The 71,590-nt window shown below is 46.8% G+C and overlaps 3 protein-coding genes and 1 long non-coding RNA gene across 5 annotated transcripts; 2 read left to right on the top strand and 2 right to left on the bottom strand.

Annotated features, from left to right (window-relative positions):
* Positions 1-20,534: 20,534 nt before the first annotated feature.
* Positions 20,535-26,819, top strand: LOC123149216 (NADH-ubiquinone oxidoreductase chain 4-like). The gene is made up of 3 exons (XM_044568828.1): positions 20,535-20,976; positions 24,422-24,844; positions 26,497-26,819. The coding sequence occupies exons 1-3, from the start codon at positions 20,550-20,552 to the stop codon at positions 26,583-26,585; spliced, it is 939 nt and encodes a 312-aa protein (XP_044424763.1). The 5' UTR covers positions 20,535-20,549; the 3' UTR covers positions 26,586-26,819.
* A 13,232-nt stretch (positions 26,820-40,051) lies between these two features.
* LOC123149215 (uncharacterized) lies at positions 40,052-41,324 on the bottom strand. The gene has a single exon (XM_044568827.1). It carries the CDS (start codon positions 41,217-41,219, stop codon positions 40,278-40,280), a length of 942 nt encoding a protein of 313 aa, XP_044424762.1. The 5' UTR covers positions 41,220-41,324; the 3' UTR covers positions 40,052-40,277.
* A 346-nt stretch (positions 41,325-41,670) lies between these two features.
* LOC123149214 (uncharacterized) lies at positions 41,671-49,416 on the bottom strand. The gene is made up of 2 exons (XR_006474479.1): positions 49,292-49,416; positions 41,671-42,006 (listed from the first exon to the last, which is right to left on the bottom strand). It is a non-coding gene; the product is annotated as an uncharacterized lncRNA (long non-coding RNA).
* A 175-nt stretch (positions 49,417-49,591) lies between these two features.
* Positions 49,592-52,794, top strand: LOC123149213 (thioredoxin O, mitochondrial). Of its 2 annotated transcripts, XM_044568824.1 has the most exons (7): positions 49,592-49,787; positions 49,870-49,935; positions 50,064-50,114; positions 50,196-50,275; positions 51,791-51,835; positions 52,147-52,241; positions 52,514-52,794. In XM_044568824.1, the coding sequence occupies exons 1-7, from the start codon at positions 49,607-49,609 to the stop codon at positions 52,521-52,523; spliced, it is 528 nt and encodes a 175-aa protein (XP_044424759.1). In that variant the 5' UTR covers positions 49,592-49,606; the 3' UTR covers positions 52,524-52,794. The 2 variants fall into 2 exon arrangements, with proteins under 2 accessions (XP_044424759.1, XP_044424760.1); XM_044568825.1 differs by lacking the exon at positions 52,514-52,794 and having other exon boundaries at positions 52,147-52,245.
* Positions 52,795-71,590: the final 18,796 nt, after the last annotated feature.

Here is a 71,590-nt window from a genome sequence, read left to right as displayed (position 1 = left end):
GAAAAGTTGTGATGCTACTGCAGGGGGCATCCTGGTGTAGTTGAGGGCGCAGAACTTCTGTGTGGGTACAACTGGCACTTAAAAGACCTTCCGTGTAGATGAGTTCTCTTGAGTGAGACTAATCGAGTTACGAAGAAACCTTTACGATGGTGCTGTGCAGTTGGGTTCTCTATGGAGGAACTTCGTTGTGGGGACCAAGGGGTCTTCTTAAGAAGAGTTGCTTTGATGAAAAGAGTGTAGCCATGATGGCAAGTCAAGGTGGGGCCCTGTGAAGGCAAGCCTTGTGTATGTTGGCGTGATGAAGAGAGAAAGGAAATGCCCAGGAACAATAGCTGTCCGTAGCACACCCTGCAATGACTTCGACCAGCGGACCAGCCTATCCAATACCCTACGCCATGACCTTAGAAGTTCGTACCCCATGATATTCAATGACACCGTAGACATTTGATCATTCATACCTCACAGTACGCTTTCTTTCTTTTTTTTGGACTTTGAATTCCAAGCGAAGGAAGCTCAGTGAAAGATAGACTGGGATTTGACAGCAAGAAGAAAGCAATCATAGTACGCGGCACACACCGCTGACGAATGAGATTGACGTCCCAAACCAACACAGGTTCAAGACTAAGTGCAGAACCAAGACTGCCGTGGATAGAAAAGTGAGTGCTTCCTCAAGCTTCATGAAGGAAGGGTCCAAGGACCTAAGCGACAACCTCTATGAAAAAGAAAAACCTATATATAGATAGTGGTATGTGTTCGCTGACACTAAATAGACTTGGCTCGGGGCAGAACTGAGTGGCTAGGCTAAGTTCCCTAGTCTTCTATTGGCCTACCCACCCCTACGACATGGAGGCGCTCACCCTTCTCCAACAAGCGTTCCACCACGCGGCGATTGATTACCGCTTTCCGTCTCAATCCGTTCCAGACCAAGCCCCTTCTCTGATCGGGGGAAGGTCATTCTAAAACATCAGATCTCCCATTGATGCTGATCAAAATAAAGTTTATCCACCTAGAATATATGATAGGTACCGAAAGATTGGATGTCATTTCTAAACACCAGGCGGGACGAGCAACCCTATACCACGTGTAGCCACACTCTAGTGTCCTTTTCTACTTAGTTGGACAGATCACTTTAGAAAATCGTATAAAAATCAAGCAAGAAAACGGATGCGCTAACGCGCAACGGCTTTCGCGCTAGTTGCTCAAAAAATCGTATAAAAATCAAGCAAGAAAAAGGTTCTGGCAGGCTGCGTGGGACTGTAAATCCTCTTTCGCCGGCTGGGCCCTTTGGACTCGAAATCCAAACGGAGTGAGTGGTTCGATTCCACTCTCAGAACGAGACTCAACGAGGTCAAGTTTGAAATCCAAACCGTCTATTCTAAATCCAAACGGAGTGAGTGGTTCGAAATCCAAACCGTCTATTCTATTAACTAGTCATCAAAAAGCAACCTATATCGAGGTCAAGTTTGATAGGGTGAAGTGGACTATTAGATCCCCGACTTACCATTAGAAAGAAAGCTTAGCCGCCGACGTCAATGTGTTAAGCACATAGGATATATTCGGCGAAAGTCAGTAAGAAGTAGAGTGAATTCTGAAACTCCAGCATTTAGGCCCGAATAGAATGGGTCCTCAAGCTTAGAATCATTTGGCCTAACCTTTAAGAAAAGTCAGTATCTTTTCATCCGGGTCGTACTAAAGGCAGGTAGACCGAACACACGGCACCTGTCCCAATGATTGGTACACTGACGGTGGCTTATTGGTTCCTTCCTCCCTTCCATCCTCAAGTCTTACTTTCCTTGATGCCTTAGTTTACTTGATGCCCGATTCATTCCTCCCTATATTCAATCTCTCGTGCCATATTCTTTTTCAGGTTTGACATTACTTCCCTTTCCTATCTTTTTACTTTTCTCAAGGACGTAAGATTCTTCAAAATCCCTTTCACAGATCCCTTTGATTCCAGGTTCAGATCCATCTATCTCTTCTCTCCCTTTCTTGGAACCTTACTTCACAAAGTAGGACATGCCCCCAGGGATACTCATCATTATTATGAATAGGTTACTCTATCCAATTCCCCGGAATCATTCACTATCATAGTCAGTCTCACCTTCACTTAGTTGAGGGATACTAACATCACCATCTGCACTGAGGAATATCTGAGATTTCTCAGGGTTCACGTGCATGCCCCCGCCACCACGTTCGATCACGGAAATAAATCCACTTAGATTTACGTGCCTTAAGATGTCCAGAATTTGAGGACGGTCAAGATGATATGAATCATAGCGTGTTGAAGCTAGAAGGACATTGGTGTCCCATCTTGTATAAAGAACACCTTCATACCGGCTCAGGACCTCCCTATCGAATTGATGTTGAAAAAAGAGATGTAGGAGCACGTCGCTCAATTCACCTATCAATGGTATACAATTCGAATGAGGAATTTGGAGGTTAGTGGCAGCATTATATATCGGGAGAGATAGAAATTCCTTTAAGATGTGGGAAATCACACCCAGATTGTGTAGACACTTTAAGGTATTCCATAGACATTCCGTAGAAACATACCGGATACTATGACTCAAATCCACACAGACTATTTTCTCTACACCACTTTGACCATCCCAGAACCTTTGGTGGTAATCCAACATTTCATTATAATAAAATAATCTAGACGGAAGATTGTTTCTTATCACTAGAAACTCCCGCATTAAGATATTAGCTAACGCTTTAAAAAGTAGTACATCTATTGGAAGAGATGGCGCAGCCATACAAGGCCAATCACCAGCATTGATGAGTGGGTGCCTGACACAACAATAGCCAAGCTCATCTTGCCTTTCTAGAGTGAAATGTTCCTGCAAAGTCATACCACCCCTACCATATTTATAGGTTTTGTATACCAATTTGGGATGAAATGAAGAATAACCTTCATGTATATGCGACACCATGGTATCGATCACTTTCATCTCAATTCGTTTCATTGGCTGGTCGAGTGGATGATTAGACACAAGCGGAATATTCAAGTTGTCCCTACTTCAAGTTGTCCCTACTAGCTAACGGGTCTAATTATCGCTGGCTCACAGGCTCCTTCGAAGCAAACATTCGCAGCGCCCCTCGCATTCAAGCTCTTGCTTTGTCCTGCGGCCTGCCCTCTAAGCAAAAGCAAGATCTAGACAAGAGTGAAAAGCAGTTAGAATATTAATAATCTAAAAAGGCCTTCCTTGGTTGTGTAGCTAATCCCCCTCCTTGACAAGAACAGAATTTTTGCATCTTCAAACTGGTTATGGGTGATACCCTCATTCCCCATTAACTCACTAGAAAGCCCTTTGAATAAGCCTCAGGAACACCCATTCCTTTCGGATCAGGGGGTGGTTGTTTTAACTACTCGTTGGGGGAACATTAGACAAAGTTACTTATTTGAGAAAGTAAATGAACCTGAAATAGGACCTATGTGATAGTTTGCAGCATGAGCATGTAGATGCTGGTTATGGTATCAGATCTAAGGACCAAGAATTTCCAAAGGATAGTACTAGACTCAATAAGAAGCTTTCAAAACATAACTTCTCATATTTGGTCTGTGGGCTACCACGCTTAAGCTTTCTTATCTTACTCTTTCCACTAACGTTAGGACTTAGGCGAGCTGCTGACTACGAGACACTTCTTTCTCGGCCGTGCGTGGTCTTCCCTCGGGGATGGGAGAATATAGAAGGTGGGTGGGTGGATCTCTATTCTTCATAAGGATAGGGTTGATTTGATTGGCACTCACGCCTTTTAGAAAGAGCCACTCAATGCAATTCTCTTTTAGGCGAAGAGAGTATGCCCAACTGGAGTGGTTTCCGCCTATATTCCTACTAATGTAATCTCCAAGATGGACAAATCTTCTTATCTGCGGATCTATTCCATGCCGGAATTCGACCTGCTATTCATGTGGGTATTTCACTTTCCAGAGTAGGATCAGCGGCTCAAATGTGCTGCAATGAAACAAGTAGCTGGCAAATCCAAATAGGAACTAGCTCAATTCGCAGAGTGACAAGCCTATTATTCGCCTCTGCTCTCGATAAAACTAGCCAGAATCCATTGTTTTTATGACGGGAATTGCTTAAACAATCCCAATCAAACCTTCTCCCAGTGGAAGAACAGATAGCTACTATAGCTACCGGAACGATAGGATATCTTGATTCGTTCGAAATTGGACGGGTCAAGCTATTTCTGGACTGGATGAGTTATGTAAACACCTCAAAGATACTCATTCCAAGAAATTCGATCTTCTAGCCAGCTTCTAGCCAGGTGGATAAGGATGGAATCTGGTATCCAAGAAGAGGATGTTGGACATTCTTCATCCCGGAGGGCCGGGGAGAGGAGATATAGCATCACTCTGACTTTGCCGGAAGGAGGAAAATCCAGAGTTGGCTTTGGGAGAAGAGAAGGAAGCTCTCAGGTTTAGTGATTCATACCTGTCCTGTCTTTTGTTTCCAGGGTTTCGATTTCCGGTCCAGAGCTAGTCTACTTATTTATTTTATACGGAAACGGAATTTTGCATATTATACGGAATTTGTCATACCAGGTTTTCCTAGAGTTGAGGAATTCTATCCATTCCAGGAAAAGCACTGGTTTGAGAAACTACACTACAGGAAAGTACTAAGGAATAGGAAGCTGCTACTTATACTTCTTATTCTTGTCCAAAGATGCCAGGCCAAGACAAAAACCCAACTAGTGAAATAGAACGGATCTCTCTAATAAACTGGGGTTCTTCTCTTCGGGTTGCTGGTATCCTTATATGGATCCGTCTTGTCTCCTCGGCTCGATAAGCTAGCAAAGTCAGTTCGTTGGATTGGTCTGTCCGGTCTATCAGTCAGGAAAGCACGTCAAGTCGGTTAATAGCTCTGGTCCGGTTTCTAACTCGGTGAATTGGTATGGTCTGGAGGCTCGGCAATAACAATAGCAGACAGGTCAGTTGTTCAAGTCCGTCTGGTTGATAGGTCAGCTCGGTATAGAATCTTGTCTGGTTTCTGAAGTCGGTAAAGTCCAATCAGTAGAGTGCCAGTTAAGTTCCTCAAGTAAGGATCTTTGATTCCTCCAATTCGGTAGGTAATCATAATAGTCTCGGCTCGGAATGCGAAGATGCTGCTAATCTGTTAAAGGGATCTAGATCGCATTTATTTGATATGCTCCCTTCTTCAACCCCGGATGTGCACCTGACGCCAGGGAATAACGTAGTTCTAAAGTAGTGACTCGTGTCTTGGAGGTCGTCCATCCAAATGTTCCTCTTTGCCATTGCCCGCGTCTACTCCTATAACCGAATCGATGGCCTATAGCGCCATGCCATAATGAAATTCTTGATCATTTCTTTGTTCGTAACATGGCGTAGTGTATCACTGGGTGCCACAATCCCATTCAATTCTTGTCCATTCAATACCATGGATATATCGATTTCCATTTTCAGAAAGCTCCTATTTATTTCGATTGATATCTCTAGCAAATATATGCGTAGCGTATGTCAAGATAAAGTAAATCAATCCGTATGACGGCAGGGAGCGGAGGCAGCTTCAACTCAAGTGAGGAGCAAGCTTACCTCGGGCGGGTAGATTGATCGGCTCCTTCATATCTCGGGATTTCGCTTAGGCCACCCAGGCCATACCATAGAAAAAAGATCTGGTTTCCTTTCCCTCATCAACCTGCCGTTCTTTTATTTCACGAAAGAATCTTTCCGTCCGTATTGAGCAACTCAAATTCCTAGAAAGCCGTTGGTGCACCCACCCAGTGAGTAACTGCTAATGCAGTGAGTAACTACTAATGTTACGAAGAAAGAAACTTTCAAAAAGTGGACCCAACAAGCAAAGCAACGGATTGGGCTGCACTGCCTTTCGGCGTTTTAGTTAGGCTCATCCTCTTGCGGGATGAAAATCTGCCATAGCACGCTCCGCGCCTTTGAAGGAACATTTGCTCAATGATGGTCCTACCCTACGCGGGCTTACTAACGATGGCCAAGCACGCAGTCATTCCCGTTCTATTTGATAGGGGAAGCAATCTAGTCAAAGAAGAAGGAAGCATGGGTATAGGTAAGTCTAGACATATTGACACGGGCGTATACTGAAATAGGCATAAGGCCGCTAACGCTAAGGAGACAACACCGCTTCTTTGTTCGTAACTAGGACATGTATTGATGCTAGATGCAGACTCCTGGCACTTATCACTCCTTAGATGAAGCAAGACAAGAGTGAGTCCGCTAAGGGACAAGTATGACTAAAAAAATGATGGCAGATTTTTATGGAAACGATTCTATTTGAGTATATTGTCTCATTGGGTTTGTCATTTTCGATAGCTATTCTTGTCGCCGTTAGGGCTGGCCGGATGATCCATCACATAAATGCTATTAATGTTGAAACACAAGTAACTGATATATCCAAAGATTTTCTTAAAGAACAAATCATTTATCAATTGGAAATACTCTATAAAGTCTATAGAGATACTACTGAGGGTGTGCACTTACCGGCAGGAGTCAATCTCCAAGAAGTAAGCACACATCTCTTTTTTGTAGACGAGAGAGTGAGCCTTCTAAACAGTATCTACTGTGATCTTATTGCAAAGGGAACTAGAAGTGAATACTTTGGCCAAGTTATACAATTTCTTCTGGGATAGCTTGTTGTGGGGCTTTCCGAAGGGTCGTTCTGAGAGTGGTCTCTTTTCTTTAAGGTTGCATATATTGTCGGAGAAGGGAGGGCCAGGTCTAAAAGTGCCGAGTTGGGTTTGGGACAAGATCAGGAAATAGTGCATCTTATATAGTGGGTGCCAACTTGATTGCTGCTGGGATTGCTTGATAGGAAACTTTGATTGATACGAGCAGATGTGAATGAATTGAAATAGTCAATAGTGGTGATATGATCCCGGTATCTACACTCGGATCTACTTCTGCTACCGAGACTGCTGCTACTGTAAAAGCATCAGGAACGTGTCAATTCACTGAATAAAGTGCTCTTTCCATTGATTTATGGATGAAATCACGAAAAAGAGAAGGAACCACCGATTCTGCATCAAAAACAGGGGTTCTGGAGCCAGTTTCTCAAATCGTAAGTAGATCCAATCCAGGGCAGTTGATAAGTGAGGTTCTCCGGTTGAATGCAAAGAAGCCAGAGCGTATCTCTTGTTTCGAGGAAGAAACAAACATCCTGGTCTCAATAGATCTTGATTCTATGCATGCGTCAGACACATCACGAGCCGGAACAAACGAGTGCTTTCAACTCACGAGCCGGAACAAACGAGTGCTTTCAACAATAAGCAATACCCGAGCTTCCTTCTACCAACCAGGATTCCGATACCAATTCCAATCTGGCACAACACAAGGAAGTAGCGCACCAGAAGAACCAATACGAGAACCCTTCCTTCCAGCCAGAATCCGTCTTTCTTGTCCTTTGCATTCGAGGAATGGGATCTGCCTTGTGGAAACAAAAGCTATTTGTTCGAGTCAAGCAAGCGGACAGTCAGCTAAGAATACTGGAAGAGAACTCTCTAGCCCTGCACTTAAACTAGACTAGAAATCCAAAAAAACACTAGTTTTGGCCCATAGCGAAATAGAGTTTTTCTTCTCCGCGGACTCCCCATGCTTGGCGCCATAGGCTTTAGGACTTTTGGCACTAGGGAATCATACTTTGATCAGATCCGTGGACAGGCTCCCGAGGTCAAATCGGATTATGGACTTTTCCAGCTAAGTGAAAACGCACTTCACTACTAGCAAAGAAGTCAGCTCAGGGCAGGGCCGGTGGTAATCTCAGATAGGAACTTGCCGGGATCCTTCCATACCTGTCATCCACCACTACTACTGATCGTTTCCCAGAACGAGCCATACCTTTTCCCAGAATGAGAATACGGCTGAGGACGAATAGCGGCGCCTAGCTTTAGTTTCCACACGACACGATGGATCTATCACTCTCTTTAGCCAGGCCATTCTCTAGAGGAGAGTTCCGAGAATGAATTCCAATCTGGTACCAGTCGTAGAAATCGTATTGTAGAGTTCTTCTCATGCCTAGCACAGCTACAAGCATTCCTCGAATGCAGAGACAAGACGGAGGATATCTGATCCCGCGGAACATCTGCTACCAACTACGGATTACCTTGTTTCCATGAAATCCATGTTTCTGGCACCTTGGCCCCCTCTACCTACGAAATTCTGATTCCTATGGTTGAAGAAAGTACAGCGTTGTCAATTCAACCTAAAAAAAGGGGAATAAGTTGACAAAGTCAGCTTGAATATTACGGTATGGATCAAAGGAAGCTATACCGCCTTGATTTCTATCAAACTTATTAGATAGTAAAGCAGACAAGTCTAAAATGGAATGTTTGATCGGTATATGTAGGGCTCTCAAAAGAGAATCTATTTCAGCATAGTTGATTTTCAGAAGCCAACTAGAACTTCGCAGCTGCCGTATAGTTGATTGTTCCCACCAGTTTCGTTCTCATCTGGTCAGTTTCACGAATGCAAGGATTTACTACGACTCTCAGGTGTAAACCTTGGTCGTATACAGCGGTGAACTAGCTAAATATAGCTAGAGGAGTAATATAGCTAAATATAGCTATAGGGCATTCCACAGAGGTGAAATTCTCTCGGCAAAGCAGAATAAGAAGCAGCAGAAAGCAAAACAGTATAAGGGTCGTTCGGAGTTCCAGGCACAAAACAATTCTACAGAACTGGGTATACCAAACAGTTGATCAACAAGGCAAATGTCCACTAAACCATCTAAACGGCTCACGAATTGTTTGGAATGCGACGGCAAATGTGATCTCCCAGCAATATCTCGAGTCCAAAACCTCACCCATCTACATATATCATCATCTGCGGCAAGAACATAGCAACACCAAAATCCTACCAGCAACTGCTGCAATGCACCCTCCTCACGACAGCCAACCATCGACGGTGTCAGACTATGATTCAGTTGCTGTACTACTCCTCTTTGTTCTATTTCATGTTTTTGGCGGTTTCGTTCTTGTGTCTGAGTCCGAAGAAGACGGTGGATGTTGATCCAGTAGCAAAATTGTGCTTCCTGTTGCAGGATTTATGTATCGTGCCATGCGTAGATACGGACGACATGGAAAAAATCCAGGTTTATGTACGACATGCTCTTTCCTTCCTTCATTCGGTGACGCACAGAGGTGGCAGAGTCTTGTTCCTGGAGTCGCTCACAACTTTTGGGAGCACCGAGATCCTGAATAAGATGCTGCACGAATTGGCTGAGGTGTTGGGAGCCCCCAATAGAGAAGGACGATGCGGAAAGGGATGATGGGAAAGTGACAAGACTGGACTTCGACTCGTTTAAAAAGAGTTGTAGCCGTACGGAATTCCAATTGGAATGGATCCATCTCATGATACAAGTTACCCTGGATTTCTTTCTATTCCTATTTCGCTGGGCAATTCTAGTTTTTGTTATGATGATCTCATGGATAGTAGTATTGAGTTCTATAAACAGATTGATAGTAGGTTTTAAGATAGCTTAGCCCTTGCTATGATTCAATTTGTATTGGAGAAGAGGGGCACCAACCCTATGGGGAATGTAGCTATGATGTACTTCTTCCTACTAGCTACGGTGCAGCACCTGTTCCTAGCTACGATGCTGCTCCTGTCCGCCCCTTGATTTATCACCGCTTTGGTCTTTTATTGGTCATTGATTTATAGACGGGAGGATAAGTACCCTGGCTCGACCCCAGATATCGATTTAGCATTCCATTATCGGATCTCCGAAACGGGAAACCAGAAAAGTAATCGAAATCGTGTGCCAGCGGGACATACGAAATTCACACTTTTTGACTCTCAATCCACAGGTGGAGATACCATGGGTGGGTTTTCATGGCCTATAGTCTCCCCTGCCGACGAAGCACGAACTACTTGTTGAAATCGCGGATCCAAATCTTGCATTTCTCCTTTACTCGTCAAAGGCCCCGTATTGTTATTCCCATGATTCATGTGGGCTATCTGCTCTTTATTGTAGGGTCCTACTCCCACCTATCCTTAAAAAACGATGTGAGTGGCTCATACTAATCAATGTACAAGTAACTGACCCTTATCAAGCTTTCCACACATAGTGTTTTGATCTAAGATTGCAATTCTTCCATGTTTCCGCAGTAGCATATTGTTCCATGGAGCTAGGGTCCAAAATAGGAATCAACAAGTGTTTCCACGACTCTACCGCCCGGCCAATCCTGTTCCACTGAATCCCCTCTCTTTTTCATGGCCACATATCTTTATGGCTAAGGAGTGGGAAATCTTTCTCCTGTTACACAAATCAAATGTTTCATTTCATCCGGGAAAAGCCACCTCTTTCTCCACAAACAATGTCTTTGTCATTTGATCCTGTTTTTATCCGTTAGATAGGAACAGCTTTGCTAAATACTGAGAACTCTCGGATAGAGTATTAGAATGAAAAGGCCATTAATTATATAAGGAAGAACCCAGGGTTCTAGCCCATTCCCATTCCTAAATCAATAATTCGTAGTGCTTTTGCCTTTCTTGCGTACTCCTGGTGAACCAGTTGCTAGCCATATGTTTAGGAGGCTATTTTCTCCTATTAAGTAAGATTCTTAAGCTTAATAAGCCCAAAGATCGAAAAGTACGGACTATTTTGAAATAAAACCGGACCATTTGTAAATCAAAATAGAAAAGAAATCTAGCTACTCTCTTCTCTGTCTCCTTCAGAAAAAGAAAGCTAAGGCAATTGGTGTTGAATAAACAAAACCACACCGAACCAGTCAGGAGTTTTCAGAGATTATGCCCAGCGTCACATGACACCACTTCATTGTATGCAACACGAGGAACCGATCAAGAAAGACGAAGCAGGCATGCACAAGTTCAAGAGCGAGGTCAGACAAGCATGTATCAGAACAACAACGTGATCAAGGCTGCAGCTGCTGCTGCGAGGACTAACGTCACAAGGGAAATCCGGCAGGAACTGAAGGCCACCGATCCCGACCGATCGCGCGGCACAGACGTCGAAAGCTCCTCCATAGTCGACGGGGGAACTTCACTTGTCCTGGGGCGGCAGCAGCACGGACATGCACAACTGATTTCAATTAGTACACACGAAGTATGATCAACGATTCCGCAAAGATATTAATTCCAGTGTTCAAACGATCAAATGGATGAGATGATCAACGATCGCTGATTAAAAAACTAGAAGGTACAGTTACAACTTAACAGATCTGTGCACTCAGAGTTTGAGAAGACTATATATATAGCATCCGCATCACCAGGACACTCGATACTGTAATTAGTAGGCAGTTACAAGCTAATAGAATAGATGCTGCGAGTAGAAGAATTGAATCAATAATCAGTTTTATCATACAATCAAGTTTGAATCTGTATTCCTATAGCCCTATAGCAGCATATAACAAGAAATGGAGAGAGCAAGTGAAAATAAAAAAATTCCGTTTTGTTGTGGGCAGATGAGCAGGGATCATATGGTGCGAAAGCCGAAATGGCCAAGAGTCTCTGAATGGCATTAGTGGCCGCAGATTCACCGAATTACTAGACAAGCAGAAAAACGTTTACCTGGAGACATTTTAGGCGTGGGAGGTGAGTCAGGTGTGAAATGCATCTCAGGAAGCGACTTGAGCCCTGTTTCAAATGGGGGGAAACAAATAAATGAAAAAATAAAATTGGTACATTCAAAAGAACTGCTCAACTGATCAGTAATCATGACTAACCATAGCAAAAAAGCACAGTAATAATATCCCTAAGAGTAGCATCCAGAGCTCGCTGGTAATCCGCATCTACCACCAACCATCACCAATTTAGCTTCACAAGGACTCACAAGAACAAGGATAGGAGCGCATAAACTTATTTTGTAACTTGTTCGGTGATCAAGAACACGCGCATAGGGAGCACAAGAATCGATCGAAGCATATACTCGCCATCAAGAAGGGACAAGTTTCTCCCCCCGGCCCTACTCCCCAACCAACCCACCGAACTAACTCCATACGTTCATCATCATACATTGCGTACCGTGCATTTATCCTCTTCCTTCCATACTGTGCACGAGGCCTTTGGCTACTCAATTTATTTTCTTTTGCTGCTTCTCTATTCTACATAGACCCGGCAATCTCCCTCCGACAAAAGCATACTTTTTGAGTACTCTAAAGAAATATAGCCCATTGGGCCGGCTTTAGGATTATGCTTACTCCTACTGTGGAGAAAACCAGAGGAGTCCGACTACCATTTCTTCGTATGAAGTACGTACTTGTTCTTCACCGTGCAAGCTCTACAGGTTTCGGAATCCGAGGCCTTCAAGTTCAACCGTAGACGTAGAAGCAAACCGGTACTTAAGCATCGAGCGAATGAGAGACGAGTGAGACGCCTTTAGCTCCTAGAATGCCTTCTTCAACTTTGCTATACGCAATTCGTGCGCCAAATAGAACTGCTAGACTACGTCGAGTTGTGACCACTCATGCCTCTAAAGAGCGAGGCAAAGGGTAACACTAGGGTGGAGCTCCACCTTTTGTTCTTCCAGCTCGGACTCCTAAACTAGAAACTATATAAGAGGCACGAGATGATCAGGTGTGTGCACTAAAGCTCGACATGATGAAAGCTTATGAGAACTTCACTGCTATAGCTGATACGGGATCTAATGACTTATTTCTTAAAATAGGGTTTTGTGACTACCGAAAGTGTCTCTTTTCATGACACAGGGGGGGTCTTTGTGGCCCTAGTTTCTTTGGCCCATTTGAAATGAGCTACGAATAGGTCCTACTTCAGACAATCCTTCGTTGTCCCTTCAGAGGAGATGAGTGGGATGACGAATGAGTTCTTTAAACATCTCTATACTGCTGAAGGTACTGAAAGAATGGAGGATGTTCGTTCTGTCGACAGTTCCTCGGAAAGTATCTCAGGAAATGAATGAGCAATTGACTGCGCCCTTTACTGGTTCTGAAGTGCGACCTTTTTAAGATGTACCCTGAAAGGCCCCTGGCCCGGACGGCTATCCAGCCCACTTTTTTTCAGCAAAGGTGGGATTTCTATGGTGATGAGGTTAGTGACTTCAGTTACCTTCTCGGTTCTTTTCAATGGGGAGCGTCTTGAGGAATTCAAACCTTCTCAGGGACTACGCCAGGGAGATCCAATCTCTCCGTACTTATTCTTGTTAGCAGCAGTTTAGGTATTCGAAATAGCGAAATACATAAATTATCTATCTCAAGTACGTCTCGTACTTATCTTGAGCCATCAGTCAGATTGAATGCAGCGCCCTGCCGGCAGCTCCTGACCTCTGTTCCTATGGGGGAAAGAAGGTGTGGCTTTGGACCCCAAACTCTTCCATGACGCCCTTCTTCTTATAGCGTGGGTAAGTGATGAATACAGACAAAAATCACACCCATTGGATCCATCCTGATATGATTGGGTGATTTGCACGTTCCCTTAAGAACAAGCACACACACACTAAATCCTGAAAAGAAAGATAGATGCTCATCTTCACACTGATAGCAGCAGGCTCACTACGTATGTTGTCCAACCCACCTCGTAAGACATCTTTCCTCGGATAGCCAAGCGAAAGAGGAGGTCTCAAGCGTGCAAAAACACATGTATGAGAAGGAAAAGATGTGCAATCAAGCTCAGAGACTGCAGATAACGGATCTCTCACGCACCGGTTTCCCTCAGTTCAGGAAGGGAAGCGAGCTTTCAAGGGTCCAAGGATAAAAAAGGTAATTAATATGTCTCCGACCGAAGTGATAGATAAAGGCTTTACCCATTGGCAAGGAACACTTGGAGGAGTGAAACAACGATTCCGCCTAGCGTAGGACACGTATATTTGATCCAATCTAGCAAGCGTAGCTAGCCCCACCCACGGGTGAAATTGTACAGCTCCCTATCTCGTTGAAAGCCCCTTTGCTTACGGAAGAGAAGAGTTGGATGCCGTGGTGGGAAAGCTCCCGTTTCAACTTTGCTTCTTGTAAGCTTCGGTATAAATAGCTTCGGTATACTCGCCATTGCAACTTAATAAATAGGACCGGTGGGATCGCCTTCAACAGATATATCAGTTTCACTGCTTTTGTACCCTTTGTTTTGGTCATGTGGATGACCCGCAGACCGTAGATAAGATGGATACCCACGTACTGCCTTCAATGAAGAGAGTTTTACCAAGGACCCTTAGACAGATAGGGGGGACAGACAAGAGGTATGCAACCTGCTGAATATTGTCACCGAATCGCTCACTAACAAATACTTGGGGCTCCCCTCCCTGGTAGGAGTGGATAGGAGCGACTGCTTCCAACACTTAATTGAGAGAGTTTGCACTCGGATTAATGGCTGCAAAGAGGAAGGGCTAATTGGCTCCGCCATGGAGACCGAAATACGAGCTTCTTTCATCACATCATTTTGCAACGGAGAAAAAAGAAGAACATAATAAAGTTTCTGAATGACTCAAACGGCAACAGGATCGAAGGCAATGAACAGTTAGCATCTCTGATACAGGGTTACTTTGAGGGACTGTTCACCTCAGAAGTCCTAGCTCCCGACCCTGGGCTACTGGGGAAAGTAAACAGGCGAGTAACTGAAGAAATGAACGCAAGCCTCTTGGCTCCGTTCATGGCAGATGAAGTAAAGGCAGCACTCTGAATTCAATCGAGAGTTAGGTACAGTAATCTTCAGATATGACAATACCTCCCCGAAAGCATTGTCAAGTGTTGGAATTAGGGCACCAACCACGAATAGGAGCTGTATAGAACTCCGAAAAGAAACCTTTGATGAAGTCGGCATCCTCCCAAGTGGCATTTGCTTGATCCAAACTAGCCCACTTCCTTGGTTGCTGAAAAACCATGCAACGCAAGTAATTTTCCACACACTGATTCACACGTTCTGTCTGGCCATCTGATTGTGGGTGATAGGCAGAGCTAAACCTCAATTTCACTTGCAGTGCTTTGAAGAAGGCCTGCCACATGTTACTTGTGAATATCCAGTTTCTATCAGAGACTATTGACTTTGGCAATCCATTCCACTTAAAAACATTATCCATGAAAGCATGAGAGACTGATTGTACTGTATAAGGGTGAGCAAGGGGAATGAAATGAGAATATTTAGTGAACCTGTCCACCACCAACAATATGACTTCTTTGCCCAATGATTTGGGAAGACCCTCAAAGAAATCCAGGGAGATGTCAGTCCAAGCAGAAGTAGGTAATGGCAGTGGATCTAGGAGACCAGGGTAGTGGCAATGCTCTCCCTTGACTCTTTGGCAAACTGCACACTCATGTAGAAAAGTTCCAATCTCCTGGCCTGGCGCCAATCAAATAGCTTTTTTACCCTTTGATAAGTAGCCACAATGCCTGAATGGCCTCCTATGGGAGAGTTGTGAAGTGAATCAATGATTTGGTGTTTAAGAACAGCATCTGATATCACATATATTCTTCCTTTATATCTCAAAATGCCAGAATGAAGAGTATAAGGGGGTGCTGCATTGGCTGATACAGTGAGCTTCTCAAGCAGAGATTTGCAGTGATCATCATTAGTGTAGCTGGTTTCTACAGTTGAAGCCCAAGCAGGAGTAACTGCAGTGACTGCCATCATAAGAGAATCTCTTCTGCTCAAAGCATCTGCAACCTTGTTTTCTTTTTTTTGTATTCAATCTTGTAATTGAATTCAAGCAATTTTCACATAAGCTTGTGCTGGATGCCCTCAGAGACTTTTTGTTCTATGATGTATTTAAGGCTCTGTTGATCAGTTTTGATCAATAAAAGAATTGGGAACCAAGAAAGTAGTGGCGCCATCTCTTCAAGGATTCACAAATAGCTAAAGCTTATCCTTATCATAAGTTGACATAGCTGCATTTCTGGGTCCAAGGGTTTTACTGAAATAAGCAATTGGTCTGCCTTGTTGCATGAGGAAAGAACCAATACCTTGACCTGATGCATCTGTTTAAAAAGTAAATGGTAGGGTCAAATCAGGCAAAGCCATAAATGGAGCAGTGACTAGACAATTCTTCAATGTTGTGAAGGCCTCAATTTGAGCATCTGACCACTGGAATGATTCTTTTTTTAGACAGTCATGAAGTGGCCTAGAATTTATCCCATAATTCTTGACAAATCTTCTTTTTCTGCAGCCATACCAAGAAAACTCCTCAACTGAGTGATAGTCTTAGGTGCTGGCCATTCTTTGATGGCAACTATTTTGTGGGGGTCTGTAGATAGACCCTATCCTTAGATAACATGCCCTAAATACTCCACTTGAGGGACAGGAAAACTTCATTTGCTAATCTTAGCATATAGTTTTTATGACCTTAGAATGTCCAGGACTAACTTTAGATGCTTGAGATGAGCTTGTTTGGTCTTGCTATATATCAAAATATCATCAAAGAATACCAAAAGGTATTTCCGGAGAAAAAACATGATTCATTAAAGATTGGAAGGTAGCAAGTGCATTAGTGAGTCCAAATGGCATCACTAAGTATTCATAATGACAAAAATATGTCCTAAAATTTTGGAATGTCTTCTCTTCTCATCCTTATCTGATGATAACCTGATCTCAAATCAAGTTTGGAAAATAGTTGTGCGCCATGTAGCTCATCTAATAGATCCTCAATGACAGGAATATTGAATTGATTTTCTGCATTTAACCCGAAAGCAAGTTTGAAAACAAGACCTGCTCTGTGAAGTGATGGAAGTAGTGAAGGTTTAGGCTTCGGATCTGTGAAGTTCAGGTTTTGGAGTAGAGGTCAGAGGCTAGTGCGGGTAGCCCTGTCGGAAACTAGAAAGAAGAGGCTGATGACCTGCCCGGCGGTGGGTGGGTTCAGCTCGATCAACTGGGATAGGAGTTTTTTCTCTATCTTGCTCCATGGTGTTCAAGCAGTGCGTCCAGAAAGCTGTGATTCATGGGAGGGAGCAGCTTCAATAGCTTTGGCTGTGAAAACTCTTGGTCTTGGAGCATCAGTGTCATCAGTTCACCCAAGATCAGCAGGACAAATAACTACTAGGTTTGTGCCAGAAAAGCGTCTTGCGTGACGGGGAAAGAGTGGAAAAAGAAAGAGATTCATCAGCTATGGAATCTGACAGGTATCGGTATTGAACAGAGGGGGCTGTTCACAAAGCATCCCATGGATGGTAATGGTGCTTCCCCAGCTGTTGTTCCTACTCCTTTGGCTGGTGCCAAATCAGGTGACTTTGAAGTTGAAGCTTGCCCGCAGAATGATGTAACCATGCTGGTAGTACTATGATTGCCTTAGAGCGCAGATGTCTCTGTCCCTAGGAACGTGATGCTTAGGTGCGAGGTGAAACACAAGCAGGAGATCGAGAAAGGAAATCATACGGATTGCAACCTACAGATGAAGAATCTGCTTCATTGTTCCCACCATCTATATCAGACGTTTAATAAGAATAGGAATCGAATAAGCTGCTGATTGACTGAGGAAGCATTTGAAAAGAAAGGAAGGGTGATGCTTGTTAAACAAAGCTGCGTGTGGGGCCGCCACGTATAGCTGTAGTTTCTGCTGTAGCATCGGTTATTTCCGTTATTGCTGTAGTAGCATCGGTTATTGCTCAGGTTACGAATGACCCAATCTATCTATGGCAACCACCCCTACTTTCAGTAGATGGAGATGCGCACCTAGAAAAGACGGATGAAAGAGAACCTGCCCTTCTGACTTCTTCTCTTGTCTGTCCTTTACGCAAAGCGATCTATGGTCTCAACAAGCCCCGATAGCGTCGGTTTTTGAAGTTCAGCACAGTGGTTATGTTATCCAGGCAGGGTTTGCTCGGAGTGATCATGATTCGGCCATGTTCGTATCAGTTTATCCTCGAGGACGTGCTATTCTGTTGTTGTATGTTGATGATATCAAACTGACTGGTGATTACTCCGTTACCATATCGCTGATCAAGTGTCGCCTTCATCAATTATTTGCTATGAAGGCGCTGACGCGCCCTAAGCCTTTTCTTGGCTTGGAGGTCGCACATTCTCCTCGTGGATATTTGGTATCTCAGATCAAATAACGTCATGACTTGATCACTCGAGCTCAACTCAATGATGAGAAGACTGTTGACACTCCCTTGGAGCTTTACGTTAAACTCCGTCCGACTGATGGCTCACCATTATCTGATCCGACGCAGTACAGACAGTAGGTCGGCAGTTTGGTTTATCTGACGATCTCTTGCCCAGATGGCTTTTCCTAAGAAAGTCAGCCTTTCATGGCTGCCCCCCGGTCAGTTCACTTTGCAGTAGTTCATCGGATTCGTAGATATATTCGAGGTACCTTTTCTCGAGCCGTCCTTTTTTCCGTCATTGTCTTCTTTAGAGTTGCGTGCAACTACTGATGCCGATTGGGCCTTCAGATAGGTGCTCAACTACAGGCTTATCTATTTTATGGGGAGACGAGACACTATCTTGGATGAGATAAAAGCAATAGACAGTTGCTCCTTCCACTGCCGAAGTGGAGTACCGTGCCATGGCACACTACTAGATAGATTGTATGGCTCCGTTGGTGACTTTCTGATCGCGGGTTTCATTTGAAAAACCCCAACGCCATTCATCTTGCGTCAAATCCGGTCTTTCATGCAAGAGTTTCATTTTTGGCCGCTACTACGTTCGTCGAAAACTTCTTGATGGCACCATCATCTCATTACCTTATTTTTTCCCTTCGACTTCGGCTATGACCAATGCCCCACCTAGCTGAATAGGCGTAACAAAGCTACCTGAAAAAGGCAAGGTGCACCTTAGATTGAAATCGACAAATTTCGTTTTGCCAGATGGATTCTTTAGAAAGATTCCCGGATAAAGTTCAGTAGAATATTTAGTTAGAATCTAAATAAAGGCGCATACGTGGGCGGGCAGGGGGCCCCACTACTTCTTCATTCAGGGGGGGGCTAGCCTCATGACTTCCCACTGGGCGAGGGGTGCACCTAACCCACCTACTCACTCATCAATTACGGTGTTCAGCTGACTTGCACAGAAAGACCCCTATTGTTTAGTAATTTGGCGCCCCACTTTTGATTGACTGTTGTCAACTAATCTTTTCAATGTTCAATTCTACTCTATGTTATAACATTTCTGTGAATGCTATTTCGATCTAAGTGGTCCTATTCTCTGTCCCGTGCTAGGAAGCATTACTCCTCTTTTCATTCCAAATTCTTCAATAAGACCGATACGATTGATTGGTCTGTGCGTTTCTCTTATTACTTTTTTGTATCCCCCTGTTCCTCGGATACAATTCGATCCTTCTACGGCCAAATCTCAATTTGTGGAAAGCCTTCAATGGCTTCCTTATGAAAACATCCATTTGTATATGGGTATAGACGGTCTTTCATTATTCTTCGTGATATTGACCACATTTCTGATCCCTATTTGCATTTCAGTGGGTTGGTTTGGTATGAGAAGTTTTGGGAAAGAGTATATTACATCATTTCTAATTCGTGAATTTCTAATGATCGCCGTGTCCTGCATGCTGGATCCTCTACTATTCTATGTTCTTTCCGAAAGCGTGCCAATCCCTATGTTGTGTGGAGCTGAGCATCTTCTATTCGCTGGGATCAAGCTTTTCCTCTGCAGGGGCCTTGTGCAGTAAACCCCCTACGGGCGGTCCCCCGTCGTCGTAAAGTAGTAAAGGTCCCCGCGAAGCTTTCGGGAAGAGGGGTAGTCTTGTGCGTAAGCATAGCATTTCTGGTCGAACCACCGAACCACACATCTTTTTTTGGTGGGAGGGTACTCCGAGTAGTGGGTACCTCGTAGGACCTTGACCCGCCTACTCAGGTCTTGTATGGATATGCAGGAAGGGGTGCTCCTAGGTGTGTGTAGGGGGTGTGTTTGTTCGCGAGAATGAATTCCTCGTCAAGTCAGGGGGGGTGTGGACACACTTGCGCGAATTCGGGTAACGGCTACAAGGGATAAAAATAAAGGAAACTGTACCCGACCAGGGATGGACGTAAACTCGTAAGCTACCGAGGGTAGGGATAATCGTCCAGGTCTTATTAAAAAAAAAGCCGCCCCGCCACTGCAGGCAGGTTAGTTCCTCTGTCGTTGCCGGAGAGTTCTTGGCGAAGAGACCTTAGGATAAGTTGCTAAAACAAACGGAGGGGAGGATCGACCCGTTCAGTAGAATTCCGAAGAAAGACTGTTGGCAGCAGGTGGAGACATTTCTTTGGCCCCCTTCCAAATAAATGCGGGCAGGGTAGAGCTCGGGCGAGGGTTCGAGAATAGGGTAGGGTTTTTTACGGTCGGGTCCCCTACCACTAGTCCGGCTAGCCTTCTTTCGGGCAGGAAGCAGGCCTAAACGACGGGCGGGCATCTCCCACTACGCAAGCAGCATTGTTCGCCACCACCCGAGAAGCAAAAGATTCGAGAGTAAAGGCGGAAAAGACAAGCATAGTGGTCTAATGACAAGGGCCGACGACGGAAGCTCGGGACGGAGCCGTATGATGCGGAAGTCTCACGTACGGTTCCCTGAGAAGGGAGTGGCTACCCACTGGAGCTTTGACCAACTACCACCGGTCAATTCCGCTTTGGGGCCACGCCTGACTCTACCATCATTATAGGGGTATGGGGTTCGAGACAAAGAAAGATCAAGGCAGCATATCAGTTTTTCCTATATACTTTACTGGGATCCGTTTTTATGCTATTAGCTATTCTGTTGATTCTTCTCCAAACAGGAACCATCGATTTACAAATTTTATTAACCACTGAATTTAGTGAGCGGCGCCAAATCCTTCTATGGATTGCTTTTTTCGCCTCTTTTGCCGTCAAAGTGCCTATGGTACCAGTTCATATTTGGTTACCCGAAGCCCATGTAGAGGCACCTACGGCTGGATCCGTCATCTTGGCTGGAATTCTTTTAAAATTGGGAACCTACGGGTTTTTAAGATTTTCCATACCCATGTTTCCCGAGGCGACACTTTGTTTCACTCCTTTCATTTATACTCTAAGCGCGATTGCTATAATATATACTTCCTTGACCACTTTAAGACAGATCGATCTTAAGAACATCATTGCCTACTCCTCAGTAGCCCATATGAATTTGGTGACTATTGGTATGTTTAGTCGGGCGGTGGCCGTTAGGTCACCTATTTTGAGTTATGGACACACAAGCAAGGCCAAAACATGTGTGCCGGGCGTGCGACCCATCAACCTACTAGCAATAGGGGAGAAAACTTAGCATGTCGCAACAAAAGCGTCGATTCAAGGCGTCAGCAAAACACCGCCGTCTGTTCCTAAAACAAAACCCCTTAGCGCCCCGGGACGGGAGTGGGGGACGGCCCTACGCAGACAGCAGCAGCACCGGCTCTACGAAGTCCGAATTAAATCTTTCGGTTGGCTTTCCCGTGAATAAGAATTGTTGGGCGCGGCGAAGCGAGCGCTTCTAGCTGTTTCGCTTGCTTCTTTCTTATTGTGGCGGCTATTATGGCGTGGCTGAAATGAACAAAAAGCGAGATGATTCAAATCGATTGATAGATGGCCTGATCCGTTCTGATAGATCGAAAGGTTTTCTATCAATAATAAGGGTTGACCTCTTTCTATCTATTGATGATACAAGATATCTATCTATTCTGGATCCATCAGAAAGAAATCGATATGTATCTTATTTTTTCTACATCGTATGTAGAGCGCCCAAGCGTTTGGCCAGCTCAGTTCTATTATCCATCGGTCCAATGCACTGGCTCATCTCATGGAGGGAAAAAGCAAATGTAGTTAGTTGTCTTGTTGTTGTTCGCCGCCTCGACACATTCCCCGACATCGTCCCACACAGAAAGAAAGAGCGTGGAGCCCCGGCCCGACCTGTAAGTCCGCTAACGTAAAGCAAGGAGTTGAGCCTGAACTGGCGAACCGAAGTCACTTTCGTAACCATACTTCCTACAACTAACACGTGTCCAGTCCAGCGGGAACGCGAAGCGCAAACGAACGTGAGCTGCTATACCGAATCCCCCGCTGGCCATCGGGGACCTAGTGGTAAGGCCATGATCCGCAGGGGAAGGGATCACTCATTCTTCTATTGGGGACAGGTGCACGAACGACAACTCCAAACGTCAGACATCCGCCGCCTATACCTACCGTTTAGGTGGCACCAGCGAGATCCAGCTAAGGTAAGGAACTTCGTGTCGCGGCTGCTCCACTCCGCTGCGGTCTTTTGAACTGAACTTCGTTGCCTTCCCGCGCGCGAAACGAATGGGCGCTGTGTCGTGGGTAAGTTTTGGGGCGGGGGAGGGGGGGGGCAGAGAGAGACCAGAAGAATGATTCATTTGGATCGACGAGCCATTTCGCGAATCAATAGAATGTCTCTCTATCCATATCTATTCTATCTTTATATGACAGGCCATAAAAAAAGAAGTATTTTTTATGGCATGCGGGATGATCGCACCTAGTAGCCACATATCAGCTGCGCTCAATATGCGGGATTTCCGTTGGATCAGATCTTTCGCTTTGACGAATTTGGACCTAGCGAAAAGGACTCTAAGCCTTCGCGCAAACAAGCAAAGTAGAAGCAAGACGAGGAAGCGGAGTTGTCGTAGAAGCAGTAGCTTCCCCCGATAATATACAATACAACAGTAGCGACCATGAATAAAAAAGCCCCTTGTTTAACGAGTTCGCTGCTTTTCCCAGGCCGGAGAAGGGCAACTACTTATTGATTGATCGCCTTTCTTTGATATGTGTTCAATTTAGTACAATACAAACTACAACTAGATCAAAGCGGAAGGGCCACTCACTATAGAAGCTATAACTAGAAAAGCCCTAGCCAATAGTTTAGTAGTCGGCCAAACCCCCATGCTCACGACATGTTCTTGATATTGATTGAGTTGGAGGGAGTCAGAGACTACCACGGAATCCTTCCATAGTCACCCCGGTGACCTTCGTCACCAAAGCGTCACGACAGTTTCCAAGACCCCTCATATAATCTCCAGTGGGGATCAGTCGGAGCACGTAGGAATGCCGACCACTACATAAGCCGCTGGCGGAGAAAGCTCGAAGAACTTCCCTTCATTCGCTTCGCGGGAGTCGCACACAGCACATAGCTGGAAGTCAGAGGGCCCGTACTACCTGCCTAACCCTTCGCTCCGAGGGACCGTAGAACGGAAAGCGCCTTCTAAACAACTCGGCAGAAGGGAAGGGGCCTATGTATTTGCATGACCCCTGCGGATTTGACCCTACCTACACCCGGAGCCAATCCCCTAGCGGTCCTGCCACCACGCCGTAGAACAGGAGCTCGTGTGGAACCTTGGATTTCTGGCGTAACAGCGGTGGAAGGTATCAAAATATTACGGCCGCATAACCATAACATAGTATATACGCTAAGGTCGGCCAAAATATGGACACCCGAAGGGCCCGGCACGCACAATCCTATCCTATCCGAGCCCGTCATTGCATGCACTTCGGACAGCCATCCGTAGCATCATAAGGAGCACCTCCCTTTCGAGGTACCCAAATGGAACGGTCTTTATTTGTGTTGTTGGTTGGTATTTCTCAACGTGGTCTATAGCATGAAAAACCATTCTTTACAAGATACGGCCGTTCACATGAAAGAAAATACAAAATCCATTCTTCATGGCCGGGCGCATTTCTCCAAATCCTCCAGGATCACAAGTGGAACGCTAAGCAAGGGTGGGGGGGCTGCGAGCTCCGCGTCGAACAGAAAGAAGCAAGCAGGGGGTGTTGCCGTAGCGCGCCGGAGAGCAAGCGTAGGCAACCAAACTAAATAAGGCTACAAAAGTAGCTAGCTAGCATTTTTAAGCTGGCTGCCTTTTCTAGCGCGCATACTCTTCTGTGGAGTCGCACGGAACGAGCCTTGTCTTCCCTCCAACGACTAGCTCCCTTTTCTTGTTCCGGTCACCCTTCTCTTGCCGTGGAAGGACTTTTGCCTGTGGTGTGGTCCAACCCGTGGGCGGAGTCGCCCTCATCCCCCCATTGCTCAGTGCTCCCTGCAGCTTCGCTGGGCTTTACCCGCGTGGGCGTGGGCTTCTATAAGAGAATGAAAAGCTCTTTTTTTACAATAAAACGCGAACCGCGCGGAGCCCACCCTTTTTCGTTTTTTGCCGCCACTGGGTGGCCGCAAGGGAAACACAGCCCGGCCGCCTCTCGGGAAAGGGGGGTGGGCCTACCTATCCCGAGGGAGCAGCTGAGAGGTTCCATATGCCGAGCCGAAGGGCAGAACTTCAGTGCGTGATCGTAGTATGTCACCTCGTCTCGTCCTCGCAGCATCGAAGAGTACCTATGCACTATGTTCCGGTTCACTGATAAGGAAGATAGAGTTGGGGTGGGGGTCTACGATGTGATACTATAGTATGCCCCGGGGAGAAAGATGCGCAACTCAAAACGGAAGCAGGAAGCGTGTTGTCAAAAATGTCGGAGGTTACCAGATCTCTGAGACTACCATCGATCCGACAGAGCGGAACGACCAGAAAAAGAAGTGGAGTTAGAAAGCCGTATGATAGGTGGTAATTATCTTGTACGGTTCGGGGGGTAAGCGGCGTACTCTGGGGGAATATTAGGCTCTATCGAACATACAGGGAATTGGAGGTAGCATTTTACTTATGTTAAGTCATGGACTGGTTTCTTTAGCCCTTTTTCTATGTGTTGGTGTTCTATATGACCGACATAAGACTCGACTTGTTAGATATTATGGAGGTTTAGTGAGCACCATGCCGAATTTCTCTACCATTTCCTTCTTTTTCACTTTAGCCAATATGAGTTTACCCGGCACTAGCAGCTTTATCGGGGAATTTCTAATCTTAGTAGGATCTTTCCAAAGAAATAGCTTAGTAGCCACATTAGCTGCGCTTGGGATGATTTTAGGCGCGGCGTATTCCCTGTGGCTATATAATCGTGTGGTTTCTGGAAATTTAAAACCCGATTTCCTCTATAAATTCTCCGATCTAAATGGCAGAGAAGTTTCCATATTTCTACCTTTTCTTGTTGGAGGGGCGACCGTCCGTTGAACTACCAAAAAAGGGTAAACCAATGTGATCATGACATTGTAGGTGCTTGCGATGGGACGGATGCGACTTCCCTCATAAGTAATGGGTGGCATAGCCCGTAGCAGAAGTCCCCTTTTTTTATCCATTTCTTTATTACCCCAGAGGGGCCCACCCTGGTGGGACCGAGAGAAAGAAAGGACGGGGGGCGACCATGCATGGCACTTCTCGACCGTGTCTCCGAGGGACAGTTGAACGAGCGACTCATGAATGCTGCCGGGTCGGACGAGCCAATAACTCGAACGTGTTCGGTCAGTTTTTTGAGCAAGAATCACAGCGTTACCTTACCTTCACCATGATACGGACTCCAAGTTCTTATGGCAGAGCACGAGGAGTTTCCTTCAATATGATGATGAGAATGGAGACCAGAAGCACGACTGGGTCTTCATAGTCCGAGATCATACTTATATATCAGTCACAGTAACGTAAGCATGAGACTTTTTGGTAGTACCGGTGAACCAGATGGCCGCGGCGAGGGAATCTGGGACGGAGGACTCGCAATATCTCTATAGATCTGGCAAAAGCGAAAGACCCCTAACGTCAGGGGCTGACCACTGAGCTCACTCAGGCCCCGCTGGGCGGGCCAGAGTGGGTGCGAGCTGGAATTGCCATAGCTTATGGTTAGAGCAATAGGAAAGGGCCCAGCAGAGAGAACAGTCAGGATAACGAGCGCGGAGCCCACTTGGCAGGCGGCAGGAGCAGCGGGCAAGTGCTTGCTTGGTAGGCCAACAGCCCTGTGAACCGGGCGGGGCACTCGACAAAAGGGGGGCACGCTAAGCAAGTACGCAAAATTGGCCCTGCGGAGCTTTCAAAAAGAAAAGCAAGGACCACTACGGGAGGTCGAACCACGGACCGGAGGTAGTAGAACGTGATCCGCACCGGTCAATATTGGATCAAACAATAGGGGACCATAACACTGACCTTTTTTTTCAAGACAATAGGTACTGTTCCCTACCGAGACAAGGGACACTCTCAACGGATCCTCCATGCGCTGGGCATACCATAGTTCTTCTGTGCGTCTTTATCGTGGCGGAAACAGAACAAGAGGGAAAGACCCGGCCGACTCGCCCAGGGCTCGAGGGCGAGCCATACGAGAGTGAGTCGAATTCTGTTTATGTTCTTGGTTTGGGTTCGAGCCCCTCTCGATCTTTTGTGTATAAGGGAAGGGGGAAGGAGTCTAAATCTATGGACATTAATGAACCACCATTGATGGACGTTGCACATGACACGAGAAATTCGACTCGACGGTCCGGTGCTAATAGAAGTCGCTTACTCTCCGTCTAGCGAAGGTGCCAGATCCTTAAAGTAAAGTATCTATCAGCCTAGTGTACCAACCACGTGGTACGACGGGCACTCAAAGACCTGACGAATGAGGGCCCACCCCACCCAAGAGCGCTTATGTCATATGTGAACTCTCGGCTGGAAACAATCCTTATGGTTTTTATATCCGGTTAGAATAATAAGAAAGAACCAAAGTCCAGGTTGGTTGGTGAGCCTAGTGATAGGAGACTATCTAGCTTGGTTCGGAGAGCACTTGTTGGGTTTTAGATTCATTTTTTGCTAAATGTTACGGCCTAAATGCTGAACTATTGACCCTACTTGTTCGGATGGGTGTTCACCCCAAAGTGTTCCCGGACTGCATGCATACATCCGTAAGTAACTTAGTGCAACATGGCAAATTTCATTGAGAGGAAGCAGCAAAGAAAAGAAATCTTCTCCGGGTGACAGGGCCGCCCCGGTAGCGTGGCTTCTCTGCCGAGCAGGAAGCCACAAAAAGCATTGTGCTCTTGTAACTGATCTTTTAGTAGGCTAAGTTGCCGAATTCTGAAATCACTACAGGCACAGTGCAGGAAATTGTGGTCCTCAAAACAATGTGTCCCCATGATCATTTTACATCACGATATCTTTTTCTTCTGGTTATGCATTTTCCTCTGCACTTTTCTTTGTATTTCATTTATGGAATCGTCCGGGCAGAAACGGGCAAGAATCTCTTCTGTCGTAGAGGCCTCGTCGAGTGCTTCCGCTACGCCAGGAGATGATGATCCAAGAAAAAACAAAGTGGGACGGAGAGACGCCGATGGAAAAGAGGAGTTGAGGTCAGAGCCATCCACAAGCCACACCCCGCCGAACCCTTTTCCTGAAGCACCATCTATTGATTTCTTAAGGAAACGCATTAAAACGGTTCTTAAGTCCTGTCGAAATAGGTACCCGGCGGATCGCCTATTACGCTCTACTTAGTCGGATCTTCACCTTGAAACGGCGAGCGCGGAGAAACAGATCAAAATCACCCAGGTCCTCGAAGATATGTCCAAGCGAAGCCAAGATTTTCGGAGTAACAAAAGGGAGCAGCCCCATACCGACTTGATTATTCAAATCTGCGATTGGGAGCAGGATCACCTACGAAAAAGAAATTCACTGGTGTAGGTTTCTCTGCAGAAACCGAGGCCTCTACTTTCCTTCTAAGGGTAAGTCGGGGGAAAGAAGAGCGGGAACGAGGGGTTCTTTCACTGTTTCCCTAAGTTCAAAAGTGAATGTGGAAACGCTGTCTATGGTCTGGTTATAGCATCCCCTTTCTCAATTCCTTTCTGGTCAATAAGGATGGTTATAGCCAGCTTAGAAGGGAATTCTAAATGTAAGAAGTTGCTGGATGGTTTGCTCCAATGAAGAGGTACACCTAGGTAGGAGGGAGGGAGCTTTCCCACTTTGCAGACGAGTAGTTCTGCCGCTCCGCGTTGGATAGGAAAGGGGTGGAGAAGGTTCATTTATCAGGAATCTACTTGTTGCATAATGCACATGCCACAAACGATAAACTGGAAGCACACTCAGATGAAGAGGATGGTGAATTGATCAATAATCCCATGTCTTTTTTTGCTGAGAAATCTTGGATCAAGACATACAAGGCAGCATTGGTCAAACATAGGACTACCTAGGCTAGGTCATTCATTGCTTGGTCCGCTATATTCGTTTTGTCTTCTAGTTCTCCACAGGGACTTCCTACTACTCCGTCGAATCTCTCATCTGAGAAAGTAGGTCACCTGGGTTGGGTAAAGCAGCGTAGATAAGGCTGGAGTTTATGAACAAGTTGATGTCTACTAGGGCATTGACCGTACAAGCAGGTAAGTTTAGGGCTCGGCTAGGAATTCGTTTATGCTTATATTTATAAGCTTTCTTCTCACTAGGTAGGGCGGGCAGTTGGTCTTATTGCCCTGCATCATATGAGAAGGAGTTCTTCCACGAAATAGAGGTCGTCTATGGTCTTTGTGGCATTGATGGATAGTACTGGTCTGTTGTCAACAAATAGACTGGCTAGGTCACAGTCTGCTAAGTCTACTAGTGGGATATGAATATGCATTAGTAGTAGTTATTGCTGCCGGATTGGTATTAACAGTTGGTCAAGTCTAACGTAACGTTTTTTAAGTAGAAGGATAGGGCATTAATTACCTGGGGTCGATAGGTACACCTTTATAATAAATTATTAGCACAAAGCTCTCATCTCACTTTTCATAGGTAGGAGAAAACTCTATAGTGATAGTTTAGTGTATATTGGCTTGGATTCTTTCTATTGTTATGGGAAAGGCATATCCCCACCCAGTTCTTCTTCGTCTTAATTAATAACTCCTTCCTGAACTTCAAAGTACGATAGAAACTTACTTATATCTCGTAGGAAAACTAGAGAATGAGCCATCTCCATCTCGTAGAGAAACTAGAGAGGTGCTGGGCGCAGCTGAAAGGAAATCCAAGAAGAGTCCATGAAAGGCTAGCACGATTAGGATCCTTTGTAGGGTTTATCTCGGAAGAGAAGGCTATGAAGCGAACATCTCTTCTTTGGGAGAGAGGGGAAGATCTATGCAGGACACTTAACCCGTGCCGGAGGACTGCACACAGCTGGTACAACCTCATGTGGTACATTTTACATGTTCTTACAAGTCCGATGGTACAGTTGACCTAGTATCGAATTATTATAGATTCCGTTGGCAGCCATTGCCCCCCTGCATGTCGTCTGACATGACCGAAACGAAACTTTACACCCCCTAGCAGCCCCCTGTCGGCATCAAAAACGGAGGGAAGTGCGCGTGCTGATGTTTAATCATGCGATGCCAATGATGTAAGCGCGGGCCCGCAGGTGCAGACAGGTTCGTCGGGGGCAAGCTTCAGAGGTGGGGGTACGATTGTGGAAGATCGCGTGGAGGCAGGGGTCGGAGATGTGATGCAAGGGTGCGGGGAATTGGGTGGAAGGACAGTCGTTAATGTGGAGTCAGGACGGGCGTGAGGCAAGAAGTGGAGGGAAGTGGGATCTAGATTAGAAGAGATAAATACGATATTCCTGATACCCGCGGACGATCCCTAGCCTAGCTTGGCAATCCCTTGAAAATGCAATGCATTTTCCCTTTAGATGAAATTGCTTTTTCGGTGGCAACTGAAAAAAAAACTCTCAAATCAACTCACGCATATTCCCTTGCTTCTGTTAACTACGCATATCTCCTGTTTCTATACTTGCTAGCTAGCAACCTCTTATCACACAGAAAGCGTGACATGAATGCATACCCCCGTGTATACAACTCCTTACTATCTCTAATATACCGTGGCTTGTTCGGCGCATAGACCTATTATTATTATCGGTCAGGCTTTCCTTTTGGCAGGTGATTACTATATATAATATAGCAGGCTTTCCCTTATCCGTTCGCTTAGGTATCTGACTGTGTAGCGTAGTTCGCCGATTCCTGGGGCCGGCACGGCACAACCGGATACCCATCCTTAGCCAAAGTCCGTACTTTACCCCATTCCTGATCCCCAATGCCAGGGTTGAATAGTAGCCAGCCATGAGATCTATACTTTATCCATTGGTCAAGTAGCATAATTGTTTACCAGGTCTTTCTTCTTGGATAGATATGGCCCTACCTTCCTCTTGAGGAATCCGTTCATGATGCCCTGGCTACACTGACTGGACTATGCTGTGCGCTTTCGAGAAGATTCACACTACCGGCGAAAGGAAGCGGATAAGCTTATCACGAACGGCGCATCCTAGGACAGATAAATATGTATCATCCCTTTTGGAGATGACTACACTACCGGGGAAAGAATCCATAAAATACTAGTGTGTTCAATTGGAAGATCATAAGTAGGACGGATAATATCCAAAGACACCAGTCCATCCAATTCCCTAAACTTCAATCAAATCAAGAAGAAACTAAAGAAACCACGGAAGAAAAGCAATGGTTGTTCGGGGATAGGTCCCGCAATGAAAGTATTAATAAAACTAAAGTAGATTGGCAAGAAAGAGCAGTTGGTCATCTCGGAAAGATAGATAAAGCTAAATCTAGGAAAGCAAGCTAGGAAACCCTAGATAGGAGCAATCCGTTCCACCACTCCTGAGAATTTAGGGCATAATCACCCGCGGAGCAACTGGGGTACTCAACACTGTAGTAGTACAATCGGTTGTCTTTCTCTAGCCAATAACACGGCAAGAGGTGGACGGCAATGAAGTTGAGGGTAATGACAACAAACTAAATCCCAACACTTAATGCAAACGGCTCTGAATGGTCTAAAGATACGAATTATTCGACCGAGATGGGTTTACCTCACTCGTTTGTAGAAACACTTTCGAAAGAACAGACAAGATCCACCAGATAAAAAATTGGTATGCCACGCACGGCTGCTCCGGCGAGCGACGGGGGCATGGGCGCGGTGTTTCTCGCAGTTGCTCGATGGCTAGGGGAACGGATAAATCCCCTTTCGAAATGACTTGATTATCCCTCGACTAGGAAACAAGAGTACTCTTTACCATAGGAAAGAAGCTAACTCTGAAAAAGAGAAATGGAATCATCGAGATAGGAGCTAGTTCCTGGATTGAGAGAGTTCTGCCTAATGCCTAAATTGGATGGTGGATCTTCAGCTTTAGCGAGTTCACTCGTAGAAATGTCCGTTTGATTGCTCCTCGGGTGCTTCCTTCTTTCAAATCTAGATTTCCTAGAATCATACCTTCATCCATTCTTGGCAAGCCTTCTTCTCTGATGGTATAGATGAAGACACCGGATCCCCATCCTTAGCCAAACCTTCAATTCAAGCTAGGGCAACAAAGGTTTCATCAGAAAGGGATGGATGGCCTCCACTCACAGATCCACTTTCTTTCGGGGCCATCAATACAATAGAATAGTTCTGTTCTTTAGCCGACGTTTTTCCTTGCCGTCTATATCCGAGCGGTTCCCTTTGGCATATTTCACTTGCTTTGCTACTACGGTACCCGCATTCTTGAAAGAAAAAGGGATGGATAGTTGCCCTTAGGAGACAGATGGTGCCCATTTATCCATAGAATAGGTTCAAGAAGATGAGACGCATTGATGTTAATGAACTTGAGGTTGAAGTTCTAGTAAGCTTAAGCATAGGTTTAGGTGCACAAGTGGTATACCAAAATACTCGTTTAACTACTCCGCAATGGGACACCCTTCTCAAGGTGGGTCCCCTTTCGTACGACCTATTCTCTCTCTCTGAAAGTAGCAATAGAAGAAGGATAGCTTCATGAGTTCGTTCTGACTCCTAGTTCGAAAGCTTTTCCTTCTGCTTGGGAACGATCTTATCCCGAGTCCTCTGTGGAGTGAAGGAAGTGATGCCAATTCTACCGGGTCCGGTACCCACTTAACAATGGATTCCATTTCTCTTGACCGATGGCATTCTCCCACTGACTTGCTAAGGAAGAGGCTAGTTCGCGTGGACGCTGCCCTACGTGGTGTTGCTCGTTTTTAATGACTCTTAAAAGAGTTTACTAATGAATTCAAAAGGATTTAGGTATTTGACTAGCAGTCATCTTCATCAGGTCTAGATATTGCTGTGAATAAGTGTTCTTTCGCTTGAACCTATGGATTGGCTTAAGCAAGCATGGTATCTTTGGACCAGACCTTGAACATCTGCTTCTATAGGAGTTCATGTCTGTCAACATAACTAGTTTGATCCCCCTTCCTAAAGTATACATACAGCTCTTTTCTATTCTGATAATAAGTAAAGTGTCCCTCCTCCACCAGTCGATGAGCCTGCCTGAGAATCTACGCACTAAAGCCATACTGCAGGATTGCCCCCCATCATTCCAGCTTTAACTGCCTATTCGGCTTCAGCAGTGGGTTTCCAAAGGCGCTCTTCCCAGATAAAAACGGTTTTTATTCTATCCATAGGGACTTTTGCTCCAACTAGATTGAGCACGAAATCCAAGGACCTTGAGTGACCACAAAGCCGAAGGGCGAGAGCAAACGGATCAATCACTAGAGACAGCTTTGTTTCTTGATAACAAAGATAGCCTGCCTTGACTTGAATTGAGATAAAGGAAAGGTAGTACATTGATATCGCTCCGCATTGAATTGAGAAAAAGCATTACCGGATTGTGGAGGATCAATAGACTCTGCCGTCGATAGACAGAAAGACGCTTCAATTGCCCATTTCTCTCCGCTATTCTTCGCTTAGAAGGGCTTGACTTACTTAACTTACCGCTTTCCCGAAACTAGCTAAAAAAGGGTCAGGTATACCTACCTGATGAGATAGGGTTTTTTCTAAAGCGGGAGCTGCTGTCGGTATGGGCAATTTCTTAAGTTCTTTGATTGATTCCGTCCCCGAGTGCTACCAAAGTTCCTCTAATTCCTCAACCAGATATTTCCCTTGCCAGACTTTCCCGATAGTGGAATCGATAGATGTTACCACGGAGCGGTACCTAGCAACCTTCATTCCTGCTTTTCCGTCTTGCCTTTGCTACTTGAGAGAATGCCTTTGACCGAGCAGCTCTTCCACTCATTTTATTAGCAATCAAACTCTTCCCTTCAACTCGTACCGAAGGCTATGTCCCAGTAAGCATTTCCTCTGTTTCCTTGTTTCCCACCTCTGACCTTCCGCTATGACATGACCAGTCCACTAATAAGTCAGGTATCTCTGAAAAGTAAGACCGTCCTCTTCCCTTCGTCAATAGAAGAACTCCAACCATGCTTTCTTGAAATAGCAGTTATTGTCTTCCTGGTCAGCTTTCGACGAGTGACTCTTGGTTGCGGGGCCAGGGGGACCTACTATCTACTTAACCGCTAGGCAAAGAGGGAGGAGCCAGGAAGCGGGCGTTTAGTGAGGAAGAGACAAAAAAGCATTTCGTCGATAAAGATGAGTGCTTTCGATCGGCTTGTTGCACTAAAGCTGCGAGGTTCTTTGATCGAATCAGCTCTTTGCGTTTACTTTCATCCCATCCCACTCTCTTTCTTCTTTCGTTTTAAGAAAAAAAGAAGGAATTTTAAAATCCTTCTTATCCTTCTATACAATCCAATCATGCAGTCTAGCTCTACTTTACAACGATATATCTAGCTTTTAGTTTTGTTGAACTGTGCTTATCTCAGGAAATGAGGATAACTTAACGGAGCCCAAACTCATTTGAAATAGGTTTTCTAGCCTTTGGCTTAAATAAAAGATCCAGCTAACTTGTGAGATAGAGCTGTCTTCCTGGCTGGAACAGGATGGTACCTTATGACTTCAACTGGAAATGGCTTGCATGGATCCAAAAAAAAACTCAAACCAACTATTCAACAATTAGTGGGACCTAGAATGAAACTACCATTGTCTTCCCATACTCATCTACATCAACCACCGGCTACAGAGGGAGCTAGCCTGGAAAGAAAAGGAAATGAATGGAGGGTATAAGTATTTCACTGGTAAAATCCCTTCATTAAAGACACACTCAAAAATAGTTTGTTTCAAAGAAAAGGAAATACCACTGAAGAAGATCTTACTTTTTTGGCATTAACTGAAAGCCCAGACACTCTGTTAAAATGAGTCATGATACTAGTAAGCTCTTGGATAGAATTCAGATCACCACCGCTGAAAAAAAAGATCATCTGCAAAGCACAGATGGTTGAGTCTGAGCCTCAACCAGCCTTTGTGAAAAAACTAGATTGCAGCTGATTTTTATGCTTAAAAGCCCTATATTAGAGTTACGACCGTCCACCAATAAAATAGAGACAGCGAAAGAAAGGGACAATATATTGGAATCTAAAGCCAGGGAGCTTCTAAATAGCCGGGGAATTAGCCTGGATGATGATGAAGACATCTCCCGGGCAGCAGATCTTATTTTATATGGGAAAAGGCGCGATCAAGTCAACTATGCGATCCGGGCCTTAAACCGTGTAACCTCCAAAACCTGGAAGGACTTCCTGGATGAATTAAGAAAGTTGAGTGGGCCATTTAGTTTATATAGATGAAATAGAATATATAAAAAGTTTGATCTATTCTGTTGAAATAGAATACCCTAAAAAAGTTTTCTAAACGTGGGCCACCATTTGTATTCCGACGAAATGCTATCACCCAGAAAACAGAGATTGAAAGGATAGTAGAGGAGCTGTTGCAAAATGTTGTAATCAGGCCCAGTACAAGCCCCAAAGCAGCTCTGGTGTTGAAGAAAGATGGAACCTGGAGAATGTGTTTCGACTATCGAAAACTAAATGCAGCAACTATGTTTTCCAAATACCCCATTCCTATCATAGAAGACCGGCACTTTTGGATGAGGTGTGAACTAAGATAGATTTGAGGGCTGGTTATCACCAAATAAGAATGAAAGGAAGAGGATATCTACAAAACAGCCTGAAGGACCGGCTTTTTGAATTCAAGGTGATGCCCCGGCAACCTTTCAACAACTCATGAATAGTGTTTTTAAAGAGATATGTTGGAAAGGGGTATTGGTCTTTTTCGATGACATTCTAGTGTACAGTTCTACCATGGTGGAGCATCTCAAGTTGCTAGAGGAAGTGTTCCGGCAGAACAAACTTTTTGTGGGTGAGCCAAATTTCATAAAGGAAATACATTATTTATGAAATTGGGGTATCTACTGATACAAACAAGGTAGAGGGCATGACAAGTTGGCCAGAACCAGCCAATGTCAGAGAACTCCGAGGGTTGTAGGGGTTATTACAGGAGGTTTGTACCGGGGTATGGAGCTATCAGCAGGCCTTTAACTGAGTTGTTAAAGAAAGGTGTGAAGAAGAAGCCAGAAAAGCATTTCTCAAGCTCAAAAGTTCTATGGTATGGTGATGCCTTTGAACGTTGACTGGGAGAGCGGCTCGAAAGAGTTGGGACAGACTAGAAGCTTTGAAGTTTATGTTCTTTAAAAAGATAATAGCAATCTTGACTTACATCCGGTCAAGATCCCCGTGAAGGAATGCTGATTGAACATCGAGCTGATAAAGAGGGAGTACCATACCCAAGATAATCCATTAAAGGAAAGGTATGCTTGTTTGGTTTCTTTGGTCCGAGAACACACACCACAAACTCTCGCAGTCGATGAGGAAACGTTAGTCAAACTACATTTCAGTAATCTGTCTGGCCTTAACCTCTACGCAAGGAGATCTTACGTATAGACCCATGATTAGGTAACTACTTCTTCTTTTATTCGGAGTATCCAATGGAAAGTGGGCCTCTATCTACAGGTCATGGATACCTGGGCGCTAGAAAGGTTACCGAACCAGGGTTAAGTGAGGTTGTTCAAACTTCACGGCCTTCACTATCGGATGTATATGAGTAAAATCAGACATCAGTATCACAACCTAGCGTTATCCAGATCTTTCGTTGATCCAGGCGATTTTGGGAAGGACTCAGCATTCTCCCACAAAAGGCCAGGCCTTGAGTTTCTAGCCGACTCATATAAGTCAGGGTGTCAATTTTTTTAGGTGACGTATCTTTCTCTCTGATGTTCTCCGTGGTCTCAAAGGATGATCAGTCGGATAGCGACATTGGTAAATAAAAAGAAGAAGTTTACACGCCGGGTGCATACTTCAGTGCCACTAATTAGCGACTTTTTTTTTGCCCTTTACCTACACCATGTAGACCGGAGGATTACACAGAATCCCATTGGCGAGTTTCAGACGGCTAGGTTATTCAAGAAACTTGGAATACCAACTCCAATGCTTGGCTTGCTGAATCAGCATATGGATAACTTCATTGAATTTCTCAGCCCGAGCTCTTGTGATTGGTCCACTTGGCAGGTGGAGTGGATCCTTAGCAGGTTCATGTGTTCCTTGTTTACGTAGCTCTTCTGTTGGATCACGTAGCCCCTCCGTTGGATTACGTTGCTCTGCCCTTGGATTACTTGAGTCATTTCTGGGTTTACTTGGCTGCTCCGCAACATGTTGGTTACTTGATCCTTCGCTTTGTTTACTTGGGAGCCCAATACTTATTGGTTGGGAAAATTACCTTCAAAGGAAAATGCTCCTCCCACTGGACCGAAAAACCCATATATTCTCATGGGAATGGGTGGTGCTGAACAAGCAGGCAGGCCCAACGTTGTTTATCTTTACTGCAATCCTGGTTAGGCAAAAGGAATTCCGCAGCAGCGGGTACGTGATTAGTTACAACCAACAGAAAGACTTATTGAAATAATAGGGAATTTCCTCATCCAGTCTACTCCTAGGACTACATCATATGCTCCCAACTCCATGGCCAACAAATCAAACTTCAATCGATATCCTTGCATCTCCCACTGTACACTAGAACACATCCCATACAATCGGCCCGAAGAGCATCAATGAGCAGGCCTACTAAATAGGCATAGAGATACATTAGCCGAGTTTGCTTACAACAACTGCTATCACTCTAGCATCGGAATGGCACCTTTCGAAGCACTCTACGAGAACCTTTGTCGTACCCCGGTTTGTTGGGGTTGGCACGTACCGACCGACGGGGCCACAGAAGATGAAGGAGAGTGCCGAGAAGATTCCACTTATTCTAGATTAAAAGCAGTTCAGGACCAGGTACGCCGACCACGATATTTGGAGTTTGCAGTAGGTGATCATGCTTGACTTCGGCTTGAACCTACAAAGGGTGTGATGCGTTTTTGAGTGAAGGATTAGGTATAGCTGACCGATACATCGGACCTTTCTTGGCCCATATCCCCCTAGCCCTTACTCCCTTGTTTCGGTGGTTGGTCTCTACCTTTTTCTGTCTCTTGGCTAGTTTGTCTTCCTCTTCTTTTTGAAGGTAACGTAGTCAAAATCCTTTATTTCAGGGGATTTCCCTTTTCTTTCCAAATGAATTTATGCTTAGTCTAAAATTGGTAAATACCAAATAATAATATATATATTATTATTATTATTTGAAATATGTACCAGTTTCCTGAAACTAACAAATAGAGTTATAGCTTTGATTGACTTACTAGCTTACGGGAACGCTTTGAATCTCAACTGACAAATTATCATTGTATTAAGGAGAGGGAGGGGGCCCACCCACCTGAAAATCGGGGGGGGGGGACGCGGAGCGAATTAGAGGAAAGGGTCCCCGTAAAGCTCATGTAACAACCCATACGTTTAGCATTTTTGGTGAACACTTAACACACACATCATCGCCTAAGTACAAATCTACACATCTTCTTCAGGCTCCATCCCTTGATCCATTCTTCCCCACCTCCTTCAGGCTTCAGGCTTCAGCCATGGCTGCCAAGACCACCTCATGCTTCACCTTCCTCAAGGAAGCGCTGGTCCTCCCCACGCGGAACCCCAAGCTTTTCGCTCCCATCCTCATCCTCCTGGCCGCCATAGCCTTCCTCATCCCCGCAGCCAACGTGGTCTTCATCCAGTCGCTCACCGCCGAGATGCTCCGCCACCTCACCGAGATGCAGACCAGCGACCCCTCTAGCTCCGCGTTCGCCCGGCTCCTGGAGGAGGTATGGCAGGAAACCAGGGAGCTCATCCTCATCGTCGTCGCCCTCACGGTCATCACCCAGGCGCTCGTCTTCGCCAAGCAGATCCTCGCCTTCTCCGCAGCCTCCACGACCTACTCCGGCGACCGCCACTCCCTCGCCGAGCTCCTCCGTAGGGTGACCAAGTGGGGAAACCTCAAGGACCATTGTAGCTCCTTACTCCTCCTCCACAGAACAGATCTAGGAGCACCATTGTAGCTCTTGTGCATATCATACCATTTTGGCAGGACTAGGGGTGTTACCTCCCCCGGAGGGCTCCGAACATGGATACGTCTTGAGTCTCGCTCTCGCGCGTATTGACCTTGCCTTCAGAACCCCTCGGCGTCCTCACGCAACCCCTCACTTTTAGCCATCTCATGGCATCTATCATGACTTCACCACGACAACGCCACAACTGCCACCACGACGATAACAAAACCATACACAAACTTGAAAACCCCATCAGAGTGGTACATCAACTCTAATAATATTTCATTTACATACAAATCAATCTAAACGTGGCCACGTCAACCCCGCCGTCGTATGTTTGCATAAAACCCTCTTAAGTGGGTATTTTTTTTTAATTTCTGGTCCTCAGAGCGCATCATGGCATTTTATGAAATCAATCCATAGTAATGCTATTCATCCACCGATCCTGCAAATCCTCAAAATCCATCCATCTCTTTGTCTCCTCTTCTCCCTCGAGTTCTCTGACGTGGTCGTTGCTCGACGCCATTTTGGAGCTTGTCTTTGTTGATCGAATTGGCGTGGAGCCACGCGTGTTGGAACCACAAGACTTCCCATATGAATATGGTATGTGGTCGATTGAGCCCTTCTCACCGCAAGTCCAGCTCCCCTTTGTTAGTTTTTTTCAGGAAAATGGTCAGATCCTGAAACATTTTTGAACTACGGTTAGATTGGCTCAACTTTCGTAAAAGGGTCAAAACACCAAAATTAGCCGCCGGTTGTGTGCTGGACTGCTGGTGCTATTCCGCGATGGGTGCAACTTTTGTTCCTGAACCAAAAATGTTTTAAACATGTATCTTCACCATTCTCTTACTTTTCTCATCCCCTGTTAGCAGTGGCGGAGCTACAGGGTGGCCAGGGTGGGCCGCGGCCCACCCTGGGATTTTGACCCGGCCTATACCTATATAGATGGGCCAGAGAAGGAAAAAAACGGCCCAACAACACTTTGACCCAAAACAACCAACGCTCTCGCTCTCAGCCAAACCCCAGGCACCACGCACATACAGGCATACAGTGCGCTGGCCCTCTACCCGACACCCAGCCGCCGGCCGCCCCCGTCCCGGCCTCTGCCTGCCTCGCGGCCTCGCCGGCCGCTGGTCGCCGGCCGCCCAGGAGTCTCCTCTACTCCTGGCCTCCTGCCTCCCCCATTGCGCCCTCGCCCTGCCCGGCGCTCGGCGCCAGCCTTGCCACCGCCCCCGGCCGCGACCCTGCCCTGTCCCGGCCGCCTGGCGCCCCTGCAAGCCGGCGGCGCCGCCCAGTCCGCACTACGGCACTCGGCTCAGCCTGATTTGAGGTACCGTTCATCCATTCCCAAATTCCCCAATTTTTGATTTAGGGTTTGCTTGCTATTTGTTGTGTTGTGCATTGCCTGTGTGGTAATATAATTTTTGATCCGAGTAATTACTAGTTACAAGGTACAACCACAACATCCTAAACTGAGAAGAAAAGCTAATTCAGACATCTTACACTGGTTCATGGTTGCATCAGAAATCTAAGACTGTTAATTTTGTTTTGTACTTTTGAGGTATTGAACTGAATGTTGAACTTACTGTCCAGGTCCAGCCATGCTTAATTAAACAGAATTCATGTTGTATTATGGGTCTTAATTGGATTGAGGGGCTGTAATAAGGTTGTGTATTTAGTTTCATGCTCACAGCATCTTCACTCAAATGGCCAGTAGCTTAAGCTACTGTTGGAAAGGCGTGTAATTTACGCATGCTTTCAAACAGAGTTGGAAAGGAGTACCAAACTACCCATCTGTTCCTTCCCTTTTCTGCCATGAGTTTAGTCAAGAGCAAGTTGAGAAATAAGATGGGCGATAGTCTTTTGGATGATTGTCTAGTCACATACATTGAGAGGGATGCTTTCTCCGAGGTGAATGAAGATGATATAATTGACACCTTCATGGCAATGCAAAAGCGTGAGCCAGAAACATAGTCTTTTTGAATTTCTCAAGGTATGTACTATGGTCCATGTAGTATGTACTATGTAGGCTTTTTTATGCAAAACAGAGATTTAATTGAGGATTTTAGTGTTTTTGCAAGTCCATATTGTGATATTGATCTATTTCTTTGTGATATTGGTAATTAGTTAGAACTTTCACATGTCATATTGCTTATCAAAAATAATAATTGGGGCGGACCACCCTGATGTCAAATGCTAGCTCCGCCACTGCCTGTTAGCCCTATGCCTTGCAAGGGTCTGGCTCCGCACACTGCATTGACTGACTAATCCAAATTTCATGACCTGAATATGTGCAGCTGACCATACAAAGAAGGGAATGCAAATTTGCTGACCTGCACTTGTATTTTTACTCTCCTGTATCTGTATGTATAATCGAGGATTGACTTAGTCAAATGTACGTAGTACAATGATAATGATCACGCAGCTAGGAAGCACCACAAGTATATGTATGACTCATTAGTCATTATATTATACGGGGCCGACCGATCAATCAGACATTTGCCTCACCCTCACCGGAAGGTATCTTGGCATAGTAGCCATCAAAAGCCAGGATCGCCTCCTTGCTCTCCATGGCCTCATAGTAGTACACCGTGGCCGCCGCCATGTAGAACAGCTCCACCGCAGCAGACAGGAGAGCATACCCGAACAGCAGGCACAGCCCCACCGCCATGCTCTTCTTGGCGTACACGAGCGCCAGCGCGTACACCGGGCTCACAACGGTCGACAGGAGGAGCATCACCGCCGCCAGCAGGGCGCCCTCCTTCCTGCTCACCCGCATCATGAGCCGCCACGCCCGCAGGAGCGCGCGCACGCCGCGGCACCCCTCGTCGGCCACCGACACGGCGACGCCCACCACAGCCACCACCCCGAAGTACATGAAGGCCAGGAAAGCGAGGGCGAAGAGCGCACCTTGCACGGAGAGCGCCTCCGCGTGGCGCATGACGGTGGAGAGGTAGGCGCCCAGGAGCGCCATGAACGTGAGCTGGAGCGCGGTGACCACGCCCACGGTGACGAGAGGGCCCCTCAGATTACCCCACTTGGTCACCCTTCGGAGGAGCTCGGCGAGCGAGTAGCGGTCGCCGGAGTAGGTCGTGGAGGCGGCGGAGAAGGCGAGGATCTGCTTGGCGAAGACCAGCGCCAGGGTGACGAAAAACAAGCCGACGGAGATGAGGACGAGCTCCCTGGCTTCCTGCCGTATCTCCTCCAGGAGCCTGGCAAACTCGGCGCTTGAGGGGTCGGTGGTCTGCATCTCGGTGAGGTGGCGGAGCATCTGGGCGGTGAGCGGCTGGATGAGGACCACGTTGACGGCGGGGACAAGGAAGGCGATGATGGCCAGGAGGATGAGGATGGGGGCGAAGAGCTTGGGGTTTCGCGTGGGGAGGACCAGCGCTTCCTTGAGGAAGGTGAAGCATGAGGTGGTCTTGGCAGCCATGGCTGGCGGTAACTGGAGAGTTGTGATCTGGTCGAAGCCTCAAGGAATTGTAGGAAGAATGGATCAAGGCCTGAAGCCTGAAGGAGATGTGTAGATTTGTAGTACTTGGGCGATGATGTGTGTGTTCACCGTTCACTGCCTCGCTGGTCAATGGAAGACTTTGAAAATTAAAGGCATGCAAGTCGTTGCATGAGCAACAGGCAATTGGTTGGTTTTTCCAACCAATGGTGCCCCACCAATATCACTTTCAGGATTACTTTCGCTGGCTGCCATCTCTCCAGCTTGTTCCGATTAGCCTTAAACCGTTATGTGTTTTCACATCGGTAGCTAATCCGTGCATATAGTACATGGTAAGAAGGATGGTATTATCAAGATTTTGTTTTTTGCGACTAAAAAGTTCAAAATAGTTTTACTCTCAAACAATACAAGTATTCTTTTTGTGAGAACTATATGAGTATGTTGGACAAAAGAAATATCTCCTTCTAAAGTTACCACCCAGCGATTTACGAAGTTCTCGATCTATTGATAGTTTTATACCAAGGTTGCACCGTGCTACCGTGATGCAAAATAGGCAGCTGGCTAGGTGTTTTTTTAAACACAGTACAGACGCAAGCGCTCATACATACACACATACACTCACTCCTGTAAACGCACACATGCACACCCTATCCTTATGAGCATATTCGATAGACTGAGCCGGCATCATCTTAAGATTTACTAAGTCATCATAGGCGCTTCGTCGTCGACGGTTACGTCTTCTCCCACTGAAAGCGCATCGCCGAAAATTCTGAAATAAATTCAGAAATAATACGAGCATCATGACTTGAATCTTGGTGGGCTAGGTGTTGTTAGGCGGTAATAAAAGGTAATTTTCTTGGGGAAACATAATTGCCATCTGGCAATTATATGAATTTGTCACTACATTTCACTATATTGGTGTTAGATTTACTTGGTAACTCGTTACAAAATAATTGCAACTAGCAATAATTCAAAATGGTGCCCACGCTCATCTGCTCCCAGTGAATAGTAAAACAAAAAAAGTAGCAAACAAAATAAAAAAGTATGAAATTTGGTCTACACGGTGCACCTTTTGAAAGTTTCGTTGATAAGCCAATTTGTTTTTATTTTTGCCAAGAGCTCATCAAATGTTCAAACACCTTGAAATTTGGCACACGCCTAGAAGATTCTCTCAACTTTGATGTGTAAAAATTCTAGATTGTTTGAGTCTCTTTTATAGTTTTTTATTACCGTTCATCGACAGGTGCAGCTGAGCTTGGGTGCAGAAATGCCTCACATGACAACTAATGTATTTGTGTGTGGAAAGCAAAAGAGGATTTTTTTTTTGTTAAAATATGCACAAGTATTAGTTTTGAAGCTCTTGTCGGAATGAAGCTAACAATGAAAACGAATTGTTAATCTAATAAACGATTTGAGCTATAAAATATATTGTCTAATTTGATAATTGGATTTATATCCGATGATATCATGTTTTTGGCCGTCCTTGGATTAAATCACCGTCCAGACTCACTCCACGCCGCTGGGTTGCAAACTTTCGTTCCTGCCTCTGGTCCGATATATGCATGGCTCCGTCGTCGACTGGTTGTGCCCCAGTAATCTCCTCTCCATGTGCACCGAATCGACCCCACGATCTTCGTCTCCGTCGATTTCCAGCCTTTTCACCGAATGCAGCCGATTTCTTGCCAGCTCGCAGTCGTCGCGGACGTGTTGCGCTAGCGGTTCCTTTTTCCGAGATTACAGAGGCAACGGCACAAAGGTCACATCTTTTCCATCCCCGGCCAGCAACCTCTCGCGACTCAATTCAATCGCTCTTCTAGACGTCTTTTTTTGCGGGTGAAAAAACTTGTATTACTCAAACTCCACACTTGTACAGTCCATCGCAGCCAACTCTATGGATACGTGAGGTCCAGAACCCAACCAAGTCATGGTTCTACCCTCAATACGAGCAAAATTAGTTAGGCTATCACTAACCTTATTCTGGCTACGATAGTAATACAACTTTCATGAAGAGACATAAGATATTTAATCTCCTTTATGATGGACGAGTAAATGGATCGGTCAATCACTCTCCTAGACGTTAACGCCAAGGGGAGGAGGAATGACGGCGTACACCATGCGTGCGTGCAAAGGTACGGCGAAGGGGCTGAGTGTTGCGGCCTTCGCCGGGGTCGCCGGCCCGCCATAAACAGCTTGTCTCCCGTCCGGTCACCGCAAGAATAAAATCACCTAATCTGCTGCATGCATGCATGACACTGGGTTGCGCTCAGCCAAAATGAAAGACACGGCACCCTATCGCCGTTTCAAGGGCCTGCTGCTAGTGCTGGCGAAGCCGAAGTGATCACGGACGGGCTGCAACGCCGCGTTAATCGAATATGGCGAATCCTAACCAGTTACACGCCGTTGCTAGTCCACGCGGAGTTGCAGATGCGCGCCCTTGCATGTGCGTGGATTCTCTCTCTCTCTCTCTTCCTGACACATGCATGACCTACATTAGCTTCCCTCTCTCCTCTAACTCCCATCTTTTTCATTTTCTTTCGACAATTAGATGGTACATATCTTTAGAACCAAAAAGTCATTTTCAAAACTTTTTACATATTTGAACTCGTGACACCAAGCCCTTTAAACAAGTACAGTCTTGGATACATTTGAAACACTTTTTAAAAAAACGTTTGCTTTAAACAGTGAAGAACTTTTCATTTTTATTTAAAGTGCCAAAAAACAGAATCAGGGCTGAAGAATTTTCTAAATAATGGGTCTGCACTTTGTTAGGAATATGAAAGAACTTTGCTAGAAAATGTATGTGGAAACAAAGAACTTTATCAACAGCTTGGCCGAACTTTGATGAAATGTTTATGAAACTTTTTTGAGCCACATACAATTTAATTTTATCTTGGGCTCACAATTTAATTTGAAATATATTGATATTAGACTTGTTTTGTAGAGCTGGTTGTGACAAACTCCAACACATAAACGAACTTAAATTTACGTAATTTATTTAAAAGTAATGGTGGCATATTTGGTTATTCAGTTATTTTGTTAAATGAGCCGCAGCATACATGTGAATATGACGAGGAAGTACACTGCATGGCTGACAACGCAGTGGGGCAGGTTGATTGGACATGACCATAGATGGAGGGCCAGGATACAGGTTGTGCGGGTAACTGGTTAGGAAAAATCCACTTCCCGCGTTAATGGCCTTCTTAAGCGCCCGCTTCACGTCGGCGGCCTGCAGAGCACCGCTCTCATAGTCAGCGGCAAGCTCCTCCATGCTCAAGAACGCCCTGTCACCACCGTTCTCCTCCTTCCTCTCCACCTAAAACCTCCCAAACAGAGGAAAGATTATCTGCCTGATGTACTCCAAGCACGGGTTGCCTTCCACGGTCCCCGGCGGGAACGCCTTCCGCATCGCCCGGCCGACCTCCCACTCCGTGTCCTCCATGTAGATCGCCCACCTCGGGTCCCTGAACATCTCATTCTCCGGGTACTCGAGCAGGCTGGGCAGCACGCCGTGGAACAGGGCGACGACCGGCCGATGCGGATCCTCGCGCATAGCCGCTTCCCGCTCGCGGTACAGCTCGGCCACCTTGTTGCTCACGCGCTGGCCGATGTCCAGCAGCCACACGTCCGCCTCGTCGCGGGACAGTATGGCGGCGGAGTGCATGCACGTGACGAAGACCTCGTGGGAGAAGAGCGACTTCGGCTCGTCGTAGTACGGCCTCGTGTCCTTGGACGAAAGGATGCACTCCGTCACCTCGCTCAGATTGGTGCTCCTTGCGACTTTCAAGGCGAGCGGCCAGTATCGACGCAGGTCGCGGCTGATCTCGTCTGACGAGCGAACGAGCTCCACCTCGGCCCTGTTTGAATACTCTAACACAGTTAGAGTTAGAGTTATTTTCTAACCCACTCTAACCCAAATAAGCACCTCTTTATCGGGATAGTTGGGTTAGATGAAACTAACCCACTTTAATCCTCCCTGTTTGGATACTTTTGGGTTATTTGAGTCTCCAACTAACCCAAACTAACTCTAACCCCATGATCCAAACAGGGCCCTCGTCGAGGCGCATGCGGGCTGTCCTCCACATCTCGGTGTTGTACGAGCAGACGTCAATGACTTTTCTCAGACTGACGTTGTAGCTTGTGAGAGCGAACCAGTTCGCCATGAATATCTTGACCTTGCAGCCGGCTTCGAGCAGCTTGTTCACGTTGATCGCCATCGTGATGCCCTGGGTTATGTGCATCGATGGGGAGGGATCGCACCAGACGTAGCAGACAGGAGTAGTTTTCTTCTTCAGCAGCGTCCTGAGGTCGTCCTCGTTGGTGCACTCCCCTATGCTGCTCAGTATCGCAAACCTCTGATCAAAATTCACCTCTGCAGTATCATCGTCTGCAGTAGGTTCAAGACAAGAATCGGCTGCATTCTCCTTAGCGGAGGAATTGTTCTGCATGGTACTACAGGCAGGGGGAGTTCCCGTGCTGTAATTTTGTGGCGGCTGCTGCTCTTGGGAGGCACAGTCAGATAGTGATGACCGACGGTAAAACTGCTGCGGCGGCGTGTGGAAGCGGCGGCGAAGAGCGCCGGAGCTCTGGACGAAGCGATTTAGCGGTGGGCATTGGGTACCTTTGCCCCTCACCAGCGCAAACGCCCGCGCCAACATTGCTACCTGAAAAGACGATCGGCACACGCCGCCTGGCGAGGACGGGATATAGGTTGTAGTGTTTAGTGAGGTTTCGTAGCAAGGGCCTTTATCGGTGCAAATTGATGGCATGCATGGTTTAATACCAAAATTTGGTACGTATGTCAATGTCTGGCAAGTAAAAAAATGCCATTTATCGGTTGAATACCAAATTGACCGGCCTCTAAAAAAGTTGTCAATTTGACAAGCTTCGATATTATCAATTGTTTTTTTTCTATATACACGTCATCAAATTTTAGCTTGCCATGGTATAAACACAATAGCTAGCCAGTTTTTTAGTAACAAGCAAAGTATACCGTGAAATCCAATTGGCACAGCCAATGGAAACTGTCCATTATTTTAGGCTTTAGAAAGAAATCGTACAATATGAACTAGGATTTGACAACCCCGGCCAACACGGGCTCGTCGGCTGTTCGTCCGCCATGGCCAGAGTCGCTGCGCATGTCCACCACGCCGCAGACGCCCGACTTTCATCCCCACCCACAAACCTCCCGTTTCTCCACCTCTCCCGGGGATTGTTCGCCGGAGGTGAGCGTGGTCGCGCCGACCATGACCGAGCCCTCACCCATGGCCACCGACCTCAACGCAACACCTGTGGCGGGCGGGTTGTTCACTGGGGGCCAAAGGAAACGCCCGCGCGAGATCCTCGCCGGTATGCATCCTGACGCCCGCAACCTGTTCGACACAATGCCAGCGACCACAAACGATGACATGACCAACCGTTTCATCATGGAGAACATCATCTTCGAGGGCGGTGTGGGTGACACGGCCTACGATCCCAACGAGACCCAAAGCCAAGACGGCCGAGGCCCCTTCATGGGCGGTGTGGATGGCACGGCCGACCCCTTCACGCAAAGCCAAGATGGCATGGGTAGCACTTCCCCACAAGCCCATGAGTTCCTGGACGACTATGGCCTGGAAGTAGAAGATGAAGTGGACATCGAGGGGGAGCCTTTGTTTGCCGACGAGCTCACATTCCAAGCCAATGCAAACAAGAAGCGCCAACATATTCAGACGAAGGCATACACAAAGGATGGGGATTAACTCCTTTGTGAATGTTGGAGCGATATTAGACGAGACCCCAAGATCGGCGCTAAGCAAAAGGCATCAACCTTTTGGCTAAGAGTTTATCGCCAATTTCATGAACACAAGAAGTTCGCGCCATACAAGATGGAGAGCAAGTGTGGGTGGGTGTCCCTCTCGAAGCATTGGAGGGTCATACAACAAAAGTGCAACAAGTTTTGTGCCACCCTTCAAAGCATCAACGGCCATCCCTTGAGTGGCCTCGGCATCAAAGACATGGTATACATTCCTTCATCTTCGTTTACGTTTGTTTTCAGGCTTGCATGCATGTCCACTGCCCATTTGAATATGCATTCGTGTTTTCATTTGTAGGCATACCAAGCTTTGGAAGCTTTCAAGGCCCAACATGGAAACAAGCCGTTCACCCTCACCCATTGTTTGATGATCATAAAAGGCGACGAGAAATTCAAGGAGCAATATGCGGCCCTCGGGAAGAATGGAGGGGAGCAAGCCGCCGAGGAGCATGATGAGGGACGTAAGCCATGGCCACGAGGAAAGACCACTCCCAAAAAGAGGACAAGCGTGGTGCGGCGTCATTTGCCTTGCAAGCAACTTTGGAAGGCATGATCACCCAAAATGATACAAGGGAGGAGAAGCATCGGCAAGACAAATAAGAGCAAATGATGCCCTACATGGAGATGCAAAGGAAGAAGATCGAGATGGAGGCGGAGATGGAAGCTCGTGATGGACGAGAATTGGGTCGGCCGGTTGGGTGCACCGGTCTGACACAGTCGGACGACGAGTGGGCAGCCGACCCAAACGGACAAAAAGCAAACAAAGTGTGTATTTGTTTGGGTCGGCGTGTTGGAGTTGCTCTAAAGGTAGTACCTTAGACTAGTAACATACGCATGTTACTACTTTAAGTTACTCCCCACTTTGACATAAGGAAACTGGAAACCCACCTTGAATTCCCCCCAATTATACCTAGCCATCCCTCGGGCTGGGCCGAACAAAGCCCGACGAAGAAAACCTAGGCCCAAGCCCGGCCCAACCATCGGGCCTAAAATCTAGACCCAAGCCCAACCGGTCAATGTAAAAGCCCGCCGGGCCTCGAGCCTCGGACCTCTTCAGTAAAGCACAAATATGACAGGCCTAGGCCCGCCTAACCTGACCTTCGGTCTCAATTTTTAGGCCCAAGCCCAGCCCGCGGGTAAGACCGGGCCGGGTCGGGCCGTCCGGGCCGGGTTGCCGATGGCCAGGTATACCCCCAATATTACCCAGGATTGGATTTATAATGGTTTTATACAAAGCTAAGGTGCAATTAATCCAGTTTTAAAGTTCAGAGGATATGGATGGGGGGCTATACTTCTTTCTTTCTAAAATGGAAAAAGAACCATGCAGTGTAGGATCGATAGGCCCAGAGTCCATTCATCATCTGCAGCCCGTGGTCTCATTCACTGTGGGCTAACCTGTAGCCTCTACTCTTTTCTCTCTAAGGACGAAAAAAAAGTCTAATCATGGCGGCTCTTTCCCGAATATTTTTCGTGACCCATTAATAATGCTGAAAATTGTCGGTACAGGCCACATTTGTTTTGATGGCAACACATAGGAAGCCAGGTTGCAAGACACTTGTTTGATTTGTTTACTTTCAAATTCTTTGAATTTCTACTATTTACGTTCAGAAGTCGGAGTTTATCACGCAAATGTTTGCGGTACAAGATGCCAGATGATCATAATCGCCAAGTTTGTCAATGTCAGCACACAACGGGAATCATCTGAATAGCATCGTTGTATTTGTTTCAACAAACTACCAAAAAAAAATCACAGTTTGTGAGCATAAACATTTATTATTGTTTGATGGAGTAACTGCTCAAACATTTGGTCGTCTTAAGCTTCTTCGGCTCAGCAATAACGCGTTAACTAACATCTTCAGTCAAATGTTATGAAAAAGATCAGTTTGTCATGCCTAAAAATTTGACATCAGACTTTTAGTGTTTCTGCAGATTTATGAGATCCCAACTGCTAAGCAAATAGAGATTTACTCACCATTATGCATCTGCTTTAGTTTTTGGGCTTTACCACCTTGGAAACATTAGTACTGTTGGTTCAATACACATCAGAATAGCAAGAATTAATGCAAAAAGGTACAAATCCGATAAGGTCACTTTTATCTTGGTCATTCTCTGGAACTTTCAAGAAACAGTTCAAGAGCCCAAAAACTACTATGCCTCTACTAGGCACCAAATTATGGACAAGACATGCCGTGAGCGAACAGACAAACACTTTTTTTTTATCAATCAAAATAGAAAATGAATAGCAGAGGGCATCTGGTGGTACCTTCACCTCCTACCGGCGCTAGCATCGCTACCTGACGATCTGATCGGCTCTCACCGCCGTCCGCCGCCGCCGAGGACGAGCTAGGGTTAGGGTAACGCTGAGCTCCTGAAATCCTCGGGCTTTTCTCTGCGGAAATCTGAGACAAAAATCGAGGGAGAAAAAAAACTAACCGTCCTGTGCTGGAACGAGAGGCCCAAGAGTCCACCTGCCGCGTTCGGCCCGTATAGCTCCCATTCTTAATGGGCCTGCCGTACCCATTACCCAAAGCTATACAAGGGCAAAGTCGTCTTTTACCCAGCGGGATCGATCCGTGGCATGGCTCGCCGACTCTGCCGTCTCCCTCGCCTCCTCCTCCCCCTCGCCGCCGCCCCCAGGCCCCAGCCCCGCCTCCCCGCCCTAAACCCTAGCCCCGCCGCTCTCCTCCGTCCCTCATCCTCCCCGACGCCGACGCCCTCCTTCCCCGCCTTCCCCCGCCTCTTCTCCTCCTCATCCGCAGGTACGCCTCCTCCTCCCCGCCGATCCTTCGCTTCCCTGTGTCCCTGTGCCGGCGCTGACAGTTTCTTTCCCGGCTCCCGCAGGCGATTCCAGCATGGTGGTCGTCGGCTCGGCGGACTCCTTCGAGGACATCCACGCCAAGGTGCAAGGTGCGGCGCCGATCCCCTCCCTTCTCGCTCCAGCTTTTCCACCGATTCTTCACACTGTTGTTGGCAGTACGATGCGTGCGCGAGTTTCGTTCTCACATTGTTGGTGTGGTCGCCCTTGCCTTTTGCAGTGGAGAAGCTCCCCGCCGTCTTCTACTACACGGCGGTCTGGTGCGGGCCGTGTAAGTGCCGCCTCGGCGCCATGAATTGGGATTTGGGTGTGTGACTAGAGGGGGCTACAATTCTGTTGTTTGGTGTTGCAGGTCGGGCGATGGCACCTGTGATCGAGAAGATGAGCAGGCAGTACCCCAAGATACCAGTCTACAAGGTCGACATCGACATGGTAAGCCAACAGATTTCACTCTTGCTGTAATGTTCATCTGCTAGCGAATTCCATGTTAATGTGTTCTCTGTTTGGATATGAATGGTAAATTTGCACAAGTACGACTGTATGAGTCTGTTCTAAGTTGTAACCTTATTTTATCAAAGATCATTGCATCACACTCCTGGTGTTCATCCGTCAAGTTGTGTCACGTAAACCACGACGTTTGAAATTCCGTTATGACAAGTAATTGTTGATAGACCATGCCTGTTAAAATGAAGCCTTAAGTTTTGATCTCGTAGAGTTGGATCTAAATAAATATATCTGTCAGCTTTCTTGGTGAATCAAGTTTGGGCTCACTCAGAGCCACATTTTCTTATTCACTTGGTTCTCTTCTTGGGAGTTTGAGAATGAAGTTAGCACCGTCACTTGTCCAGGATCATTGTAAAAGTTGCTTCATAACTAGTCCCACCGTTAGTTGGATATTCTGTATGCTTGATCTTTTCAAAAATCTAGCAGCAGGCTTTTGCCGGTGCTAAGTCCTGATTGTTTGGTATGTGTGCCCTTGTTCTTTCTGTAAAACTCCTTAATTAATATGATGAGGCAAAGCTTTTGCCTTCGTTTTATTTTTTTTATCTATGTGGTGTCACTTGGGCGAAAGTTGTGATGTGGTCATAAGGCCAGTATAACACCCATTGGGAGGATTTATGCAGAATTACTCTGTTAGGTTGGTGGAATTGCACTACGACCATTAAAAAAAATTGCTCCTAGACCATACATGCTAAAGGGAAGCCTCAAGTTGTACTCTGTTAGGTTGGTAGTAGGTTGGTTCAGCATAGCTATATTTGCCAGCTTTCTAGCATTACGAAGGTTGAAGCTTGGGATAACTCAGAGCCACAGTATTTTCTCTCTCTCAGTTAGCCTTCTTTTAGAACTTTGAGAATACATGAAATTGCTTTGTAACTGGTCTGCTCTTAGTTAAGCAAATTCGTCTAGACGAGTTACCTTTGGCAACATATTCCAGACACGCATGATCTATGCAGTATCACTTGCCTGAGAGTGATGATGCGGTACCAGGCATGTACCCAGTATAGACCAACGCAATTTAGTAATCCTATTTAAAAATTACTGTTCATGGTTTCCTTGTATGGGCATACTCATTTGTTTATAGTAAGCAGATTGAGTTGAGAGTTAGTGCATACCTGCATAGTGCTCTCCGTAGAAATGATTCAAAATCAAGTACTGTTTGTTGAGGTGCTGTTCAGTTCAGTGGTTTTACTCTATTGTGAATCTGTGATTGCGTGTAAAAGGGACAAATGTTGCAGTGGTTACTTCAGTTTGTTAACTGGATGTCTTATTGGGAATAAACACCACGACAGTTGTCAGCACATGCCAGGCGGAATGCATTTGACCATGCAAGGTGGAATGTATTTCAAATACATTAAAAGTCATTGCTGTTGTGGCTATATTTAATGTTCTCAACAGTATGCCTGCTCCCGTTATTGATACACGATTTCTTTTCCTCTTGTGCTGCAGGAGGGACTTGGGACCAGACTTAGTAACCTGAAAATATTCTCTGTCGTAAGTTGCATACCTGAAATTGTACTTCATGAGATTTTTGTTCTTATTTTAATATGATATAAATTATAGTACTATTCTGTTTCATGGTAATGATGCGTTACATATGTTTTTGTGACTGGAGGAGTCTGAGTATATGCATTGATTCAACCTTACTTTGTTAAATGCATACGTGCATGTTCGTTGAGTTCACTTGAACTGAGAGCCAGATTATAGAAATATCCTTCTACCAGCATGTTTGTGTATTTGTGTTCATACCAACCTTCATCCTAACTCGCAATCCAAATATTTGACTCTTGCTGAACCTGGCACAGCCAACTTTCCACTTCTATCACAAAGGCGAGAAGAGCAGCGAAGTGGTTGGTGCTGACGTGAAGAAGCTTGAAGCTGCCATGGAAAGTCTTCACAAGTAAGATCTTTCTTCTCGTCCTTTTTTTTCTTTTTCTTCTCACACAAACAGTACAGTGCTGTTTGAATGATCTCATCTGCGGTGGAGCAAACGAAAATAAACAAGCCTGGCCATGATAGTTTGAATCTTGTACTCAACTACAAACGTAATTATCCTACGGGCCTATATTAAACATGTCTCCAGCACTTGGCCATTTACTTTGTATTGCGATGCTTGTGACATTAATACTTTATATCGCAGTTCTCTTGACATTATACATTGTACTTGCACAGGCAACAGTGAAGTTGACTTGGAGTGGGGGACAGTTCTTTTGCATGAAGAGTTGGAGAGGCTGTAATGCTTGTGATTTGCGTGTTTGACATGGAAACTTCCGCCTTACGATCTTGTTTCGATATCTGGATACACACTGGCCGCAAAACATCGATATCTGGATTTATGCCACGCTTGAGCACAGCTTTTGTGCAATTTCTGCACGTCTATTTAGGAGCATCTGTGATTATGAATCTGTCTATATTGTGGCGCTGCTCTCCGTCTCTGATGGTTGGGGCCTGAATTGCGTGTGGTCTCGGCCTTCGGCACAAACTATGATCTTGAACTGTCATGTTCTTCTCTCCTTCGTCTTCCTTACAAGTAGTTTATGCTGATATCATCTACTAGAATATAAATGAAAATATAACATGATTAGCGACGATGAGTTGAGCCCTGCAACGAAACAGCTCTTACGATAACACAACAGTGGAAGATTCAAGTCAAGACGTCGTAATACTTGTGATCAGAATCTGCATTGACGTGGAAGGTCAAGTTTTTCTTGTTATATTTTTTTGAAACAAAGGCAAAAGATTTGACTCGTCGATTAAGTAAGAAGAAGAGAATTGCCCAGTTAACTAACGAAAAACCAGATAAAAACTGATACAATAGACCATATGCGGACTACTCGCTAAGAAAGAAACTTCATGACCACACTGTCAACTCGACAAACATACATAAGACGAAACAACCATGATTGGTGGCTACGAAAGAAATATCGACGCAGCTTTTGCAAATCTTTCTAACTGGCAGCGCCAGGCGGCACTGCCTCTGTCCGATGGTTCGGCTGGACTCGCATGACAGCCTGGGTTTCGGTCTTGACTGTATGAATAATTGTTCGAACGGCGCTTGCTGGCCTATCGTTAAGCGTTTTCCTTTTTAGAAACACGATACAAACGCAGATGAATACATACACAAATGGTGTTCGGAGGCAGCATTGCCTGCCTCTGAGGTGGGGTCCACGTAGCTCCCTCGAAGCTTGGCCAAAAACGCACCACTGTATCAGTGGCGAAGCAAACCGGAACAATCTGTGGGATCGTTGGTCATTTTTTAGATAATTTTCTTCGTAATCTACAGTAACTTCACGGTATTTGTAGGCTATTTTTTCTAAAAGCTGTGGGGTAAACTGACCCGTGGATTACATGTAGATTCGTCACTGCCTGTATGGTATTTGAGTACATCCGTTGGACTGGTTCCACAAAGATGAAAGGAATGTCATGTAGGGACAAATTTTTGTTTAAATCAGAATAGAAGCTTTGGATGGTCAGAGCACCTTTAGAGACCGGGGAGGCTACTCCCTTTGTTTCATACTAAATGTCTTAACTTTAGTATATTTTGTAGTAAAGTTAGTACAAAGTTGAGGCACTTATTTTGGGACTGGGGGAGTATACACCTAAGAAGTTCATCTCCACTATCTTATTTATCTTAATAAGCAATCTATACACTCATCACATATGTTGACAGATGCCCCCTCCTATTTAAATGCGCATGCAAGCCATCCACATCATCAAACGCATTGCAATCAATTCACTTTCCACCACATGCATGCCCACCCCATCACCAAAGAAGATCCAAACCCTCCACATCATTTAGTTTGAAATTTAATTTTTTCAACAATATAAATAATTAAATGCATAAGACAATATAACATGCATCCACCCTCCATTTACCTCTAGGTTGAACATGGTGCGGTATTATTATCATGCATTCTAATTTTTTTTTAACAAGTTCACCTGCTAAAAAATTCCGCAGTAACACGCGGGGCGTTACATAGTTTAGGAAACACGCGAGCATCCGTCCGTGGCAAGTCCAGGGGCTTGAACCTGAGCGGGTTGGTTTGGCAACGAGAAATCTAACCATACGATTGGCTTTTTTTAGCGGCGAAGCGGTGACAGCGCGCTCACGGACGACGAAACCTATAGCATTGCCAAATAAACCCGGTCTCGCTCTGCCCCCGTTCGTTACCGGCCTGTCGTGTCTGCCGACGCGCACGAGACCAGGCCAGGAGAGGGGTCCGGCCCGGCCGGGTCTGGCACTGCCACCACACATGCTCCCCACTGTGAGCCTGTGACGCCGCTGCGCCGGGCACGCTCCCGCCCGCTGGAGGCTGCTCCCCGAGGAGAGGGCTGGCAACGGCCCGCCTGCGTGTCTCCCGTCCAAGTGACAGTAGCACACAGCGGCATCGGCATCGGCATCGGCATCGATCGAGGCCGTGGTGGGGGGCGTCGGCGCCAGGCGCGGCACGTGAGGGAGCCAGCCAGTGGATGTACATGTACGCAGTACGTCCGGTTCGTTACTGTGCGATGAAGACGGTGACGCAACGGGATCGCCGGCCGGCCGGCTGGCCCCGTTGCAACCTGCGGCCGCACGGCCTCGGCTCGGAAGTCGGAACCAATAATGCACGCACGTACTCCTACATCTGTGCTGCATTTACGTGCGCTGCCGCTGCCGCTGTTGCCTTGGCGGGCAGGACCACCCGCCGCACCCACGACGACGACTCTTGGACTATTCCGGCGACCGGCGGCCAGGCGGCCGGGCCCGCCGTCCTACGGACGATAAGGAGGGAGCGAGGGAGCGAGCGGGACGGCGGTGGAAGGAAGCGCCGCGCTGCTCGGCGGCTGTCGCCACGCGGGGTGGCTGCACTGTTGCTTGCCTTATCTGCTCGCCATCTCTAGGCTAGCTAGCTGCTGCCCTCGACTGGCGTCGATCGACCGCCCCTGCAATCACATTCTCCGGTCCGGTCTCTCGCTAATGGCGAGTCGCCGTCATGCCTTCTCCTTTTCTTTAACTAGAAAAAAAAGGTGTCAGCCATGCCTCGGCCCCTGAGTGCCTAAGCGCCCCTGCCCACCCACGGCCCTAAACGTGTTAGAATAAATTCGAGGCATACCGTTGATCATCCGAGGACCAAGCAATCACACGAGCACGACACCGAGATTTGTTAACGAGGTTCACCGATATGCCTACATTTGCGGGGCCTGACTATGGGCGCTCCTCCCCATGACACCGCTACAATACCGCACCCGGTCGCCCTGGACACCGGCACATGCCGCCGGCTTCCCCTGCATTTCGGTGCTATTATGTCGGCATAGGTTACATCGTGTGTCTACCCCCGCTATATATGAGAGGTCTAGGATACAAGTGTCCTATTTGAACATGGCTACATATCCTATCTAAACACAATACAACTACAAGTCCAGCTGTAACCTACCTCGTACACTATATTCGACACAATTCTAACAAACTCCACCTTGGCGAATATTCTCCACCACCTTGAATTCGTCAATACGTCAAACTTTCATGCACATTGGACTTGAGCTTATTCCATGAGTACCGCTGCTACTCCAAAGACTCCATGTGACTCCACCTGCAACTTGTAGTTCCTTCTTTTCTTGAGCACAGTCAACATTCGAGCGAAATTAAGTTTCACATTACTCTAGTTTGCGCTCCTAACTTCCAGAGTATCAGTCCAACGCCATCACACACCGATCACTGACCTGCGTGAAAGTGAACAACTCACATATTGGGTGTCACACATAAGAATTGCCTGAACTCAATATCACCGCTCAATTCTTGACCGCCTGTCTGAAACTTGAAGGAATTTCACCGTTGCTTGTAGTCATCCCGAGTCAAATTCACAGTTGTCTCACCACATGTATGACCACCAGAGCCCTGGCCCGTCTCCATGCCTCATGCATACCGCATGTCTCGCCGCTATTACCGCGTCGAGCCTCTGCTGTCCCGGTCGAGCCTCAAGGGTCGCGAACCCACACCACTCAACCCCCACTGCAGAGTATCACCGATCGTCACCGACCGATGGCGAGTTTCACGCTTCCATCAGACCACTGGGCTCCAGTCCGAACTGCATGTCACTCGCTTTTCCCCCTTGCTGAATAGGCTTCGATTCCCCGGATCCTTACATCGTAGCCCCTCAATCCAGCTCCACCTTCAACATGACTTCATGGTAGATGATCAGTCCACCCACACGCCCCGTCGACTTCAAGCTCACATGTGCACCGTCTTGAATCAACCCCGCGCCAGTCTTGTCGAAGCCACACAAGCCCTCGGGCCTGTGCCACGTGTTTCCACGCCCCAGAAGTCGGTCACCATCAACATCACGCTCCTATGTCGTTGTCACCGATCCCGCACCGTCTTCGAACTTATCCAACTGCAGACACATTCCAGACTCCTCAAGCCGTCACCGTGGCCATCGCCATCCAAACACAAATGTGTACCGACAAAGAAAACCAAAGCACAATCCTTCATAGCCTTTCCGTGTGAACACCAAAGGAGATTAACAAAGCAACCCAAGGCTCCTAATTCACCACACGTATGTAGCTTTTGAACGAACTTCTCTGTTCCTTTCTTGATAAGCATCATGATCGAACTCCGAGTCCATGTGCCAATCTTTTTTTTGTCACAAACAAATCTGAGGAGCTCCACCACATATACGGACGCCTCCCGATCAGCAGCACTTCTCCATAGGATTTAGCACAAGCAGCCCAACGTGGGCCTCGCCAACCCCAGCGCACTGCGCAATAGGCCTCCAGCACACAAATAGCTTGACTAGGCCGCACCAGGCCATCACGCCAAGGATCTGCCAGTGCCATGGCCGACCACGTTGCTTTGATTGCCCATCCGATTTGACCTGCTGATTACGTGATACGTCGCACCATCACCGAGAACACCGCCTGCTGGATCACGTCGCTGCTGCCGCAATTCGCGTGCCCTGCTTGACGCTCGCCCGATCGACCCACCTGATCGATCGCCGCACGTCTTGCCAGCTACCGTACGTGCTGCTGCAAGTCCGGCTAAGAATTCTGCCGATCGCTCCTTCAATCCTGCCGAGAACCACACCGCAACCGGCTGCATCTCGAACTTGATACTTTTTCTAGATCAACAATCCACAGCCTCCGAACAGACTAACTCTGATACAACTTGTTAAAATTAATTCGAGGCATACCGTTGATCATCCGAGGACCAAACAATCACACGAGCATGACACCGAGATTCGTTAACGAGGTTCACCGATATGGCTACATCCCCGGGGCCTGACTATGAGCGCTCCTCCCCATGACACTGCTACAATATCATACCCGGTCGCCCTGGACACCGGCACATGCCGCCGGCTTCCCCTGCGTTCCGGTGCTATTATGTTGGCATAGATTACATCGTGTGTCTACCCCCGCTATATATGAAAGACCTAGGATATAAGTGTCCTACTTGGACATGGCTACATATCCTATCTAAACACAATACAACTACAAGTCCAACTGTAACCTACCTCGTACACTATATTCGACACAATTCTAACAAAACGTGTTTCATCGTGGGCTAGGTCTGTGACAGTTTCAACAGACGAACATGCCAATTTTGGGCTTCAAATAGGTGTTGCATCCTCATGATAGTGGTTCGGAAAGCTTGCCGCTACTGCAGGTGGGAGGACGAGATGGTGGTGGCTGAGGGGAGAGGAATGGCGTCGTGGCGGTCGTTGCATCCTTCGTCGGAAGATGAATGGCCCGTAGGCGTTGCATCCTCGAGTAGACGAATGGCGTCCTGCTTGATTGCATCCTTTCGATGGGAGAAGAATGGCGCCGCTGCAGGGTTGCGTCCTTCCTCCAGTGGGGGACACGGATGCAAAGTTAGAAGCATGTCAAGCTTGCCGGGGATGTGCGGTTTTTCGTGGAGGCAGGGGTAGTGGCTTGATGTGTAGGCTGATCGGATCCTGGGCTTGACCGGTGTAGGTGAGACGGCCGGCAAAAGCCGTACTCCAGATGTGGCCGGAGTCATCGATGGCGGTGCCTTCCAGCGTCGCTCCCTCGTTGGAGGCATCGATGTAGCTGCTCCCACTTTGCCTTTTCTGCCGTGCTTCAGGGGAAACCCTTGATCTAGTTTAGATCGGACGATGGCAGCGCAATCTGGCGTCGCGTACCCTCTTGGGGGCATTGTTCTAGAGGTGAATCCGACTAGAGAGACCCGTGGCTCATGAGGATGTATGTAATTTGCCGAAAGACGCCGTTTATATGGTTTTTGGGTCCGGTTTCCCTCGTAAACTGGACCAACCTCCTTCTTTTGTTCAATGAATTTAGCAGTAATGCTAACATTCAAAAAAAATAGGATGGAGGTGGATAACCAAATATTATCGTATGATTGCGCAGTGCTACGTATTTTTAATCTTGGATTCTTGAACCTCCGAGAGTGCATCAAACAGTATATTGTTACACCGGAAAATATTTAAACAAAACTTCCGAGCTGGTTTGAATCAATTGAGATTTCCGTTCGATATATAGTTCAAGTGAAGATTAAAAAGGGCAGCCCGGTGCAATAGCTCTTGCCTGCGCAGGATCCGAGAAAAAGTCCATTTGAGTCTATAGTATGTAACATTTCCTTGCATTTTCTGCAAGAGGTTGTTTTCTCACATTTCAAGTGAATATTAACAAAAAATAATTATATATTTTGATCGCACATCGGGAACCCCGTCTGGAGTGGCATAGTCTTTCAAGTAACAGTTTGACCAAGAACCATAGATTGTTTCAAATAAAATAAATTTGTAATACAAAAGTACATTTCATGTCAAATCCAACGGCATAACTTTCACATTACTGAATTTATGATTGCAGCCTTTTTTTTTAATCTTGGATTCTCAACTCTCTAAGCACGCATCAAACCGTATATTCTTATCACGGGAAAACATAAAAAAAACTTTAGAGCTTGGGCTACTTTACTCCTGCAAAAAACATCGAAGGTGGTTTGAATCTTCCATACATGTTCAAGTGTATTATAGAAAAATAATAATGATGTACTCCCTGGGTAACAAAATGCAAGACTTTTTTACGCACACAAGAATGTCTGACATTTTGGTACGGAGATAGCATGTATTAGGCACACAAGAAAGTCCATAATATTGTAATTCCCTAGAATACCTCTTTAAACATTTTGAGACACAAATTGTGACCTTGTTGTACTCTTGAGAACATTTCTATCATTTTTTTTTGTGTGTACATGTCATCTCCCACACGCATGTGGACAAGCCCTTAGAGCACCACATATCCGGACTCTCAAATACATGCAAATCCATGCATGTCCATCATACATGTCAATGTCGCACGTAAATAACAAATGTTGGTATCGAAAATACATAATTCTTGCATGAATTTTATTTTAAATGCACAACTCAACATTAGCTCCTTGGTTCCATTGTGGGTTCAGATATGCTCCCCAAGATTACTGAGTAGCTATGCACCTGATGATTTCGAAGATTCTGATGCATCTGCGAAAAGTTCATAAGCTGATTGGCATCTTGATCTTCCGGGATTTGAAGCTTTACTTGAGGTGCTTTAAAATTATTGGTTTGGGCAACACCATCACCCTCATCCTCGATAATCATATTGTGCAAAATAACACAACATGTCATCAGCTTCCACAAAGTTTCTGATTCCCACATCATTGCAGCTCCACAAACAATTCCCCAACGAGCCTGAAGCACTCTGAATGCCCTTTGCACATCCTTCCTAGCCGCTTCATGCATTGTTGCAAAGTGGTTTTGTTTGTCTCCATGTCATTCGGATATGGTCTTCACAAACACCGTCCACTGAGGATAGATGCCGTCGGCAAGATAGTATCCCATGTTGTAGTCACGGTCGTTGATAGTGTAGTTGCACGGTGACGATTCCCCATTACAAAACCTCCTGAACGTGGGAGATCGTTGAAGCACATTGATGTTGTTGTGAAAACCCGGTATTCCAAAGAAAGCATGTCAAAACCATAAGTCATGTGATTCCACTGCTTCCAATATGATGATGGCCTCTTTGGTGTGACCTTGATACATTCCCGCCAAACCTTTGGGGCAGTTTTTCCATTGCCAAGGCATGCAATCAGTTGATCCTAGCATTCCTAGAAACCCTCTGGCCTCTTCAATAGTCAACAACTTTTCTATGTCCCGCACATTTGGTTCTGTCAGATAATCTGCTCCAAACACCTGCACCACGACGCGGGTAATTAAACTTGATAGTATTCCAAACACATGCATGCAATCAGTTGATCTAAGCATTCCTAGAAACCCTCTGGCCTCTTTAATAGCCAACAATTTTTCTGTGTCCCGCACATTTGGTTCTCTCAGATAATCTGCTCCAAACACTTGCACCATGATGCGGGTAAACTTGACAGTAGTCTTCAGACATGTGCTCTCCCCCATCCGGACCATCTCACAAACGACATCTTCGGCAGTACCAAGTGCAAGCATCCTCAGAATAGTTGTGCATTTCTGCTTAGCAGAGAAAGAAAGTTGGTTGCAACAATCCTTGTGAGCTTGAAGTAGTCATCATGTGCCTCCACTCCCTCCACAATGCGCAAAAACAATGATCCGCGCATCGGAAAATGGTGATGAAACCACGGATCATCCGGGAAAGTTGGGTCCGGAGCAAAGTAGTCCTTGTGTAGTACTCGTGCTCTAGAGAACCTATCCCGATTGATCACTCTTCTTTCTGTGATTGAGCCCTTGAAGTTGAGAACATGCTCCACCTGCCGGTCAAATTTCTCTTGCATGCTCATGAGAATGATCATGTCCATTTCTTTGTCTGAATCAGATGAATCAAAGAACTCAATTTCAATCATTTCATCAAGCTCCGTCGGTCCATACTTCTTGTCCGACGAAGCTTCATAATTCATTGCTTTCCCTACAAATAAATCAGAAAAAGGGGTCGAACAATGTGTCAAACACATAGAGCGCAAGGGGTAGCCTGATAGTTGCCGGATGTACCACGGTGGCGTCAGGCCGGTGAGGATGTTCACGACGGCGAGCACAGGAGAGAGGATTGTTGTTCCGGTGCAGGTGGTGCTGAGGCTCGGAATGACAGCTGAGCAAGGGTGGAGGCAGAGCTGCGAGACATCCAGCGCGGAGGAGGAAGAAAAGAGACGAGAGCAAATGAATTTGGTAGGTCGACGGGGTGCAATTGGTGCAATCTGTGGTAGGGTAGGCTTGTCGGGTCCGACGTAGGGCGCCCTGGTATCCCCATACCCAGTCATATTTGGGATGGATATGAAGGGTGCTGGTCAGCCCGACTATTTGAAGCCCATTTGAGGCACTCATCCGGGTCATTTTTTTGACCGGTCACTAACCGGGTCGTCCGCCCGGGCGTTTTAGGGGGATTTGGGATGCCCAGCTATAGATGATCTTACATCCATGTCCTAGCTTCGGGTTTGGGATGAGAGGGGAAAGCGATTTGACCGTCGAACTAGTGAGAGCCTATTCACTTGTGAAGATTCTCTATTTTATAGTATTTTGCTCGTGCTTCTAGGCAGCCCCTTTGCTCAGGCGCTAGCGAAACCTAGCGCCGCCACCAAATCTCTCAAGTCATCGTCGTGTTCTTCCTTCCCACCTAGATCCCTCGCTTGCCTCTTCCCCTCTACCCCTCTCGTCGCTTCCTGAGGCACCGTGGGCAAAGCCATGTAGCTACCAAGGACAGGGGCGACGGGAAGTCCATGTGGTCGGTGGCGGTGCCTTGCTAATGTGCTCGGTGCTGGCATCGACCTAGATTGGGGGCGGCCGATCTGTCCATCATATCCACCTGACTCCGCTGCTCTATGGTAGGTCATCGGTGATCGGTGGTTGTATTTGCCGTACAGTTTTTGATCTGGATTGGGCGCCTTCACTCTTCCTCGCTCGGTGTGCTCCTCCGTACAGATCTTGGTCATGGGAGTTGCCGATCCTCGATGTGGATGGGGCTGAAGGTGAATATTTAGATTAGAAGAAATCCCTATCCGACACTACTTAGCCGCGATGACGACGACGCTCGATTGTGCCGGTTTTTTCTTCATGGAGACTTTCGTCAGACTTGCTTCCACCTCCATCACCCATCTGTTTCCCAAGTGAAAACCCTAATCGTGGTGGGCGGCGATGGGTGACGGTGTCTTCATCACCGTTCCCTTCTTGAAGGCGCCCCTTAGGTGATAGCTGGCTGGTGGACACCATTGGGCTGGCATTGGCGGTGATTTGGATCGGGAGGTGGTGCAGTGTGGCAACTACTGCGCTGACGAGGCGAGTCTCGGTGGCGTGATGCAGCGGGGTCTCGGCGATGGACGTGTGTTGATGGAGGCGCACAAGGTGGTGGCGCTGTCTGGCGTCATGGTGGCGGCGGCGACAGCTGGACCTAGCAAAGTCCATGCGTGGATCTCTCCTGAAGTTGGAACGGCGGAGGATGGCGGCGACGGATTTTGTAGCGTGCGCATGTCCGCGTTGAGGGTCCGCCGGACCTGTTGGTGATCTCGCCTCGCCGTGCGGTGGCTTGGTGAGGCCACCGGATTAGATGATATGCTTTGGTGTGTGGTCAATACAAATCGTCAAGCTAGTATGTATAGCGACACTGATCGTCAGAAAGGTGACTTTGGATTGATCCATGCATTTATTTTCGCCAGTTTGTTGAATAATTTCATAAACATGGATGCGTGCATCGTTGGATGCAGAGATCGGGGTTATTCTCCTTTAAAAAAATGCTTGTGTTTCTTAAAGACCCAGTTTCCTGTTCTTAAATACAACCACGACAAATATTTTAAAACGGTGGGAGTACAAAAGAATCCATCTCCCACCGAGAAAAAAAATACGGTCGTTACACAGCAGGTATATCTATATACCCAAACCATGTTTTGTACTCTCAAGCTGACCATAAAAGCAGTAGTCGCCAAAATGCACACCGGGACCCCTCTATCCCCATGAAATTCACTAGGGGTACGACAAAGGCAAGAATGCACGTTGTGGGCCTCTATATATTTGGGCAGTTTCCTCTAGTACTGAAATTCAGCTCATTCATGGTTTCTCATTTAACCCTCCATCTATTTATGTGACTGTGATCCGGGAACGTACGGCGCACAGGTCTCAGCACGTACGACACCCATTGAAATGCCTCTGTAGTACTAGGTTTTCTTTTCTTTTCTTCTTGAGTTGGAAAACGGCAGGGTAGTTGATATGCATAGCATAAGTGATGGATCCTTGGGCTTCAACCACCTCATGTGCTACGCAAGCCAGGCGCATTACTCACCCCTACCTAGCATAGCCTGGTGCATGCTTGCTCGATCATGTGAGCGGAGGTAGACGGAGGAGGAGACCCTCTGGATCACATGGCCGGTTCCGGCCACCCGTAATAATAATTCGATTGATCGATCGTCTCATAGGGTAAGGAGCATACATGGAGCCAGGACGGCAGGAGGAAGCAATTGAATCGACGCACCAGCCGGGCTGGAGGGGCAGGCGAAGTTTCTCCTTTGACCCGGGTGTGCGATATCTGAATCTGGATCAGGTTACACGCCACATGAGTCGCGCGATGACACATGGGGAGCCCGAAATGGTGACCCCCTAGCGCCCCTAAGCTCGCCGCGAAGCAGGCTCCAAGACAAGGCGCCATAAACCCTCCTCCGGCCCGCCCGACGCCCGTCGTATGCATATGATCGTCGCACTTATTGGCGGCCATCCCAGTCGACGGATCCATCACATATTCACATGCGTCGTACTACGGTTACTCAACGACCCTATCCGTCCATAGCCACCCACTCTTTCGATCGAAGAGGCTGATCGAGATCAGCATGTGTGGTAGAACTAGATCCATCACATGGGCAGTACGAGTCCGATGTCGAAGACCCGTCGCATTAGGGCCTACGTCGCATGCGGTAGTGATTGTGCGTGCTCATCAGGTGCTTTGTTTGCATGGTGGTGGCTATGGTGTTTGTGGTCACCGGCCGGCCTTGGATCTTGCATATGGCAACGGGGCTAGCTGGGTGTGGTAGGATTTCTCATTACTCAAGGGGGCCTCTCAGCCGAGGCCAGACGTACAACAGACTCAATCCCCGAGTGGAACCTCACAACGGTCCGGGGGGTCCTTCGCCCATAAGAGGCAAGTTCATGACTACATTTATTTTGTGAACAACGACAAAGAGTAAATGAGATCTCTCTTCCAGCGGCAACCGCTATATCTCTAATCTCCCGAATGAGGGTGTGATGCACCGAACGATCCTTCACATTTCTTGTGATCATCGCCACAGCCTCCGCGCAATCAAGCTCAATCGTTATAGGCAAACCGGTCCTATGCAGGGCCAACTCAAGGCCCTCCTTGCATGCCGCAAGCTCCACTCCCAGGGCAGTATCGCATGTGCGCAGCTCTCTATATGCAGTATAGATGATTTCTCCTCGATCATCGCGCAAAATCATCCCTTCTCCTGCCGCTCCCAATGCCGCACCAAAACTTCCGTTGGTATTCAACTTTGTGCGGCCCGGCACTGGCGCGGTCCATGACCTCTCCTCCTTGGCCATCTTCCCCTTGACCATAGCTGCATTTGGCTGTTGTTGGATGCAGAGCAACGAAGTAATATACCCATGCAAGAACCGTCGTGAGGCTTCAGCAGGGGGCGGTTTCTTGTCATGCGTGATCTCATTCCGGACATGCCAGGTCCTCCACATGATCATAAGCACGATCATCCTTGTTGCCTCGTCAAGAGGGTCCAGTAGGGTGAAGAGCCACTCAGGACCAGTGTTCACGATGTCCTCCACCTTCGGAATACACCAATCCATGGCCATGGCGTGCCACAGCTCCTTTGCCAAGGGGCACCACCAATGTTATTCCATGATGAAATTTTGCAAATAAGTAAAACATCTGTCAATGTTTACTGCAAGAAAATCATAATGTTTTCATTTTTTTAATTTTACTGTTTATTCGGGATCACATGAGATTGAGCTCAAAATAACCGCTTTTGTTCCCTCAACCCATTTTTATTAAACGAGGCAACCAAAACACAAGTCACTATTCATAACGGTCAGGCTAAACCAAAGTAGTGGAGCCAGAAAGGTTTAACTTACACACCAGGGCCATCAGGTTGGCGGAGGAGCAAGAAATCTCAACACAACGAACAGAAGCATGAAGAGCTAACTATTACATATCATCAGCTTTTCAGCTAGAATGCGCCCTCAAAAGTAAGCCCTGATGTTCAATCCTTTTGCCCGCCTCTCCCTTCGTCTCCAACCGATCCTCAGAAGCTCTCCTCTCCATCGATCCAGAAGTAGCACGCATTCCTTTAGTAAGACTGTCTAAGTATTCACTACTAGAAAAAAGGCTGTTAGTGGCGCACCAGTTTTTACTATTATTGGCGCACTATAGGTGCGTCACTATTAACACACCACTAGTAACAAATAGTAATGACGCACCTCTGATGCGCCATTAGTATACCAGATAATATTGGCGCACCACATAGTGCGCTATTACTATGTCCAACAGGGCGCCATTACTATGACTTCTAGGGGGGCATATTTACCTTTACGTATGCCCCCAAGTGCGCCATTACTATGCGCCATAATGCGCCACTGGTATTTAGCCTTGGTGCGCCACTAATGCTCAATATGGTACGCCACTATTGAGGGCCGTAGTTGCCTTCACCTATGCCCCAAGTGTGCCATTACTATGCCCGATAATGCACCACTAGTATTTATCTTGGTGCGCCACTATTTCTCAGTATGGTGCACCACTACTATGAATATCAGGAATTATTATTTTTTGCTTTTTTGTATTTGCACAGGTTACAAAATACGTTACATCACAGAATATAAACATTACACAATAGAATTCATCATATTAGTCTCCAAATTCAAAATAGCGAACAAAGTTCAAACATTAGCCAAGTTTAGGTGTCGAGACATTAGCAACGTTCATCATATTAGCCGAGTTTGTCGTCACATTACAAAGTCGATATCGATCATCTAAACTACCATCATATAGAAGAGAGCTGCGGTCACAATGAGCATCATCGTGATGAAACTGGTCTTCATCCGGTTCCTCCTCCGCTCCCTCCTCTCTCCCGCTAGATAGCACGCGTATCTAGCTTCTGCCTCCGCCCTAGTGGTGTACCCTTTCTAACTGTTACTGCTGAAACGGTGAACCTATCTCCGACACTCCTCTCAGTCGTCGTAGACTCCGGGAACCTTACCCTTGTACACAACATATGACGGCATCTCTATGCACTAGACAAACAAAACGTTAGTAGCAATTCACAGATAATATATAAGCAATATATGAGTATGCAACAAAAGGATCGAAAGAGAAAAGCAACACATTAATAGCGTGATTCATTGTCCTACTAATAAATAGCATCGATTACATATAAGTTGAACGACTGTCCAAACTAAAGAGACATACAAGTTCATTAAAGTTTAATTACAACATAGGCTAATTGATATTTCAGAACTACATAGCATCAATACTTTCGACTCGACTCAGGGACCGGAGCATGGATGAAGCCGCCGTGTTTCGTGATGGTCAGGAATGTGCGGTCGTTGTCAACCTGCATTTGTAGCGTTGTTTCTATTTCACTGTTGGACGGTTGATATTTGAGGTAGAACTGCCCCGAGGTACGAAGGGCATCTTGGTAGATGATTTCCGCAAACTCCGACTGGATGCGAAAGAATTCTTGTCTGATGTCCTCGTCCTGGATTGCCGACAAGCGTGTGACCCAATCTTTAAGATTATTTGGTAGCATAAGGTGATTATGGTCCCGTACGATCGCCCGCATGTGATGGAGGGCGTAGTAGGCATCCTTCTGACTACCAGGCGGCTGCTTGAAGCAAGGGAACGTCGTTACGTGGGTGGACACGTGCTTGCCGTACCTACAAATTGGCCTCCTGAAGATGCCTCCAGATTTGGCGTAGCCGGGGAGAGCATCATCAAGAACTTTCTTCATATTTGTGTAGTCTTTCTTCGACTGACGGTCCAAGTTGAAATACGTGGCCATGGAATATTTTGGGCTTAAGAGGATGAGTGTGCAGTGTGTGCCACTGCACAAAAAACGAAATGTTAGAAAAAAAGAATGATCGAAATCTAAGAAATCATATGTTACGGGGCTATGAGGGGATGACTTACTCGGAAAAGTAAGGCACGAGGAAGTTATCCTTATCTGGGTTCGCCAGAATGACGCCTTCGAGGTATGAACTCGCGACTTGCCGGTCCCCAGCGCTGCCCAAGATCTTGGCACACATGTAGAAGGGGTCGACTATCACGATGTCTGGGGTCTTGTATCTAATGATCCGCATCTCCATACTGAGCGAAAATAGCCAAATGAAGGTGTAGTGCAGCGGATGAAGGTTAAACACAGCGAAGATGTCATCAAACTGCAGGACGATCATACGCCCGATGGTGCTATCGACAAAGCCCTTGCCCTTTGGCACCTTGGCCACGAAAACCGGGTATGCCACATCATTCTCGGAGAGACGCCGGATCTCCATAGAAAGAACACTGTCATGCAGACTCCGCATAGCACCGGTTGCAGCATTGAGCAGATTAGTCGGTAGCATCGGCCTACCCGCCACATGCACTCTCCTCGAGATATCCTTAGGTATTGGTGGCCTGTCCTGAGCACGGATCATACTCGGTGCCGGCTGGCTCGCACCCTTGTTATTTTTTCTTTTCCGTCCCTTCTGCTTCTTCTACTGTAATGGGATCGAGTTCTGCTCAGAGACCACCTTCTTGAGTGTGTTGGGGCTGATAATATTTCGCACCTCGGCTATTTGAGTCTCGGTGAAGGCGGCAGCTAGAGGCGTCTCCTGAAAACTGAACGCCAGACGACGCCTGTTGCAATTGGGTTTCTCCGCGGTACCAGCTAGATCGCGATCGTCTTTTGCAGGGTTGGGTTCTTGAGAAGGAGACCCCAAGAATTAGTCACCGTACCCATGTTCGTTCATGTACTTATCGACGTTGGAAAATGTAACGTCGTCGTTGTCCGGATCCTGTGCCATATGCATGTCCGGATCAGCTGACAGCGGTAGCGTTGCAGCGGTCTTGCCATGGCTTGGCGCCGGCACGACTGGCGGTGTTGTCTGTGGGGTGGTGTCCCCAGCCCCAAACGAATCTGGCTCTTCGGCCAACGCATGGACCAGCCTAAGCAGGCGCTGAGGGTCATCACATCATCTTCGTCAGCCCAGGGGGTCGATACGGAGGTAACAAGTCGTCGCAGCCCCGCAGCACCCAAACCAGTTGAACCCTATACACGGTGGTGGCATCGGATTACCGTGGAACACGCTGTTGCCCCGTTCAACGATTTTGGCCTTGGCGACATCGATCAACTCGCCGTCCACGAAATGCAGGAGAGTGCATGGAATGTTGGCGGCGCCCCATGAAAACATGTAGGGCGTCAGGGATGCCCAGTCAAAGGCAAGGAGATGAAGTCATCGGCCGAGGCTTAGTTACCGTGATGGCGTCGAGCTCGGCTAATGTCGAGGCACCGCCAACGGCGGGCGTGCAAGTGACGGAGGGGCCACTTGCTGCCGAGGTGCCGGCCGGCGTATTCTTCCCACACCCGGGTGCATTAAACTCCAATGTCGGCGCCTCCGTCAGAGACACCAATGCCGCCTCCTCTGGAGACACCAATGCCAGCGTGTTGTGCGAGTTGCTACCCGTGAAGCTGGGAATCAGGGGCGACCCCTGTTGTCCGCCCGCAATCCACCCCCGCAGCCCCTCAAGCAAGCAAGGCATAATGGCGGTGATTGTCGCTCCCAGTTGGTCTCGCACTTGCTCTTGGACTATCTCCGGAATCTGCACCACTTGTGCCTTGCGTTCTTTAACCTCACGCTCCTGGGTTTCCGAGCTGGTCTTTCTCTCCTTTCGCCCAACCTTATAGTATTCCGACCATTTCATGGAAAAGCCTTTGCTGACCACACGACCAGCTGACAACGGCTTACTGAACTTATCCTTGTGTTTCATTACATTCAACGCTCTATTTAAAGTGGTGTCCCAAGGGGAACTCTGAGACGACCTCGCGCTACTGCTTTCAGTTTCCTGCGGAAGGAATGTGAACCATTTAGAAATTTGGCTTCATTAATTAGAATGCAACCATATGGAGCTAATTACGCGGGGGTGTATTCCTTACCAGAACAAGCTCAAGCGCCTTCACCTTCGGATCCGTGGTAAGCTCCTTTGTTACCGGGTCCACCTTGTACCGAGCCCTCACATAGTTCCTGGTCTGCTTTTCATGGTATTTATCAAAGAGGGGCGGTAGGCCTTGCTCGGCACGCTCCGCGTCCTCCTTGTCCCATTTAGGTTCCGCCACTCTGTAACCGTCGGGACCGAGTTTGTGGACCCCTAAGTTCAAGTCCCGCATATCTTTCCCCACTGACTTGATTCCGCGGATGCGTTGCTCTCGCACTTGATCTTGAACTCCAGGTAGTCAGCTTCGCTGATCGAAGGATTTGTCTCCTTGATCTTCTCATAACTATCACCACTTAGAATCCTTCTCTTCACCGCAGCTCTCCAAGTAGCCAAGGCCGTGCTCATCTTCGTGAGGGCAGAACTATTCACTTTATTCCCTGAGAGGCGTGTGTTTGCGAAGTCACCGGGGAACTTGTATCGTTTGTGCAGCTTTGTGAAGAGGAGGTTGCACAAATTCCCTCGGTCACGATGCCTTAGGTTCTCGGTGTTGATCGAGATGGTGCTCCGGAGAATGCACCCGAGTTGTCCTGCATACCCACTGACTAATTCTTTGGGAGCCGTTGGATGCCCACTAGAGGACACTTCAGTAAATTCCTCCTTGACGGTGCCGAGCATGTTAGGGCGCCGGTCCTTCCGTTGCCTCTTCGGTTGGCTGCCATCTGTGCGTTCGCTGCCATCATCAGTGGTGGCATCCCCGGCGGCACCATTAGTGGTGTCATCCCCGACGCCACTAGGGGTTGTGTAGTTGGGATCGGTGTCTTCCGTGGCGTCCTCTCATAGCGGTGAGGTTCTTCCTCCATCTCCTGGGACAACTCCCAGAATTGCTTTCCCGAACCGCCGGCCTCATCATTGTCGGCCATGTTCACTCTAAATAGGAAAAAAGGCTAGAATGGTTAATTGTAAGACGGTGGCGAAAGCATTTTGCCACGTACGCAAGTGAGGACGCCTAGGTGTTCGTCACATTGCTGAGCCAGCAACGGTTGGGTAATAACAAGGTCGAAACCAGGGGCCATGTACTAGTTAAACTAAGCAAAAACTGTGTTTGTATTTAGACGTCGACATGAATCCAACTTGTGAGGCCATTCTGACCTTTTCAGATGCCAGCACGTGATCTTGGCTTGAAGATTTGTGCTTACCAGCAACCTTAAGATGCTAGTTTGTAGAACTATGCTAATTCTGTGGATGGGTAAAGGGTATTAGATGCTGCCTGAGTGTATCAGATGCCACCCAGAAAGAGACATTTGTGCCTCTCATCTATGCCAGCACAACCTAGCTGATCTTTCACTATGTATGCATAGCTAACAGTCTTAACATCCTCAAGGGCAGTCCTAAAGCATCGTGTCGTGGCGAGCCTGGGTAGTGCTACCTCTTGAGCTTGCGTTGGATTTCCCCGAAGAGGAAAGGATGATGCAGCAGAGTAGCGTAAGTATTTCCCTCAGTTTTTGAGAACCAAGGTATCAATCCAGTAGGAGGCCACGCTCAAGTCCCTCGTACCTGCACAAAACATAGCTACTCGCAACCAACGCGATTAGGGGTTGTCAATCCCTTCACGGTCACATACGAGAGTGAGATCTGATAGATATAATATTTTTGGTATTTTTGGTGTAGAGTTGCAAAGTGAAAAGTAAAAGGCAAAGTAAAAAGCAAAGCAAGATTAAAGTGATGGAGATTGATATGATGAGAATAGACCCGGGGGCCATAGGTTTCACTAGTGGCTTCTCTCAAGAGCATAAGTATTCTACGGTGGGTGAACAAATTACTGTTGAGCAATTGAAAGAATAGAGCATAGTTATGAGAATATCTAGGCATGATCATATATGTAGGCATCACGTCCGTGACAAGTAGACCCAAATGATTCTACATCTACTACTATTACTCCACTCATCAACCGCTATCCAGCATGCATCTAGAGTATTAAGTTAAAAACAAAGTAACGCTTTAAGCAAGATGACATGATGTAGAGAGATAAATTCATGCAATATGAAATAAACCCCTTCTTGTTATCCTCGATGGCAACGATACAATACGTGCCTTGCTGCCCCTTCTGTCACTGGGAAAGGACACCACAAGATCGAACCCAAAGCTAAGCACTTC

The sequence above is a fragment of the Triticum aestivum genome, chromosome 7A (assembly GCF_018294505.1).
Source record: "Triticum aestivum cultivar Chinese Spring chromosome 7A, IWGSC CS RefSeq v2.1, whole genome shotgun sequence".
Taxonomy (NCBI): domain Eukaryota; kingdom Viridiplantae; phylum Streptophyta; class Magnoliopsida; order Poales; family Poaceae; genus Triticum; species Triticum aestivum.
Note: the sequence above shows the minus strand (reverse complement) of the source record. Positions and strands in the feature narration are given on the sequence as shown.

Coding starts and splice junctions, on each gene's coding strand:
- LOC123149216 (XM_044568828.1), top strand. CDS start 20,550: ATGCTATTAGCTATTCTGTTGATTCTTCTCCAAACAGGAACCATCGAT. Junction 20,977..24,421: donor GACTATTGGTATGTTTAGTC/GGGCGGTGGCCG, acceptor ATTAGGCTCTAT/CGAACATACAGGGAATTGGA. Junction 24,845..26,496: donor TCTACCTTTTCTTGTTGGAG/GGGCGACCGTCC, acceptor TATTGACCCTAC/TTGTTCGGATGGGTGTTCAC.
- LOC123149215 (XM_044568827.1), bottom strand. CDS start 41,219: ATGGCTGCCAAGACCACCTCATGCTTCACCTTCCTCAAGGAAGCGCTG.
- LOC123149213 (XM_044568824.1), top strand. CDS start 49,607: ATGGCTCGCCGACTCTGCCGTCTCCCTCGCCTCCTCCTCCCCCTCGCC. Junction 50,115..50,195: donor GGCGGTCTGGTGCGGGCCGT/GTAAGTGCCGCC, acceptor TTGGTGTTGCAG/GTCGGGCGATGGCACCTGTG. Junction 51,836..52,146: donor ACCTGAAAATATTCTCTGTC/GTAAGTTGCATA, acceptor AACCTGGCACAG/CCAACTTTCCACTTCTATCA.